General features: G+C 34.6%; 3 protein-coding genes and 2 long non-coding RNA genes across 14 annotated transcripts in view; 3 read left to right on the top strand and 2 right to left on the bottom strand.

The window, feature by feature from the left end:
• Positions 1 to 997, bottom strand: part of LOC138126516 (uncharacterized) — a 1,089-nt gene extending 92 nt beyond the window's left edge. The window contains exons 1-3 of the long non-coding RNA XR_011157862.1: positions 542 to 997; positions 341 to 481; positions 1 to 277 (exon numbers count right to left, since the gene is read on the bottom strand). The exon at positions 1 to 277 is cut by the window's left edge and continues 92 nt beyond it. This is a non-coding gene — a long non-coding RNA (uncharacterized lncRNA). The remainder of the gene's footprint in view (positions 278 to 340; positions 482 to 541) is intronic.
• Positions 998 to 4,502: 3,505 nt separating this feature from the next.
• nompC (no mechanoreceptor potential C) lies at positions 4,503 to 38,215 on the top strand. 5 transcript variants are annotated; one of them, XM_069041776.1, is made up of 18 exons: positions 4,510 to 5,143; positions 10,030 to 10,274; positions 10,410 to 10,511; positions 17,874 to 17,975; positions 18,282 to 18,398; positions 26,214 to 26,369; positions 26,424 to 26,771; positions 26,845 to 26,943; positions 26,994 to 27,087; positions 27,164 to 27,372; positions 27,424 to 28,848; positions 31,431 to 31,596; positions 31,789 to 32,366; positions 32,451 to 33,196; positions 33,304 to 33,317; positions 33,659 to 33,876; positions 37,268 to 37,403; positions 37,454 to 38,215. In XM_069041776.1, the coding sequence occupies exons 1-18, from the start codon at positions 5,059 to 5,061 to the stop codon at positions 37,813 to 37,815; spliced, it is 5,202 nt and encodes a 1,733-aa protein (XP_068897877.1). In that variant the 5' UTR covers positions 4,510 to 5,058; the 3' UTR covers positions 37,816 to 38,215. The 5 variants fall into 5 exon arrangements, 4 of the variants coding, with proteins under 4 accessions (XP_068897877.1, XP_068897874.1, XP_068897873.1 ...); XM_069041772.1 differs by having other exon boundaries at positions 4,511 to 5,143; positions 32,451 to 33,123; positions 33,270 to 33,317; XM_069041773.1 differs by lacking the exons at positions 33,304 to 33,317; positions 33,659 to 33,876 and adding an exon at positions 33,909 to 34,138 and having other exon boundaries at positions 32,451 to 33,123.
• A 4,795-nt stretch (positions 38,216 to 43,010) lies between these two features.
• Positions 43,011 to 46,413, top strand: LOC138125651 (pancreatic triacylglycerol lipase-like). 4 transcript variants are annotated; one of them, XM_069041085.1, is made up of 5 exons: positions 43,011 to 43,029; positions 45,240 to 45,310; positions 45,368 to 45,718; positions 45,774 to 46,148; positions 46,199 to 46,413. In XM_069041085.1, the coding sequence occupies exons 2-5, from the start codon at positions 45,271 to 45,273 to the stop codon at positions 46,390 to 46,392; spliced, it is 960 nt and encodes a 319-aa protein (XP_068897186.1). In that variant the 5' UTR covers positions 43,011 to 43,029; positions 45,240 to 45,270; the 3' UTR covers positions 46,393 to 46,413. The 4 variants fall into 4 exon arrangements, with proteins under 4 accessions (XP_068897186.1, XP_068897183.1, XP_068897182.1 ...); XM_069041082.1 differs by lacking the exon at positions 43,011 to 43,029 and adding an exon at positions 44,713 to 44,847; XM_069041081.1 differs by lacking the exon at positions 43,011 to 43,029 and adding an exon at positions 44,749 to 44,887.
• On the bottom strand, positions 46,410 to 70,931 carry LOC138125649 (phospholipase A1 VesT1.02-like). 2 transcript variants are annotated; one of them, XM_069041079.1, is made up of 6 exons: positions 70,584 to 70,927; positions 70,395 to 70,521; positions 70,147 to 70,346; positions 47,019 to 47,411; positions 46,694 to 46,969; positions 46,410 to 46,647 (listed from the first exon to the last, which is right to left on the bottom strand). In XM_069041079.1, the coding sequence occupies exons 1-6, from the start codon at positions 70,621 to 70,623 to the stop codon at positions 46,415 to 46,417; spliced, it is 1,269 nt and encodes a 422-aa protein (XP_068897180.1). In that variant the 5' UTR covers positions 70,624 to 70,927; the 3' UTR covers positions 46,410 to 46,414. The 2 variants fall into 2 exon arrangements, with proteins under 2 accessions (XP_068897180.1, XP_068897181.1); XM_069041080.1 differs by lacking the exons at positions 46,410 to 46,647; positions 46,694 to 46,969; positions 47,019 to 47,411 and adding exons at positions 65,063 to 65,549; positions 65,599 to 66,030 and having other exon boundaries at positions 70,584 to 70,931.
• On the top strand, positions 47,410 to 55,222 carry LOC138125652 (uncharacterized). 2 transcript variants are annotated; one of them, XR_011157504.1, is made up of 4 exons: positions 47,410 to 49,644; positions 54,669 to 54,912; positions 54,974 to 55,067; positions 55,112 to 55,222. It is a non-coding gene; the product is annotated as an uncharacterized lncRNA (long non-coding RNA). The 2 variants fall into 2 exon arrangements; XR_011157503.1 differs by having other exon boundaries at positions 47,410 to 49,874.
• Positions 70,932 to 72,089: the final 1,158 nt, after the last annotated feature.

Here is a 72,089-nt window from a genome sequence, read left to right as displayed (position 1 = left end):
AGACGGAAGTTGAAGACAAGATGTGGGCGCACTTTCTGGAAACTCATAAAGGTCTTCTAGTCGGCTTTCCTTGGCGCTGCAATGAAATAGCATTAGCAAACTTGCCGCGACATTGGCATTGTCAAAATTTTCATACCCCGCATTTTCCTTGTCTTCTTGATTACACACAGAGATCGTTGGTTTCGAAAATTCTTCATTTATGTAGACGGAAGTTGAAGACAAGATGTTAGCACTTTCTGGAAACTCACACGGCTCTTGTAGTCGGCCTACCTTGCCGCTGCGATGAAACAATTTTGGTAACAGACTTGCCGCGACATTAGAATTGTCAAAATGTTCATACCCCGGATTTTCCTTGTCTTCTTGATTTCATATTGAGTTCGCTGGTTTCGAAAATTCTTGATTTATGTAGACAGAAGTTGAAGACAAGATGTTAGCACTTTCTGGAAACTCACACGGCTCTTGTGGTCGGCATTCCTTGCCGCTGCAATTAAATAATATTAGTGAACTTGCCGCGACATTAGTATTATCAAAATTTTCATACCACAAATTTTCCTTCTCTTCTTAATTACACGTTGAGGTCGTTAGTTTCAAAAATTCTTTATTTGTGACGCACCCCACATTCAAAGTTTCTTCTACAATATCCACTTCGTTTTCGGAATCACTAATATCACTCATTTTACTGCTTGTTTTTCAACACAACTGGCGACATTCGCGCACAAAAACTGCAATGGCGGTAGTTGTTTGCAGATTGCCTTAGAAACGCGATACAAAAATCGACATTGTGGCAACACGATGTGAAGGGCGTCGTATCGCATTGCATTCTAGTTAGGAATGTTTTGTAATAAATATTCAATCGCGCAAAAAATCTCATAAGCATGACGAACGTTAATGACAATGTACGGATCTCAGACAATATTGGAGTCGTCGCAAGCTCCTCCTCCAAACAATTGTCTTCGATCCGTACATTGTCATTACCGTTCTTTATACTTAATATACTATTTTTGCTTCTACCCAAAAAACTGTTTTATGTGCCATAATGCGCTTTGAAGAGTTGCTCCTCATATTTTTATATACCTTTTATCAAAACCTTATTTTTATGTTTAGCTGCCTTCTATAAAACGTAAATGATAGTCAAAATCTTTTTATCACCTCACAGTTTTTTGCTAAAAAAGATAATATTTCTGCTTCTCTGCACGAATGCCTGTGATTTAATGTTCATTATTTTAAGACATCTGGTATCAGAAAGTGTCCTAAATTGCAAAATGTCTAATAGTGGATCGTGCATATTACCTTCTGATCGTTTTTTGTTGCGTTTGTGGACAATTTGTATTTGCAAAAAAAAGGAAGACCTATATCAGAAGCACTGAAATCAGGATATCTGCATTAATTTGGTTTTGCAATAACAAATCAAGAGAAGAAATGGGTTTCACACGTTTTTTGTGAAAGCTGCAGGATAACTTTAATACGATGGGTATCTGAAGAAAAAAAAATATTTCTTCGATTTGGAGTATTTTGGCGAGAGCCCGTGAATCACGAAAACGACTGTTATTTACGCATGACACGGACTTCAGGTATAAATTCCAAAAATAAACATAAAATTCTTTGTCCTGATGTTCTGTCTATCACAAAGTCGATTCTACATTCAGAAATCCTACCCCATCCTGTCTTTGAAAGAAAAAAATGCTTGGATATCCTTTAAAAAATTTGTCAAAGGAATTTTAAGAAATAAAAAAGATGACTAATATCGGGAAATTGGCCCTGAATTATTGCAAAATTTTTATCAGATGGGTGGAAATATGTCTCTTAAAATAGATTTCCTTCACTCGCATTTGGACTTCTTTCCTGAAAACTTAGCACGAGTGACCAGCAGGGTGAGCGGTTTCATCATGATGGGAATTTTTTTTGAGATCGGCACAAAGGCTTTTGGGATGAAAGTATGTTAGAGGATTATTGTTGGTCTGTTATAAGGGAAACTGATGCAGAAAATTATAAGAAACAAAATAAAATAGGTCATTTTTAATTTTGTTGATTTAGGAATTACTCTTGTATTATTATTGTTAATGATTAAATAGTTCTTTAACCTGACGTGATAGAATTTTTTAAATATTTTTTCTGAACTCAGTGCCCCAAAATCTACAAGAAATTACAATTTTCAGCTAAGGTATACTGGGTGCCCCAAAATTCGCGGAACAACTCAATGATGAGAAAAATAATAAAAAAATTCTATACCTCTTAGATTTGAAGATATGGGGGCTCAAAAGGTGCAGCTTTGATCTCATTTATTTTAAATATTAAAAAAGATTTTGACTATTTGTCTTTTACTAGCCAGTGGCCTAATAATTCTGAACGATTGTGATCAGGTTTGCAATTATTTTCTTCATTATTTCCAGCATTTCCGAGTAGTAATTTTATGTTCGTTTTATCTCAAATAGTGTACGGCAACATGGCTTTAATTTTTCCCTCTCATTTCCATGGATACAACAAAAATTAAATATTTGCAGACTATTTTGGGATGCATAGAATGCTTTTAAATGTTGCCACATATAGTGTAACGAATAGGTTCATATCTTCTACAAAAAAGACGATTGATTTTTTTAAACATTTTTACCTGATATCTTAATGACTACTTAACAACATACTACTACGTTGTTCCGCGAATTTTGGGGCACCCAGTATAAACGGTGTAAACCAGTGCAACCCACAATACATTTTCAAAGTCAACGTGGCTATTTTAAATATCGTCTTGTTTTGAAAAGAAACTATGAATCCATGATGGCTTAGCTTCCAATAATTTTATTTGTCACAATTGACATTTACGGAAAAGTTAAAATACGATTAAAATGTATTCGAACGATGAGAAAACAGACATGATCCTAATTTATAATGAATGTAATAGAAATGTTTCTGCCGTTGCACGTTTATGCAGACAATAAAGGTTTTCCTAAAAACTCTTCGTTTTTTAACAATTTCATTTAAGCAAGCGAATGACGATTATGTCAAAATTTACAAAACTGCACAGCTAACTATGTTTTATGTTTTTTAAATCAAAAAATAAATATCCTTTGGAATTGTATTGTGGGTTGCATTTTCCATTCCGTCGGACTTATTATTATCAATTCCCTGTATAACTTGAAGAGAAGAAGTATGATAATGTTGTTTTCTTTGATTGGGAAGTTTAAAACAATTCTACATACAGGGGGGCAAATGAAAAATATCCACCCGACTTAGTTATAAATATAAAGCTACAAATATGAATGGAGCACATCAATTTTCGCGAATCGGGAACAGAGGCAAACTTCAAAGTAATTTACGAGGATACTTTCTCTCTCTCTCTCTACAATGATACTGTAAATATTGTGCTTTACTTCATATTATTATAACTTGAAACATAAATGAAGGAGTTTTAAAGCAATTTAAATTTTCTCTATAACATTTGTAACATTTTGCAGTACTTTAAGAGTGATTCTACGACATTCAATGGCAACTTTTCAAGTTCTGTAATTGTATCGGGCATAGCATACCCTCTTCAATGTCCCCATAGAAAATTATTTAAAGAATTACTTTGGATGATCTTACGGACCCCTCAACTTGCTTTCTTCTGCTATTTAAATTATTTCTAGCAGTAGCAGCATAATGTTGAGAAGCTCCATCTTCCTGAAAATGAACATAATATTTGCATTGTCAAAACTCTCTTGTAAGGCGTCCATCTGAACATCAGGTTTTATTGGTTAAAACATTTCTAGTTATAAAAAGAACCAACAGCGGAAGTCGTATAACAGAACTGCAGAGAAAAATGTTAAATTTGAGTGTAATTATTGTGAATTTGTTATCTTATTTCAAATATCTTAACTGCTGTTCTATTTTTATCATTTCAAAATAGGTTCCTTAGACAATCGATCGTGTTCAACAACGTCTCGCTATAAAAAAAAAACAAATCTACCATTATCATTTTTGTCTTGATTCTTCGAGTTTATTACTGTACATTGTCGGTCGCAGAAGGCCGTAGTTGACCGGAACCGCTACCGGAAATAGCGTGCTGACGTTGAACACGCACTCCAAATTGGGACTCCCCTATTGGTCAAATTTTCAGCGCTGAAACTTTTCAAACAAACCATAGAAAAGAGAATTCAGGTAAACAACTAACCGACACAAGGTTATAAATAAAAAGGGAAGAGAAGTGTTTCATTGAAATTGTACCCTTTGAATTTCAGACATTTTTTTTAATCATGTATAAATTAATAATAAGCGTTTCGCCCTCGTTAATTTACGGATGTTTGCATTTTTGCATAAGTCCTGCTAATGAAATATTTCCTGAGTTTTCACAGTTTACATGATTTATTTATTTTCAAATTAATTTTTATTATGATTTGTGTAGGTGTGTTTCCCGTATTCCACTTAAGGTTTATTTGTGTCGCTATGGATTATTTGCATAAAATCTATAACTAAAAATGCATTGAGGTTTGTGTCACGACACATTATTTTATTAATCATAATGACTTACGTAATTCTAAGCTAGGTTTCTGGAATAACTATGTGGAGGATTTAATCTACAATTCCAAATTTAGTGTATTATTTCAGTAGGTCAATGTGTCTGCAAGCTTTTCAGCGCTGAAATGTTGAATCGCAACACCACCCTCACAAGGGGTTGTGGTGGGGATCGCGGACTTTCTATTGGTGAAGACCCGACTAATGTTCCAGCTTTCAGCTGAGATTTCTTCAAAACCGCACTAGTTCCATTAAGGACATAAAAAGATCGTGGTCGTTGGCGGGTGACAGTCGGAAAATAAGAAGATAATCGTGGCGTTTTTAAATTTTCACTATAAGGATGTTGTCCTCGGGCGATATTATTATGAAATGTTTGCAAATAATAGTTTCATTTTTGGTAACAAAAATTAACAAGAAGAAGAAGTAGAAGTGTTGGCCGATCTGGATGGACTCTTGTCGTGCTTCCGTTGAGCACATCAGTTATGTTAATAGTGAACTTTTTGCCCAAGAAAATTAACAATTATTTTTTTCATTGGAAGTTTTTGAAAATTATCATGATCACATAGCGCTACAATGTCACAAGCTGGAGGAAAAAAGGGGGGAGGAAAGGGACCTCCCAAGGACAAGAATGATGAGAACAAAGACCAAAACAATAAAGGTAACAGTAAGAGTAACATTTGTCACAAAAATCTGTTTACTGTATTTGTTTTATGAATTTTTAAACTTTTAAAAAAGAAGTTTTTTTTTCATCAGATTTGCAGACTGCATATGTGATTCTTTGTACTAAAAATTTATGTAAATTACGTTTTAAACGTGTGATTAATTAAGGTATTCTTGTTTTCATTTCGTCTTTCTTCTACTTGATCTCACTTTACTTTTGTGCCTTCCAAATTACTTTGAACATAGAAAATAAATTGCTTCTTGTTGAAAGTAATAGCTTAATTGCACAGCTGGTAAAACAACTCCTTTCTTACACTTTGACATTTTAGTTGTACCATTAGTCATAAACGCGTGCCAGGTGACATTTGTAAATTCATTGTTGAAAATTCCTACACTACTATAATTGTTTCTTTCTTATTTCTACTTTAACATTTAATGATATTTATCAAAATAGTATTGACCCCAAATATTTATATTCTAGTTTAAGAAAAGAATAGCATTTTGTTGTTTAGACGAAAAAATAATTTTTGAATTGCATATTCTAGACTAGGCATATGAAGAAAATGTAGAATTAAAAAAAAAATTCGTGTCAAAATAAAATGATTACATTAATTTCTGTTTAATTTAAATTTTTTTCTTGAATATACAGCGTATATCTGTAATACGTGTATTAATTTTAACAAATGGAAAAACTGGCCAATTTATGAAAATTTCTCTATAACATTTTGCATATTATATAATTCGCAAAAGTTTTCCAAGATTTTTTGCCGACCAATTTTTACCAAACGAGTTATTTTGTATCATTAAAACAGTCTCTACTTTTTTGTAACCATGAGAATTTTAATTTTTATTATTTAATTTTTTCTATAACAATGAAACTTTTTTGACAAGGCTCCGTTTCTATCATAACAGAAAATTTTCGCCATTACCCATAGGCGGGGTATACATTTTGATGGCTAATTTATTCCACATTTTAAAACAATTTGTAACGATTTTTCGTAAAAATTCAAATAGAAAAAAACATTTCATTTAACAAGCTCCGGTACGTGTTAAAATTAACACACGCATTTTGGATACACCTTGTATAGTTTTTGATTTTAATTCAGTCATTGCCAAATAAAATTCTTGATCTAATTATTTATATTAAAATTTAGGAAGTGAGACATTATTTCATACGTGTATAAGACATTCTACTGAACAGGGAAATATTTAGACAATATCTTTGAAGATTTTGTTATACAGTGTGAATATAAAGTTTGAAACAAAATTCATAATAGCATTATTGTAATGTTTTTAAAAAAATTGCTTGGACAGGTCGATTTTATTTCGAAAAATGCCATCCTGTCATGTGTAATTTGATTAAATGAAGTCATTGATTTTTGCGCAATGACGTCATCACCTATTTTTTTAAATGACGACCCGCACTTTTTCTACTCTTTCTGATAGACCTTCCTACTACCTAAACGTCTAATAAAAAAAAATGGCACCTTGCATAACAATTTTTTTGAGAAAATGACTACTATTGCTTCAAAAATGTAATTTAATTTTTAATGTAAAAATTTTAATTGGCCTCAAACAAAAATAAACAAACATCTAAGGTTAAGAATAAAATTTAACGCGAATGTTGAAAGTGCCCCCTGCCAACCATTTGGCACTCATCGGCACTTTGTACACTGCGCTCAATAATGTCAGGGGTTACATGTTCCACTTCAGCGCGAATTCTCTGCCGTAAAGCTTCTAAACTGTTGAGTCTATTAAAATTAAACCTCAATTTTAAATAACCCCATAGAATAGTAGCTTATTTAACGAGTTGGTATGTAAATTGGGCTTTTTTTGGCATGAGTGGGCCAGTTAAAAACGCCCAATTTACACAAGAGCGAGTTGAATACAACGTTTTTTTTTGTTCGACGAGCTCCTTAAAGGCTCCAAATCGCTTAAAATCCTTAAAATTAGCTTGACGTTTCGTTTTGACAAGTTGTGACATTTATCAAAATCCGCTCACACAGGAGAAATTTCTCAAATTCTGACAGTGTCGAACAAAAAAAAATAATTACATACTTGTACAGTTGCGGCCAAATAAAAGCGACCACTAAATTGACATTTTATATCATCTTTATTAATTTTGGTAATTCAGGCTTTTAAAATGAAAGTTTCTCTGGTAACCAGATACCCATATCCGTGGCACAACATAACAGTGACGGATAATGTCAATTTAAAAAATAGTTTTTTATGTTATCCCCTAGGAGATGAATTTTAAGATGATTTAATATTTAATTCCGATTTACAATAGAAAAAATTATAAAATAGGAAGGTCTATCAGAAAAAGAAAAAAAAAGTGGAGATTATTATTTAAAAAAATTAGCGATGACATCATTGCCCAAAAACCAATAACGTCATTTAAACAAATTACACGTCACAAGATGGAATTTTTCGAAATAAAATCGACCCGTGTGAGCGATTTTCTTAAAAACATCACAAGAATTTTGTTCCAAACTTTATGTTTAATTTAATTGTCTAGCACGAACAAACATTATTATTATCATTGAAAAAAATGTTCTTATTACAGTATATTGTTATTAAAGATAGCTTTGTATTTCACGGACAGTCGTTTTCTTCTAAAAATGCTTTTGAATTTCTCTTATCCCTGTTGTAAAAAATAATTAAGTTATAAAATTTTTATGACAAAATTTATTCGTGTCCTAATATGAGTTAGATAAGTAACATCAAACATACATTTTACAGTATGGATATGTTTTAAAGATCCTTTCAATAAATTGTAATCTATTTCAAATATTCAAGCAAACTGAGCGCCTCGCCTATGTAAATTAGTCTTTTTAATGACTATTTCTTATTGACCTGATAAACTTCTTACCACCTTGTTAATCTAGGTCGATAGGCCCATGAGATTTGGTCACTTGTTTAAATAGTAAACTATAGCACTTAGTTTATGCAAATTTGTGTAAGTTTGTGCTTTGTTGAAAAAATATGGCACCTAATAAAAATTTACTCTTTTATTGATAACAAATTTTTGTTGTTTAGTGTTTCGTAATATCATTTTTCCTTTTAAAAAAATACTTTTTACAGCTTCAAACAATAAAATATTATCATTTGACGTTCGAAAGTATGTTCGTGTATAGTAATTGATATTTATTAGGTACGTCAAAATTACGAGGAATTAAAAGCTTTTTTCATAAAAGCAGGTTTAGTTTAAATTTCTGTTCAACATCCACATCAAACATGCATTCAATATAAACAACAAGTTCAGTGTTCATTAAGAATTTCATTTAGCCAAGGAAATTATTTTATAAAAATAGAAATAATAAGAAGTAAAAATGTCATACAATGTATGATTTGTGTGAAAAAGTACAATTTAACTGTATGCGTTTAATAATAAAACTATAAAACCAACTATAAAACTTTGCCATTTCGTGTTATGTTTTTCATTTGAATATTCGATCTGAAATGACATCAACTTTATTTTTTAACAAATTTTCATTTACCTATGATTTATATTTACATTTTTAATTTCGAACTGGATCAGTCTGAAGTTAAAATTTTCAATTTACACTTACTTATATTGAATCAATTGTTACATGTACAAAAACTCTGTTTGTTTTTCTTATTAGTTTATTTTTATTTATTTAATGATTTAATTCAAAAGAAAAAAATTTCAATTCTAATTTCTCTTTCTCTTTGTTCCATTTAATTATTTTCTAAAATCACAATTCATGCGTTACTGGCCAACTGTCGATTCCTTTAAGTTTATTATTATTTGTCTTTGGCAATTTATTTTATCAAAGTATAACACTGCTCTCGTACTCAATTTGTTTAAATTTCTTGATCTAATCACAAATTAATGCAACTATCTGTTGTGAGGTGTAATGTAATGATAAACTAAAACTGTCATGTGTATAAGAAACCCGTCCAAAATATTTAAAAAAAAATCGCCTCGTAGACTAACTAATCATTATTATTAATATTCTTAATTAAAAATAACAGTTTTCATGCTTTTTCCAAGTAACAGTTATTTGTATATCAAGGCCGCGAACTGGTTCTTTAAAGTTCCGAAAGAAAAATTGTCGCCGAGGCCGCTTGCGGCCCAACAAGACAATCTCGAGAATGTTAAAGGATTTCGCAGCCAAGGTGTATACAACGTCTTGTGTGCAACCGAAAATTTGTAATTATTATAAAAGGAACAAGTCAAATTTACTTTACTATCAATAAATACATATAAATTTGGCTTACATGTCGCTATGGAAATGTCATAAATAAAACAATTCATTTTGTAAATGATGATAAAAATGTCGGAAGAGAATTGCAGTGAAAGTGATGTTTCAGTGTAGGGACTCCTCCAGAGTTAAAAAGTAGGTATTATAAATTCTGCGATTTCTAATTTCGTAACCAAAAAATCTAAACGCCAGTCTTAGGTACATGGAAACTCTGGTTGGTATCAAATATTAAAATGATCTTTACTTTAACGGTCGCCGTTGAAACCAATGTACCTGTTTTAGGTACGCGAAGTGCTCGTTTCACGTACGATTGCACAAAAAATATTTTTATCAGTGCTTATTACATTTAGACAATTCAGTTAATTTTTAAATTGCTTTGTAATGCAAATGTTCCAATAAAAATAATTTGAAAAAATATATTTATTTCATGTGTTGAGATTTACGGATGGTATTTTGTGCTCTTTTTCAAAGTTACCAGTTTTCTTTGGTTTATTTTTTTATCTTATGTCTATCAAAGATAAAGACAAATTAAGATTAAAAAAAAATTTATCAAAAATGCCTTAATTATCACATGTACATGGATTTATGACTTTCCATCATTTATAAATTTCACTTTATTTAAAATGCTTAGTTGTGTTAATGTTCCTGCTTCTAGCTGCCAAAGACAGTAAAGAAAAGGAAAAAGAAGAAACATCAAGTAATCCCGAGGGAGACGATACCCCAAGTTCCAAACCACAAAGTGCCGGTGCCAACGTTAGAGATGCCGCCCAAAGGATTCTCGTTCTTTGCCAAAAAGGCGAATGGGCTCCCGTGGACCAGGTCCTCAAGTCCATGGAGAAGTCCATCGCCGCCGCTGGAGAAGACGCCAACACCGTCCCCCTCGCCGGAGTCGCTGACATAGTGCGTATCCGTTGCTCATTTAATCAGGGCCAAGTCTTTTCAGACTAATGACGCTTCTTGTTTTGTGTTCAATCTAATATCCCTAATAGGATGACGGTATCGAACAAACAGTCCAAAATAATTTTTTGTTTCTAGGCGACGGGCATGACACCTCTCATGTACGCAGTAAAAGACAACAGGACTTCCCTTCTTGACAAATTGATCGACTTGGGATCGGATGTCGGCGCCAGAAATAACGTGAGTGTACACAGAAATTTTGCGAAAATCCCTATAAATAGGGTTGTTGGTCTATAAATTATACACGCGACTGACCCAAATACAAAAATCGTCGATATTACCCTAATAACGTTTAATGCACTTAGGTACACGCCCCTTACTGGATCGGAATCTAATTATAACTTTGCATGATTTAGTGAGATTGACGGCCGATGGTCTTGATTGGATAAAAATTTTAACAAATGGTTCCAGAGAGATTATTTACTAAAAGACTTTAGACGGCATAGGTCACATTTCGCAATATATTAAATCTGGAAGGGCACACCTTATTCGATCATGTCGGTAATTTATGGCGGCTAAAAATATAACGTTGCATTAATCCGTAAATCTGCACAACTCCGTGATTTACCATTTATTGCCATTGATTTTCATAATCGTTCACTGTTGGCAGTCGTTTAGTTCCCCATCAAGCAGTTATAATACGGAGATTAAAAAATACCTTCTAAAAAAAGCATTCATTATGTCAAAAAATTATTGTAAAAATACCAAGTCCAACACAAATTATGATTATCCTATCTTTTTAGGAACGAGGAAGAAATAAATTTTGAAAATACATAGATGAATTACCAACACGTAGGTTGCAAACTAATATATCAGTTGTATGTATTTATAGAGTCAAATAGGCCGTGAAACAAATACTTTTGACAGTCGTAGTGCTTTCCTTAATTTTTAATTACCAGTGCATAATGAATTTTTTCTACTTTGGTGTCACAATGAGTATTTTGTGACACCGAAAACAGTTTCACAAAGATCAATTTTATAGCAGCGTTTCTAGTGTTTATTGAATGTGGGGTTGGTATTGATAGTTAATTTCAGTGTTAGATGTGATTTTATTTGAACCTGAATCCATGGTTTGGATTAAAATAAACTATTAAGTTAAATGACATTGCTTCGTCAATACCAACCCAATTCCATTAAAATAAAAGTCACCAGATAATTATTTTATATAAAAAAAAAAATCAATGAAGCCGAAGTAGAAAAAATAGCATGTTACATTCGTTCAACAATAAACAAATAAACTTGTGCAAGTCGTATAACAATATATTTACTATAACGAAACCAAAGTCTAGAAATGTGATTAATTATGATTTTAAAAATTCTTTCACTGCGAAGCACTGCGTTGAAAGACTTCGCTTGGGCGTCAATGTGACTGCCGCTAACACCATCACCTAGAAAGATTTATTTATTATCGTTTTGTTCTTTAACATTTAACAGATTCTCAAAAATTACGTTTCGGATGCTGCAGAACAACTTATGAAAAAAATACATTGAAGATAGGTTTAAAGCAATGTACAAAATACATATCTCTAAAAGAACGTACTTACATCAAGGGTCCCGTGGAATTAGAATGTATTTGATTTTTGCCGCTGTGTAGCATATTGTGATACCAAATATTAAAACAGAGATCATGTAAGGCCATTAATGACAGATTTTTAATAGACTGTTGTATGATGAAAAGTAATTAAAATATAGAAAAATTGAAGAAAATGACAAGCAAAACAACTTAAGACGTCGAACGCTGACTGACACGAAGATTTAATAATTTGACATTTGATTTGGCAGTTTTAACAGCTTGACACGATAAAATTATAGAACCGCACATCCCACAGGGAACAAATTATTAAACGAATGAGGCACTTTTTGAGAGATTTTGGAGTAAAATCTTTTTTCAACCTCCGTCTAGAAAAACTGATTTTCCATTCCTCTAAAACTAAATCGGAAATAGCATTTCCCTGCCTAGGCAAGAAAATCGAAACAGGAATTTTTAATTTTTTTTTTTTTAGGTTGGCAACACAAAATGTCAATGTCATGTGGAATTTTTGTATATTAAGTGTGAAATATTGATGTCGGGCAAATTTGTATCCTTTATCGCAAGCTGTACGTTGTGTATAGTAGTAGAGGCTGAGGGGGTTATCAAGCAACGCCTTAGGAATAACTGCGAGGACGACGGTTTTGAATTTTTGAGAAATTGGTTGACTTTTGTCGCGACAGTCGCTTGTTGAATCCTTTATGTTGCCAATGGAAGACAAATAAATTCCCTATCCGGTAATTTTTTAACAAAAATTATTATACAGGGTGAGCAACAATAACTGTTTCAGTTGGCAATAAAAAATTTTACATGAAATTTTCAAGACTGTGAATTGTACCTATTTCGGTTTGTTTTATTAACACTATTGACAGCTGGTATACATTTCATATTTAAACGTCTTGGTTTTTGTATTCTTTTATTAATAAAATGGTTTTCTTGTTGGAACATGACATAAAAGTCACCAGAATTTATTGCCAACTCAATCAGGAATTGTTGTTCACACGGTATTTTGCTTTAAATAAATTGTCGGCAGAAAAAATGTTGTGTATTACACGGCTAGAAAATGTTTTGCAAGTGCTCGCACTTGTGTCTATGAAAATGACCTACTTTCAACAAATTTTGTACGCTAAAGATACAAAACATTTGCACAGATACAAAAACAAAACTGAAGACATTTTTTAGAGGACCTTAAAAAATTCCAAGAAATTAAGTACTCAATTAGTTGTAGTTAACTTTAATAATAAAAGCATCAAGCAGGAAAGAACCATTTCAGTCAGTACAACGATAACTAAATTCTCAAACCTAGGTTCCGTTTTTGGCACACAAAATGCAATCATTTCCAACATTGGCATTATTTTCACATTTTATTTTGACTGCTAATAATTTATATGTATATGTACATTTAATTATTACTTGTTTATTAAATTTTAATTAAATTATAATTTCAGATGTTAGTCTTGGGACATAATTTTCGATAAAACATTGCAAATTCAAAACCATGACAACTGATATTGTTGAAGCATTGTATCTGTCGTTTCGTTAACGATTTGAAAATTATGTGAGTTTCGTAAATCTACTCCTCAGTTCTAAGTTTGAAGTATGATTGCTTTCTTTTCAATCAAAACTGCTACAAAAAACATATGAAGATATTTCGATTAGTTTCTTTGACATATTTACTTGTTTAAAAGGTGTTTTTAAAAGAGACTGAAAAAACCATTTCTGATTACTGTAATTGTCTCGAGTATTTCTATTTTGTAAAATTTGCAAATCTTCTAGCATTTTGAAAAATATAGGCTCTACATCTACAGTCATGTAATTTGTTGAATGCATTGAGTTGAATCAAATTTCTTAATTTTTTTAAACGTACTCGCAAACATATCTCACCACACTGTCAGAAAGTTTGGGAATCATAGTCTTAAACTACTACTTTATCTTTAGTGATACATTCAAGTACTTTCCATATTCAAGGTATCCATTCTACAGTACTACTGTACATACTGTACTGCAAAAAGGGAATACATACCTACATATCTCCATCAAAAATTTGTTTTGAACAATTCAGAAAAGATTAATAACGGCTTTCTTTTGGGAGATATTTTTTTTAAATTTAATATACAGAGTGAAATCGATATACATCAGAATATTAAAACCCTGGGTTCTTCAGACCATTTGCGAAAATCACTTCAGTTTTGCGCTATACCTCCGCATGAGGACAGAAATGCCATATACAGTTCTAGCACAAAAGTTGAATACGCCACTGATATCACGTTAGGTAGGATAGTAAGATAAAAAAGTTCTCGGGTGCAAGAAATATGCAAAAAGTGTTTTGTTTTCATCCATAGTATTCTTACACGTTTTTGCGGCTCTGTATATTCAAAGTCTTTTTCGGCTATTTCATTCATAGTAAGGTTTTGTGACTCTCTATTTTTAAAGCGTTTTTGGCTATTTCGATTTATTAGAGCTTCCAAAAGCGTCTCGTTCGAAATGGAATTAAGTTAAATTAAACTTTATTAATTTAAATGTTTAACCACATTTCCGATTTATTGATATTATGATGCACTTCAATTTCACCCTGTATAGAATTATTTCACCCATTGAATCATCTCCTTATAAAAGTGATTTTTTTATACTTTCGTAATTAAGATCGCATTAAGATTTTTACTTTAAATACGAAGATGAAACAATAATTTACTCAGCATGTCCATGAAATCACACTCAAATTTAGGTTTAGCGAAATTTTAGATAAAATCTAAATTATGCATCACGTTCGTGTTGAAAAGCAGGAATATTGAAAAACAATTATCTTCGAAAGCTCTGAAAATAATCAGTGGCAACCCAAATTAGTTTTTATAATTTGAAAGTGAACTAATGGCATTACCCATTTATAATACTTTTGGAAATAAAAAAGTATTGTGAACTTGTCAAAAGTTGATTAATGGGCACAGATCTTGAATGTAAGTCATTTTCTGCTAATGCGTGTTTTGCACGATATTTGCACGAGTCATGAAGTAATAAAGATCTGAAAATGTACCTTGTTTCATTACATCTTGATAGGTACCGTGAAAGTAAATAAACACATTATAAAATTCCAGATTTGGGTCTTTTTAATAACACTCAGTATCTTAATTAAAAAATCTATTCAGTTGAAGAACTAATTATTTCAAATCTGTAAAATCTCTTGAGTTGGTTGCTACATTTTTTATTTCTCTTCATTGTAATATATTGTTGAAAAAATACGAAAGAACAATAATTCATACAACTGTTTTAAAAGACAAAAACTATTTAATTTAGATAAGAAAATTGTATTTTTTTTTTGAGTTCATTTTCACATTGGTTATTTGCCTGAATGTTGCCTGCACATTTTTTTTATGCTTACAAGTAAAGAGAAAATAATATACAGTGTGGAAACTACTTATGGAATAAATTCAGTAATTTCAAAACTAATGACATTTGTCGAAAATGCTGAAACAGATCAATTTTTATTCCTCATAATGCTTATTTTAACTTGCTTCACTTGTTCATGACGTCATCCATTTTTGAGCTATGACGTCACACTCATTTTTTTTTTAAATGACAACCCCCACTTTTCTCTTCTCTTTTTGATAGACCTTCCTACTACCTAAATGAAAAAAATTGGTACCTTACATAATTTTTTTGAGAAAATCACAAATTTTACTTCAAAAATTTAATTTAATTTTTACTGAAAAAATTTTAATTGACCTCAAACCAAAACCAACAAACATCTAAGGTTGACAATAAAATTTTATGAAAATGTTGAAATTGTCCCCCGCTAACCATTTTGGCACTCACCGACACTTTGTACACTGCGCTCAATAATGTCAGGGCTTATTTGTTTAATTTCAGCGCGAATTCTCTGCCGTAAATCTTCTAAATTGTTTACATTAAAAATTAAATTAAATTTTTGAAGACACATTTGTCATTTTCTCAAAAAAATTGTTATGTAAGGTACCAATTTTTTTAATTCATAATTTAGATAGTAGGAAGGTCTATCAGAAAGAGAAGAAAAAAGTGGAGGTTGTCATTTAAAAAAATTGGTGATGACGTCATAGCTCAAAAATGGATGACGTCATGGACAAGTGAAGCTACTCGAAATAAGCATTATGTGAAATAAAAATTGACCTGTTTCAGCGTTACAGCGTTTTCGACAAATGTCATTAGTTTTGAAATTACTGAATTTATTCCACAAGTAGTTTCCACACTGTATATTCAATTTTATTTGGTTTTTTGCAGACTAGCTTTTCCTAGCACGATTTTTTGTTTTTCTCTTACTCGCATTTTTAAATTTGTTCTTTCTTTTTTCTTTAAAAAAGTGGCGAGTGCTCTTTCACACTTTGGTTTCGTTATCTGTCCTTTTAGCTATATTTTTCATAATAAAAACAAATTATAGTTCGATAGTTAAGATAGCTTGTTTTTTATGCGATCTGATATTCTTTCAAGCTATATAAATACTTTATTAACTTTAACACGAACAATGTCTACTTTTTAATTCATATACCATTTATCATCAAGCAAGAGACTTATATGGTAATTCCCTGCAGGGCATGTTTCTTTAATCACATTTAAGCTATTGTTTTTCAAGAAAAATAACCTTGAAAAGTTGCGACTTCAAACAGAAATCTAAAAATAAATATTAGAATGAAACACTTTAAGAAATACATTAACACACAAATGGACCTACTTAAATTTACATATTATTCTTAAAGTTACATTCTGGGTTATTTACCACTGTTTATTCCTTCTTATTTTTTATGCGCCCCACTTAACCAGACAACGAAATACATATTTTTATGATACATACGAAGTGGTTCAAATCTCATAAACCATTTTGTAAAGACTCGTATGAAAAATTAATTAGATTCTTATGCAGATTTCGGAAAATGTTTTGCATTCAAACCTTCGTAGTGCTGCATTGTTTTTTCAGTTTTGTCGGTTCTTACAGATTTCCGAGAGCACTATGCGGAATAATGCGGACTGCAGCAACGATCTGTATCGATAGCAGTTTTGATTTTACACTGCACGTATCATTAATCAATTCAAAACATTTCCGACTAGATCTAGCTCCGATAAATTATCGTTATGACATTTATGAGCCATTGAAAAATTGTTAGTAACAATTTTGTTGCAAGAATGAAACTACTTTGCTATGCTGCGCACATTAACAGCCTTCCAGTTGATTCAAAAACAGTTACTTATTAGTGATGGCGATCATAGATCAATTACGCATTAATATTCATGTAAGACTAAGATTTCATGATTACCGAAGAGGCGTGCGAGACCAACGCGTGCTTTAAAATCTAGGACACTGCGTCACGCAATAAGAGCTTTAGGTACCCATATTAAGAGCTTTTTCTTCATTCCGCGAATTAATCCGATTTCTTGCTTTTCCTAGCTTCGAGAATTTTGATTACAGTTATTAAGCTGACGGTTGCGGTACGAGATTATAATAACAACTGTCAAGAGGCAGTCGCAACATGTAATTCAATGATTCTAACACGAACTGGCTGAAATAACCAGAAGACCGCTGAAAGAAAAAACAATTTCCTATCGATAGTAACAATGCCGGAAAAACGTGTCTTTCAGTACTACGTTTCCGGGTTTCTACGTTCTAGGCGACCATCAATGAACAAAGCACAAAAGCAAGGACAACTTTCTCTTCCTTTAATGAAAATTCTGTCACAGTAGGTCACGGTGGTTCCTGTTAATCAGCGATTTTGTTAAACGTTGCCAAACAATCAAAAAGCTAACGTACAATACAAGATCGATGGATTGGGGTAGGTTCGAAGTAATTAATTGAAGCTTTAACAATCCAGGCTTGACAAAAAGGCTTTTAACGAATTAAATAAACAAGATGTTAATCGCGATGTTGAGACAATATATGGTACTGACGGGATGTGTTTACACACCCTCGCATTAAAACTGTAACTTTGTAATTTATTGCAAAGCTACACCTTAATCTTAATTTCATGAGGGCTGAAATCCTGTTCAATTTTCAGGATAACTACAATGTCCTCCACATATCTGCGATGTATTCGAGGGAGGACGTGGTCAAATTATTGTTGACCAAAAGAGGAGTGGATCCGTATTCAACCGGTGGGGTAAGTATCCAATTGAAAGGTAAAACGCGAGGAGCGCAAACTAATTTAATTACTCCCTTGGATGTCGTGAAATCAAATTCAGACGTGATTACCTCAATTTCGTTGTAAATTATCCGCCCAGCTTTTGCATGTTAACAAAGTTGAAACATTGCAATAAAACGAAGGCCTAATGTTTAACTTGGAGAGTGAATTGTTGTCAGTTTCCATGCCAACAAATCCTTCTTGCAAGTCTCCAAGTGTTGAAATTTTCCAGTGTCACTTCAAATTATTCCTCCTTCCGTCAATAGTTAACGCGCGATTTTCCAGAGTCGCAACCAAACGGCGGTCCATCTGGTGGCTTCGCGGCAAACTGGGACCGCAACGGCCATCCTGAGAGCGCTGTTACAGGCTGCAGGAAAGGACATCAGACTCAAACCGGACGGGGTAAGTCACAAATCGCGCATCGATCTTAAACTCTTCTACCAGAAAAAGTTTATTTCGGGTTTACGATTAGGATAATTAGTTGACATATTATTTATCATTTTTTATCGAATCCGATTCTGTCTACACAGTCTCGGCGCTCTTTCCGATGGATTCGCGTGTCGAAATTTCCAGCACCTGGTACAAGATGGCTTTTGAAACCCTCGTGAAAAACTTACAAAATACGAATGTCAATGGATTCGGTCTATGGATTTTATTGGCATTTACGTTCCGAGCATTCGAAACTTATGGTACCTGCATAAAGCGCACTTGAAGTTGATCTTGTTTATGACAATGTTAAATACGTTTTTAGTCACTTGTTTTGCATGTCTGCAGAATCATTTATATATTTCAAAGTTTTTCGATTAGTTTTTGTGGCGACTTTTAAATTGCAAGGCTGTATTGACGTACGAGGAAAATTGACTGCTCATTTTGAGGTTTACTAGCTCGTGCGAATACCACGATTTCGCTTGATCCATGATATGATTCAGTTGTGGTGGGTACATTTGTCTGTTGAAAGAGCAATGATCGAATTAAATACGTTTTCAGGCTCTTTCGTGACTGGCACTAACGTTGCACATTACAAATTCCAACGCAAAGGAAAGTTTTGTATATTCTAATTACCTGTTCATTGTCTTTCACAGTTTTTTGTCTTTAACAATGTAACAATTCTCTGTGATTACTGATTACATAGAAATTAATTTTTTATATCGAAACATTCACTTAATCGTACCCACTTTTTTTATACACCTACATACGTGTATTATACGTGGTAATTTGAAAGTAGACTACGTCCACTGATAGAATGCATTTTTTTAAATATCCTTAGATAACAAAATCCCTAAACCATAACATTAAAATATTAAGAATATATCATAGATTGTGTTGGTAAGATCTTGAAGCATGACCAACTTCATTAAACTATGTTATGGCCATCCCAAATGTCGAAAAAAAGTAAACCAAATGACAAGTCGATGATGGAGATGAAGTGGCGATATCTAGTGAAATTTAGAATAACCACACATTTAAAAAGTTAAATATCAGGTTATGTTATATGCCATTTCATTGTCAAAAACTGTCAGTTTATACGTTTTCGTCGTCATAAAAGTATAAACTGACAGTTTTTGACAATGAAATGGCATATAACATAACCTGATAATTAACTTTTTAAATGTGTGGTTATTCTAAATTTCACTAGATATCGCCACTTCATTTCCATCACATGACCAACTTCATTAAACTATGTTAACGAATTTCTTTTCTTGTACCACAAATTTCCCGAAGAACCTCAAACCATTTAGCTCTAACTCCACTGTCGCTGGGAAATTCAAATAAAGGTTTTTCAGAAATGCCACAAATAATGCATTTAATGAGCATTTTCAGAGCTTTTTGATTGACAAAATTTCAAATTTGACGGCAATTTTACCTTGATGTCTAACAAACAGATGGCACCACTTCATCACTATCCCATGGCCTACTAAATCTGAACTGTGCTGCGCTTATTACGGCCGTAACAAAGCTCGGATTTTCAATGGAGCAATTGATTCCGCTAACCTCAAAAAATTCACCCTTAACCAACTCCATCTGTTAGCGAAATAGAAAAGAAAAATGTAATTTGAATTGAAATTATCCAATCACAATCACGTAACGTGTTTATTTTGTTAGGTTAACATTTTCTATTTTGTCATTTTGACGCGAAATAAATTTTCACGAATACGTTTCATGAACGTAAGAATACCTAATAATTACAATAATCAAATTATGAAACATAATATTTATATATAAAATGGAATTGCAAAATCTGAAAATGGATAGAGCACAGTAGAAAAATTAAAAGTAAAACTATCTATCTGCAGGAAGACAATACCTTTCTCGTAAGTTTATAATTTTAGAACCTTCCTACTTGTGAGTTTATTCTGAATGGATTTCGTTTTTATGTAATCTGTTTTTTTTTTTTATAAACAAATGTTTAAAATTGGTTTAATTACTAATTGGATAATAACTTTACAAATTTTATCTTTGTGTTTATCACAGGTAAATATGGAATTCTGTATTAAATGTGGATGCAAAGTAGTAACCAGTGGTTGACAAGGATTTTTTGGAATTAAATATGATAAAACTTGTGTGGCAATATTAGCCAAGTCTTTTAAAAGCCCCGCAAATTTACAGACCCCACGGTCTTGAAGCCAAACTAATCGTAACAAGGGTCCTGGAGTTGCTGTAGATAATAAAGAAGAAACATGTATTACAGTGAAATGTTTCATTTAGTTTTTTTTAAATAATTTTATCAATTTTGGATTTGGTTTGGAGGTTGCTGGGAATTTGAAAATAACTGTTGTTATTTTCTCCACATGCAACGCACTATTTTCCCATGTTAGTACTTCAACCTTGATGAAATTCAAGGAAATTTAAATTATTGTGGCAATTTAGTTGATTTGTAGTTTAATATCTTTAAAGAGATGGCGCTAGTTAAGGGTAGATTTTTTGAGGTTAGCCGAATCAATCATTCAGCTAGTTTGTTACGGCCGTAATAAGCGCAGCGCAGTTCAGATTTAGTAGGCCATGACTATCCATGACATACTTCATACGAAGCCCATTTTAATGGAATTGGAATGGCCATAACATAGTTTAATGAAGTTGGTCATGCTTGAAACATTCGCGCCACTGATTCTCATTGGTTGTTATGAAACCCATGCAAAAAATAAATTATATGACATTTAAAATTTGAAATTGTCAGTTCTGTCAAAGTGGTTTAAGCATTTAGATTTGCGATTTTTCATCTTTCGAGCTTTGTTTTGCGATTCTCTGGTTTTAAAAGTTATTAGTTTCGATCGTGTTGCTGTTTTGATGTGTTCCGTTGCGATTTTTTGTTAATTTTTTTAAATTTGTGAAGTGAGTGCGTGCCTCAAGAATCTATACTCAATTTCATATAAATGCAAGCCATGAAAATCTGATTTTCTGTTGGTATTAAAGCTAAAGCTAGTGACTTTGACTTTCAAAATTGCTTGCTCTGCGCGAACCCGATTTGACTAATTTTTCAGTTTTTGTCTATTTTAAAATTGCTGATTTCAAAAGCAATGTTACGTCTTTTTCGTGATTAAATTAAAGTAATTCTTATTTGTTTTTGTCTTTGTATTTTTACCAAGTAAAGATTTATTGGACATGACCTTCATAAATGTAACTTTTGTAATGTAACTAAATTAAAGGTGCTTTTACACATGCACAGCTCACTTGATGAACATTTATATGAAATCAACTATAATTACAAACATCGAAAATGATACAGGGTAATTTTTGTTCATGCATTAAATAAGAGTACATATTAAATAATCTCTTGCTTGTGTTTAGCCATTTCCGAAAAAAGCTGGATATTTTAATTTCAGTAGCCAGCTTTTTCGGAACTTCGAAAATGTATTGTGGGTTGCATTTTTTATTCCGTCGGGCACATTATTACTCGTGAAATACCCTGTATTAATAAAACCTAATATATTACTCCTACTGTACTGAAGTTTTCTTTCATCTTTCGTCTTTCCTAAGAATAATAATAAAACATCAGGTGTAAACCTGCTCTTTCCATTTTTTTAAATTTCGCGCCGGATCTATTTGTGGTAGCGTAGAGTGAACAATTTTAGTAACATTTATGTCAAGCAATCTATGAGTGGACAGAGTTTACTAGCCGTTTGTTTGTAATTTCTAAGTGTTGAAAGAAATTAGTAAAACAGCTGATGATTTGAAATAGTTTGTGATAAACCAAGACAATGAAAATAAACCATTTAATAAATTGAAGTAATAATATACAGTTTGTTCAGTTTGTGAAGAACAGAACTTATAATGGGAAAATTAAGAATGTACCACCCATATTTGGTACAACGTCTAAAATAGGTCTGAAAAGTTCTGCTCTAACGTTTAATTGGTTTCTGTGTTGCCAGATACTTTTCATCAGGACCAATTATCTGGAAATTATACACTTTTCCCTTGGGGCTGTGGTCGGATTAAATTTGCATTGAGTTTGCCGCGATCTAGATCAATTCCGGAGCTGTCGCCGTGGATTTCGTTTTCAGTAGCATCGGACATACTTCAGATATTCACTAAATATAACAAACATGATCAAAAAGCGAAATGCTTCAAATGACCTTATATTTGACTCGGTCGAGCCCCCTATGGACACTTGAAGTAACGGGTCTTCAAATAAATTTATATTTAGAGCAACCTATGGAAATTCAATTGTTTGCAACATTTTTCCAGCGTAGAAAATAACACAAGAAACGCCTGACATTTTAACGAAATAAAATTAGGTTAGAAAATATTTCTAATTTTTGTAGTGCATTCTCCCTATTCTCCCTCCACGGAATATGACAATATGAAATTGGGAAAAAGCTCACTATGCATACTATGCTACTCCGGAGAATAATTGGTTACCTACAAAAATTACTTTACACTGTTAAAAGAATTAGAATGTCGCCTGCGCCTACTCTAAATATATATTTATTTGAAGGCCCGATACTTTTACTCCGCTGAGAAAAAAAAGACACTTTAATCGTCTCTATGGAAATACACAAAGGTGCGATTTTCGACCGCTTGAAGATAGAGTATCTTTTTAATTCACGTCAGGAACAAGATTTAGGGCCAATTTATAGAAAGAGAATTAAACATTTAATTCGAATTAAATTTTAACGCGCGATTAACCCATGAATCCGAAACTTCGATTGGTTCAATCTGATCACGTGTTCCGCTAATCTCGCATTTGATTACGATTAATTTAATTTCGCTTCTGTAAACTGGCGCTAAATATTTTAAATTTCTTAATAATAATGAACTAGAACGTTTTAAACCCCAATTCAGTATTGTTTTAATACGAGGGCGGGATGATAAATGACTAACCTCCATGTAGGTGTCGCATCTATGTAGGCAATTATACACACTTTTAAAGTTTTATATCTTATTAGTTATTAGATAATGTTGAAAAATTCAAATCCATCTGTCAAATGGTTTGCTGTTAATAACAGCTCTTCAGATAAAACGTGTTTTGGAATTTTAGCAATGGCAAATGTTGAGCATCTCGCTGTTATTAAATTTTTGCATCTGACAGGCTTAAAGCGTGTAGACATTTTTGAAAAATGCAAAGTCTATTGGGCGAAAATGCTCCATCATATGCGATCGTAAACAATTGAGTGACTGAGTCTAGACGTGGTCGTACCAGCATCCAAGACGAACAACGTTGTGGACTCCCAAAAAGTGTCACTGGACCAGAAATGGTCGCCAAAATACACGAAGTGGTTTTGAAAGACAGGCGACTGAAATTGTCTGAAATAGATTTCACAAGAGCGGGTTTTCAATATTTTAACTCAAGAATTGGGTATGAGAAAGCTATCGGCGCGATGGGTGTCGCACACTAGATCAAAAACTTGTTCGAATGCAAATTTTGCAAGAGTGTCTGGACCGTTTTAAGAATTCAACAAATTTTTTGCGTCGATTTGTTACAACCGATGAAACCTGGGTCCACTTCTATACCCTTGAAACAAAACTGCACACCATGACGTGGTGGCTCGGCTCCAAGAAAGCCACCATGAGATCAGCTGGCAAGGTGATGGCATCAGATTTCTGGGATGCAAAATGCATTTTGATGGTAGATTATCTTCGAAAAGGACAATCTATAAACGGTGAATATTATGCTAATCTTTTGGATCGATTGGACCAAAGTATTCGCCAAAAAAGGCCAGATTTAACGCATCAGAAAATCAATTTTCATCAGGACAATGCACGTCCCTATAGCTGTGTTCTTGTAATGGCCAAAATAAACTAATTGAAGAACAATTTTAAAACTCTACAACATCATCGGATTATTATTGTTCACTTCCATTATTTTATGCGAATGTTGTTTATTTGTAAAAGCAGATGATTTATTATAATTCCACAGAAAACGAAACTCAACTGAAAAAAGACACTCGCAAAACACAAATGACATCTGTCAATTATCAAAGAAGGCATCATCCCTTTTTCGCTCTATCTTTTTTCATCAAAAAGTCATAGCCAACTTGATGAACTTTTCATTTGAACACCCGTTATAAACAAGCAAAAAAATTAACTGCTGATTTATGTACACTGAAAGAGTGAAAATCACCTCTGAAATATAGGGGAGGAATATGATTTTTTTATTTTCCATTAGTTATACACTCTTGCAAAAGTGGAAATTTTTGCCATTGGAATTTTTTCAGTGTCTTTCAGTTTACGTATACTGCGCCAAAAAATTGTCGCAAACACCAACGTAGTTTTGCATTACCCACTTAAAAATGGCAGAAGTAATTGAAGCAAAAATGATATATTATAACTTATTATTATGTTAATACTATGTTAAAATTATGTTAATAAAGACATTTACATTTGTGTAGATATGTTTTCTCATCATGAAAGAAAAAATATTTTCGAAATTCGATGTGTTGCGACAATTTTTTGGCGCAGTGTATAAGCGAAAAAAATGTTTGTGCATAGTGCATAAACTATAGAATATTTATCTGACTCTGAAGGCCCGAGTAATAAACCGATAATATTCAATTGTTCACCGAAGGGACACCAGATGACGATGATGTACCGACCGTTTCATTGTAATTTTACTTTAAAAATATTTTACCATGAGGGTCATTTTTGTCTCATTCAGTCATTCATAATCATAAATTTTGTCAAATCAGGTAGAAACTCGGAAGGAATATTCAATCCCTGATCTGCAGGGAGCGTTCTTAGTAAATTCAGATTTAATCATAATACGAGTACTTCGGGACATACAACTATACAATGCCGCTCCCTGCATTTGGTGAATATTATACATAGTTTTATTAGTCGGGCCTTCAGAGTCAGATAAATATCCTATTCTATTCTGTTTCGCGAGCGAAAAAGACGAGTTTCATAGAATATTTTTTCTACAATTGTCTGTAATTAGAAAAACAACAGACAAGCTATTTTTTTTAATTCACACTTATGATTTGGCTATTTCGGTACATTGATCGTGCGTTCATTTAAATTTATCCTCAAAGTTGGTGTTGAAGCATCGATTGTGAACGCACTATACGGATTACGGATCACGGATCAGCTGTTTAAATCTTACGTTTTTACACGAGTGACGCGTTCACAATCGACTCTTCAACGCCAACTTTGAGGATAAATTTAAGTTAATTAAATGATATTTGCATAATATCAGAGTGAAATACTGACACGCTATCATTAACTATAAACAAATATTTTACTCAATAAAAGTAGTTAATGTAGTGGGTAATATAAACGTTAAAAAAGTATTTGTTGTGTATATATTTCTTTATTTTACGAAGGAGTTTATTTGAATGGACGGTAATTTCTTTATTTACTGATTTAATGTTTTTTTTAACGAATTTAGATATCACATTTAAATTAACGCTGCAAGCATTCGGGGCACTTTTCCAGATTCCGCAATATTATCGGAAATTTTTGTATTGTAAAACAAAAATGTTTATGTAATTATGTTATTAATTGATAATATATGCTTTTATCAATTAACAAAACAACAAAAAATATTTTAGAATTATGTAGTTATACAAAAAAGAATTGTCAAGTGATTGTCAATAATGCCAGGAGTGTCCAGATATCGTATTACAGCATTTAAATTTTGTTAGGGTCGAAAAGTTATGCGAATCAGTCTGTATATGTATTTATTTTTGAATTTTTTGCAAGAACAATTCTGATTTGCAATCTTCACATTGAATAAATATAAATTAAAGAAAATAACTGACAAACGACATTGTTCTCTTCTAGCGAGGAAAAATTCCCCTATTGTTGGCCGTAGAGGCTGGTAATCAGTCAATGTGCAGAGAACTCCTAAGTGCACAAACGGCCGAACAAGTCAAAGCAGCTGCTGCCAATGGAGACACAGCTCTCCACTTGGCAGTTCGCCGGAAGGACATCGACATGGTACACCCCATCACACTATTTTCACACAATGACCATAAAAATTTTGTCTGAAAGGTCCGAATTCTGGTGGATTACGGCACCAGTGTAGACATACGAAATGGCGAAGGCCAAACCCCTCTCCACATAGCCGCCGCTGAAGGAGATGAGGTCCTGGTGAAGTACTTTTACGGTGTTCGAGCCTCGGCTAACGTCATCGACAACCAGGACCGGACTCCGATGCATTTGGCTGCAGAATATGGCCACGCCAATATAATCGAATTGTTGGCCGATAAGTTTAAAGCTAGTATTTTTGAAAGAACAAAGGATGGATCCACCCTCATGCATATCGCAGCGCTTTACGGACATGCAGATTGCGCGACCATGTTATTCAAAAAGGGCGTCTACCTCCACATGCCAAACAAGGTAAAGATATTAACCCTTTGATGTTCGTTAATATGCTAATATTGCTAGATAAGGAGAATTTGTTGTTCCGTAGGACGGAGCTAGGTGCATTCATACGGCGGCTAGATATGGCCATGTCGGGTTAATCAATACTCTTCTGCAAAAAGGCGAACAAGTTGATGTTACAACTAATGTGAGTTGGACACGGTATTTCTATTCTTCATTATTAAGCTTAATTTGTAGGAAAATTACACTGCACTTCATATAGCTGTTGAATCGTGTAAACCAGCAGTGGTAGAAACTCTCTTGGGGTGGGGGGCGGATGTCCACATCAGAGGTGAGTGATGAATAATATAAAACTTTCCACGAACTGATGATGTCATCATTGTGCAATAATTCTTATTACTATTTAGGAGGTAAACTCAAGGAAACCGCATTGCATATAGCAGCTAGAGTCAAAGACGGAGAACGTTGTGCTTTGATGCTTTTAAAATCTGGAGCTGGTCCCAATTTAACCACAGATGATGGACAAACACCGGTACATGTCGCGGCCAAATATGGCAACCTTCAAACTCTACTACTTCTTTTAGAAGATGGAGGAGATCCCCAGTTTAAGAATAAGGTGGTCACTGCAACTTAGTTTTTGATTCGTTGCATTATTTCCTTTTTTTAGCATGGAGAAACCGCCCTCCATTTAGCTAGTAGGGGTTGTAGACCAGACGTCGTCCAACATCTAATCAACTACTTGAAAGAACACAAAAGCAATGATGTTGCAGCTTCTTACATTAACGAAGTCAGCAATAATGATGAAAGTGCTTTACATTACGTGTGTGCTGTCAAGAAAGAAGAAGTAGAAAACCCCCTAGCTGACAAAGAAGTGGTCAGACTTCTACTAGTGAACGGAGCTGATGTAAAATTGCAGACAAAACACCACGAAACCGCTTTCCATTATGTTGCCAAAGCCGGCAACAATGACGTTCTAATGGAAATGATTACCCACATGAGTCCAACAGATGCCCAGAAAGGCTTAAACAAGCAAAACCTAAACGGGTGGACACCTCTGTTGATCGCTGCCCACAAAGGTCATCAAGAAATGGTCAACAATCTTCTATCTAATCATGCCAGAGTAGACGTCTTCGACAACGAAGGTAGATCAGCTCTGCACTTGGCAGCCGAACACGGATACCTCCAAGTATGCGACTCCCTCCTCACTAACAAAGCCTTCATCAATTCAAAATCTCGGAATGGTAGAACCGCTCTGCATCTCGCCGCCATGAATGGTTACATCCATTTGGTAAAGTTCCTGATCAAGGACCATAACGCGGTGATCGACATCTTAACTCTCAAAAAACAAACACCACTACATCTGGCGGCAGCTGCCGGACAAATCGAGGTCTGCAAACTCTTACTCGAACTAGGAGCCGACATAGACGCCACTGATGAGCAAGGCCAAAAACCCATACACGCGGCTTGTCAAAACAACCATTCTGAAGTCGCGAAACTGTTCTTACAGCAACATCCGAGTCTAGTCATGGCGACCACCAAAGACGGAAACACTTGCGCTCACATCGCTGCGGCGCAAGGAAGCGTCACGGTAGTCGAAGAACTGATGAAATTCGACCGCCAAGGAGTCATCTCCGCTAGAAACAAGTTAACTGACGCCACACCCCTTCAAATAGCTGCGGAGGGAGGACACGCCGAAGTGGTCAAAGCGTTGGTACGCGCTGGGGCGTCGGTGACTGACGAGAACAAAGGGGGTTTTACCGCCGTCCACTTGGCGGCCCAAAACGGCCACGGTCAAGTCTTGGAAGTGTTGCGGTCTTCGAACACTCTGAGGGTTACCAGCAAAAAATTGGGAGTGACTCCGCTGCACGTTGCTGCCTACTTCGGTCAAGCGGATACCGTGAGAGAGTTGCTGACTCACGTTCCCGGTACTGTTAAGTCTGAGCCACCTAACGGAGCGTCTCTGGTTCCGGCGTTGGGCAACGAATCAGGAATGACCCCCTTGCATTTGGCGGCGTTTTCTGGAAACGAGAATGTCGTAAGGTTGTTGCTGAACAGCGCAGGGGTTCAGGTGGACGCAGCTACCCACGAAAATGTGAGTTTGCTATTTATAATTCAAAGTCCTTAACTTTCCATGGCCGAGATCCGTGATAACGAGTCATTGGTTGTTTCCCGAAGACTTTAGGTAGAAAAAATATATGGTCATGGTTCGGCGAACAGGCTGACCTTTGATTAAAATGGGTATTAAAAATCGAGTCCGACATGCTAGAGTAACATTACTCAAAGTACGAACCCATTATGGTAATTTATATTACAACACGTTAGGGTTGATGGATAGTAGGTACCTGTCCGACCACAAAAGAAATAACGATGTCCATGTATTGCAGAAATATCTACTAATTTATTTTTGAACAATTTCTTTGATGTGTACAACTATCACATTTGATATCAATTAAAATATATATTTGCGTGTTCTTGTGGAATTGTCAACAGAAAACCTTGAGTTACGCAATAGTTATTTATGTATTAAGGGCGTAAGGAAGGCGTTTGTGGCCCGTGGCGTGACATTGGGGCCCGAGACGTCAGTCGAGGGCCATAACACGGTAAGGGCCACAAACGCCAATTATGCCCGTGGTACATACAAAATTTTATGTCCGGTCAAAGTTTTGAATTTTATAATAATTTAGGTATATGCCATTCACGATGTTTTGGCATAAGGGGAGGCCGTGGAAAAAGTGCATTTAAGTTGGCAGTAAAGCCTGTCTGTTGAATTTGGTTATGGTTTTCTAAATTTGAGGTTATAAACTGCGTCATTGTCTAGTGCATTGTTGTCAGTTTTACTAGTTTGCAATAGAACAATACTCACACATTTTTAATCCAATTTTACAAAACAGGAAACTGACTTGAACATACTACAGAATAGTAGGGACCGGGACCGAAAGACGAAGTGGCTCCTGTTAATTTATGCACCACTTAGATAACCCACCTATACAGTGTCTTAACCAACCAGTTAGTAACTTCTCAATGAATTTTTCATTTTAACCAAAACATTCCTAAAACTAGATTGTATAAAATCTTGTACCTACTTATTAAGCCTTACTTTATTCGAATGTTTCTGCAAAATATTTACACACCCATTGTCTATGACAAAAAAGAACAAAACTATTCAACTTCCATAATTTCATTAGTAAATTCTGAATCATTACCTGCATCAAAATCCCAATCAAATTCCGAGTCAGATTCTCCTAATGAAATTATTAAAGGAAGAACGTTTTCAAATGAAAGATTTCACATTAATTTTGCCCAATCTTCCGAAATAAGTTCTTCACAATATCAATCACAGGATCAAGCCATAAATTCACAACTCTATCGCGAAGTTATAATAGGTGTTACAAAAACCCTGTGCCATTTCAATTGGGTCGTTGTTTCCTCCTGCTACATATTTATCTTGTACTCACCTACGATTCAATTTATACACAAAAAAAAAACTTGACTTCATTGTAACTTACTGAAAATATATCCTGCAGTCTAATACAAACACCATCAATACGTTTTAAAGTCGCTTAATTATGATTACGGTAAATTCGGCAACATGTTACGTTCATTTTGATAGGTTCGCATGTCAGGCACTTTAGTGACAGCAGAGATGACAGAAATCAAACATGTATCCAACGTTAAAAAATGAAATCATAGCCTCCCCTTATGCCAAAACATCGTGAATGGTATTATAGATTCAATTTTAAAATAACGACACAAAAATCAGGAAGGTGGAATAAGCCAGTTGTTGTTATTACTGTAGTAACGGCATAAACAAGGGCCATAAAAACGTTTACAGCCCGGGGCTATAATATACTGAATTACGCCCTAAAAACTAGTCCATAAGTAGGCAAAATTCGCCCGATCGGACATAAAATTTAAAAAGTGATTTAAAAGTGATTGTTTTCAACTGTCATAAATTCTCATTTTTCTCCTTTGTAAACTGCCTCTTAACTACCCTAAAGCAAAGTGAGCAGATAACGAACCGTTGCCCTAGAGTCCTAGACAACACATTCAACGTCACATTTCTGACAGGTCTTGAAAAATTTGTCAAAACTGTCAAAAGCAAATGCGAAACCATTTTAAAAAGATTTGGAAGCTTCAGGGACGTCGTTTCAAACAATAAAATTTTGTATGCAACTCGTTTCTGGGTAAATTGGGCTTTTCTAATTGCTCTCGAGGCCTTAAAACCCTCGCTACGCTCGTGTTTTAATCTTGTCCCTCGGGTAATTAGAAAAGCCCAATTTACACAGAAACTCGTTGCATAAATAACTAGTATCTTGACAGGTCAAAATTGTTGCTTTATCAAGAATCTGAAATTCTGGAGATTCTGTTCTGCTATAGTCGGCGCGGCGATTCACTGGAGTAATGAACTGACGTGATCTTCACGTGATTTTCGGGGGATGGTTTCCTATTAGGTAAAGGGGGCGCGTTAAAAATATTCTTAAAGTAATAAGATTTAAATTTCCTGTACAAAATTCAAATTTGGTGAGGCAGACATCGTCGCTAGAACTATCACGTGAACAGGTCGTAATTTCTCCAGTGGTTCGCCGCGCCAACTATAGTAGGTATTTCTTTCTCTCCTTCTTGGTGATTGGAGGTATTTGTTGCAAATTGCTAACTACTGCAAAACCGTTGCAGGGCTACAACCCCATGCACTTGGCTTGTTATGGTGGTCACGTGACGGTGGTTGGTTTGCTGTTGAGTCGATCGGCAGAACTGTTGCAAAGCCACGACAAGCACGGCAAAACCGGCCTTCACATTGCTGCAACCCACGGCCACTATCAGATGGTGGAGGTGTTGTTAGGTGAGTGCGAAAAATGAAAAGTCATAACTTAGAATATTAGATAGTCCAGTTCGCGTGCTCGGGGTTTCGTTCCACTAACCCGCATTGGTAGTCCAAATCTGAAACGAATCTCTTCGAAAAGTTAAGCATTTAAGTTTAAGGTCACACGACGAATTAAGATGTAGATAAGAATTACGACACTGATACTTCCAGGTCAAGGTGCCGAGATCAACGCGCCCGATAGGAACGGCTGGACGCCTTTACACTGTGCTTCCAGGGCCGGTTGTTTCGACGTTGTTAAATTGCTGACCGAATCTGGAGCATCCCCTAAATCCGAGACCAATCTCGGGGCCGTGCCGATTTGGTTCGCGGCCTCGGAGGGTCACCATGACGTGTTGGAGTATCTCATGACGAAGGAGCACGACACGTACGCCCTCATGGAGGACCGCCGGTTCGTCTACAACTTGATGGTGTGCTCGAAGAATCACAATAACAAACCGATAGAAGAGTTTATCTTGGTTTCGCCCGCACCTGTCGACACCGCTGCCAAACTATCAAACATTTTGATCGTATTGTCGTCGAAAGAGAAGGAAAGAGCCAAGGACTTGATCGCAGCCGGCAAGTACTGCGAGGGGATGGCCACGGAACTCTTGGCCTTGGCAGCGGGAGCCGATTCAGCCGGGAAGATTCTGACGGCGACCGACAGAAGGAACGTCGAGTTCTTGGACGTGTTGATCGAGAACGAACAGAAAGAAGTGATTGCCCACACTGTGGTCCAGCGTTATCTCCAGGTAAAGACTAGGTAAAAGTCATGTGATGCTTCTTTGTTAGTCGTACCTAGATGAATCCATAAGTGATTGTGACGATTTTTGCAGGAACTCTGGAGAGGGGCGCTCAATTGGGCGGCGTGGCGTACGCTCCTTCTTTTTGTGCTGTTTATAATTTGTCCACCGGTCTGGATAGCTTTCACTCTTCCTTTGGGCCACAAATATTACAAAGTACCGATCATAAAATTCATGTCGTATTTGACCTCGCACGTTTATTTGATGTTGTTTTTACTAATAGTCGGAATAACTCCTCCTTACGCGGTTGTCAGGAAAAATCTACTACCGTACTCTTACGAATGGATTCTGTTGATTTGGCTGAGCGGGCTTCTCTTGTTTGAACTGACAAATCCGAGCGACAAGTCGGGTTTGGGATGGATAAAATTGTCGGTTCTACTTTTCAGTATTTTCGGTGTGGGTGTTCATTTGATGGGGATTTTGTTTGTCGAGAAGAATTACTGGCCCACGCTCATGTACTGCAGAAATCAATTGTTTGCTTTGTCCTTCGTTCTGGCTTGCGTTCAGATATTGGACTTTTTATCGTTCCATCACTTGTTCGGACCTTGGGCCATTATTATAGGTAACTTGATGAAGGACCTCGCCAGGTTCTTGGCCGTTTTGGCAATTTTTGTGTTCGGATTTTCCATGCAGTTCGTTGCTATGAACCAACCGTTCCAGAATGGCGATCTGACTCCAAAAAGGAACAAAAAATACTTTGGTGATGGTAAGTTAACATTTATTTATTTACCTACAATCTCTCACATCTTGCAACATTTACGTATTTTTATGCACCGAATGTACATAAATATGTATATGAGGTAAATTTTTTCTTTTTGGTGAATATGGCAAAACGGAACACTTTGGTTACAGAGGGATGCCCTATACCCACGACTTGTTATTGCAGACGTCCTCCGCCCCGTAAGTGCCGATGTGGCCAACCCAGTGTAGCGTCCTTTGTTTCTTTGTTGTTCAACTGATGTACAGTTCTTTCCTCAGGTGTATAGTAAAACCAGTTATCCTTTTAGGTGTCCTGCCAATTGTGAGGCGTCACGCTTTCTTATACGTACGTTTATGTGTGTGACTGTCTCTTGTGGTGCTGTTCATAGTTTGTTATCTGTCGGAAGGATTTTTTTCAAATGTTCGATTGCGATTTGAGAAGGATCCTTTGTGTTGTCGTCGGCATGATTTTGCGTCGTTTGTGTCCTTAAGATCAGGTCAGTTTTGTTGGACGTGGTGATTGATTAGTGTGATGTTCCCAGTGGTAATGAACCCGCTGCTAGCCTTCGAGCTGTTATTTTTCGCCGTTTTCGGCATGACGACATACGACGAGTTGACAACGAAGGATAAGCATTTATTGCGGCCTCCGTGGACGGACAACCTCTTCAAGGTGGTTTTCGGCATCTACATGTTGGTGTCCGTCGTCGTATTGATAAACCTTCTAATTGCCATGATGTCCGATACATACCAACGCATCCAGGTAATCACTTTTTGTATATTTTGTGATTCCAGTCCAAAAGAACCCGATCAGAGCTTTCGAGTTGCTGTTTTTTGCCGTATTTGGCCAAACCGATACCGACGCCTTGAAAATCGACACCTATAAGGCCACGAAAAATAATAACCAACCCACCTGGACTGAGGTCCTGTTTAAGATTGGGTTCGGCGTATACATGCTCGTCTCTGTCGTAGTGCTGATTAATCTACTCATTGCTATGATGACGGATACCTATCAGCGTATCCAGGTAACGCCAAGGTAGCCCCAATATGTAGCACCACAACACGCTGCTTGCTCGTTGTTCTCCGCGAAACCAGTTCTCTTGGACTGGATCATAGTAGAAACACGCAGGACAGAGAAGCTTCATAGATCTACTCCAACATTCTACTCCATACTTATCCACATTTTGTATACTAAATCATCATAGCTTCATCAGCTTCCACAATCACTACATGAAAGTACTGTTTGAGCTTTTGGTATCTACATATTCGGACGTGGTCGGGTCAGTGTGTGCTTTATGTGACAAAAATTGTTCATAGTGATTAGATGTGCTTTATGTCGTACCAATGCTTATGATCGTTAACAGCAACTTCGAAGATGTTACGAAATATCAAGATATAACACTACGTCACTGTTGGTAGTAATGATTGTTGGTGTAATCTAGGAATTAGATCTAAAACTGTACTTTTACCGATGTTTATTTATTTAAAAGGCCACCATTACCGTTTTGTAGTTTTTAAATTTTTGCATTTTTGAGGAGCACTACCTAACACAATTTTTTGAACTATTTTTGCTTGGTGATTTTAAGTATGTTAGAAAATCTACAGACCTTAACCTTACTCGTTCATATGATATAGTGTTCTAAATATTTATATTTACATTTTACCTCCGGGGAATCAACTATTGCCCTAATGGGATTTGTGTGTAGGAAATTCCTAGCATAACCCCTAGCAGACCTCAGTTTTAGGTACACTCCAGTAGCGAGAAAACAAATCAAGATCGGATATACCTCCGTAGCCAAATATGGTGATGAGGTCATCTGTGGTTCTTTAGAGACTTGCTTTCATTTGTCACAATTTAAGCTGTGCTAGGAATTGCTCAATGTGCGCATGCTATAATGCATGAACCATGATGCGCATGACTGTTGTAATCAGAAATTAAATACATAGTGCTTGATTAGTTTAAAAAATCTGAGCCAAAAAATATAAGCTGGCAAGCATGCGCACTGAGCTAGTACAGGTTAAATTTTTATTATGAATTTAAATTTATGTAGGTATATTATAATTTACATTTACCAAAGAACCAGAGATGATATCATGACTATAGTCATGTATTTTGGCCCGATTTTGAGGAAGTAGGCAATCATAATGACACCCTGATATGCTTTCTAATGTATCTACAGAAATCTTTGCCACCTAAAATTTTGATCTTCCCTGCTGCTGTAGAAGAAATTTCCGAGACAAGTCCTAATCCAAAAATTTACGATTTTAATAACTCAAATTAAATTAGAATCCATGTTCAACGATCTCTAACTTGAAATATGAAAATTATTACTAATTCGTAAATATAGGTTTGGAATACTATATTGTTTCTTTATTACTCCTTCAAGAGAAGAGTGTTGGTTGTAGATTTTTTAAGTCATATATTTGGAGTGACTTGCGTCTTTGTTTTAATAACTATACAGAGAGAAACAAATATGTATATTTTATTTACAGGTTGGTTTAAATCATCAAATATATATATTTTTTATAATGATGTTCTATTTTAAAGCCAACGATTTCATTAATGTCATCGGCAACCGACTTATTGCGGAATCAGGCGATTAAAAATCAAAGAAATTCCTTTTCGAGAGGATTTCCCTTGCCATTCAACGTGGAAACGCTGCAAGCATTCGGGGCACTTTTTCAGATTCCGCATTATTATCGGAAATTTTTGTATTGTAAAACAAAATTATTATATACTTCATGCATTTTAAAAATATGTTTGCTAAACAAGGTATGAATTCCAAAATGAAAAAGTTTTTTAATTAATTTTGTTAAAATTAATAAATCTCGCATAACATCATGTGACCAAGAAAATTTAATATCAAGTCACTTTTGGAAATGTCATTTTTCGTTTTGATTACTTTTGTAATTAAAATAAAAAAACGCAAGAAAATGGCGGAGATAATTACTTTTCAATCAGCTTTTACGAATAGAAATAATTCGTGAAGCTTCACAAAAGTTTGCTACGTGGATATTTGTTTGATTAAACTGTAGCAATATGTATTGCATAAACGACAGTCTGACAACACGGATGCCAGAAAGTAAGGTTAGGAAATTGTGTGTTGACGTGTCATGTAAAGGTTCAACCTACAACGAAATCCCCACCCAGAATCTGACGGGACATTTTAATTAACATCACAAAATAAATTGCAAGGGCTGAAGTTTCTATGAAAATGTATTAAAGTACGCTAAATTTTTAGTATCTAAAATGCACCTTTACATTTATAAGAGATGGAAAATATGCGCGTGAGATCTGCGCATTGTGAGACCGCTACACTTATTTTCATTGGTTTAACTCGTCGAAGTTATTTTACTTAACGGTCAACATCTTTGTTGTCTCTTGTCTCACAGGACCCAGAATTCCTTTGCGCAGTGACGTCACTGTACGACAGAGAGCATTCTTATTTGTAAAGGTCCATTAGGTAATTGTATTGAATTATTGAAATGACGTATCTTTAGATGCCACAATAATGGCGTTAGGAAAGCTGGTATAACCTCATAATCCAACTGAAAATTTATTGCAGTAATTTGGCTCAATAGATTTAACTTTGTTGGAACGTTTTGTAGCTAAAAATGATTTTAAACCAAACTTAATCAAATATTTCAGTTTCGCTCTATATGTTATTACATGACGTTCACTACAAAGAAATTTTGTAGAAGTTGAAAGCACGTTTTTTGTGTTTTGAGTGTTACATTGCATCCTAGTTTTGTTTCATTTTACAAATTAAAAGACCACATAGAGGTACAAAGTAGATATCTAATTAAAAATTTATTCGTAAGTTTTAAAAGTCAACTCAGTACTCAGAACTCAGAAGACCATCACTGATCTTATTTTTATTTTGAAAGCCCTCGGACTTTAACGGGACTAGTTTATGTGGATAATATTATCGAACTTGCGAGGATACGAGATACATAAGTTACCCTCTCTTTTTAAAAGGGGGAGATAAATGAGGTGATGACGTGATGCATCAGTACCATCCTGGAAATGGTAGCGATTATCGACTAGATAGATTAAATAATTCACTTTTGTAAAAATTCCGTCAGTCATGGTCAAATCGTTCTCTACAATATAAATCTTGATCTTTAAACATTGGTTGCATTTATGTCATCAGGCCCAGTCAGACATCGAGTGGAAATTCGGTTTGAGCAAGTTGATAAGGTCCATGCACCGAACCACAACCGCTCCGAGTCCAATCAACCTCATCACAACTTGGTTGTTCTACTTGGTGAACATCTGCAAGAAAAGAGGTGACAGACAACAGGTAATGAAAACAATTACCTCACCACAAGTTTTTCAGTGAAAGCAAGAAAGCGGCAGAGTCTGGTACACCTGATGGGTAGTTTTCAACGACCGCAACAACTAAGTCCTAGATCAAAAGCTGGTGCCAAATGGTTGTCGAAAGTGAAGAAGGGGAGTCAAGTCGCTCCGAAAGAATCCGCTGCCCTTTCGGTTGCCCATCTGAGTCCTTTGGGCTCCCAGTTGAGTTTCAGTGCTCACACAACAAGAATAGAGCACGTCACCGACTGGGAGGCCATCGCTAAGAAGTACAGAGCTCTGATGGGACAAGTCGACGAAGTCAAGGAGCAACCTGCGGGTGAAGACGCCGAGAGTGATGACGACGGAGCTCAAGCTTCCAACAGTGTACAACCTGGAGCGTAAAACTTTCGAAGTGAAACATAAATGTGGTGCCTGTGGCAGGTATTTCAGAAATGTCATATTTTCGTACAATTTTTATTACGACTTAATCTGGCTCCTTACTTGACCAAATCCTACCTTCTAGATTTAATATATTGTGTACTTTACAATAATGGATGTACTTAGCGATTGTCGATAATTTCGATAGGAAATTGTAGGATTTTTATACCGTATTATTTCGTAATGCTTATTAGCAAAGATAATAGATGGAGGACATTTAGAAGCGATCAACTTGTTTGTGTGTACAAAATGATGTCTATTGTAAGTAGGAGATATACAGTATCTAGACAGTAGAAAATTTATATTAAATTACGTAAATAGCGTGTATAGTTATAATATATCTATTTTTTAAATAAATTCGTAAATAAAATGTCCTTAGATAATTTTATTACTTAATTTGGGATAAAACATTTAAAATTAATACCAGTTGAAGAAAATGCAGCATTACGTTAGTATTAATTTATAAATAACCAAAAATTGATTACAAAATATCATTGAATTATTTGTGTTTAATTAATTTTATATAGTTACGCAAATTACAATTTAATATTACAGATTTATAAACAACTAATTTGCATACTTAAATAAGTAATGATTTTTGGACTTAAATACGGTTTGTTTTTCAGTATAAGTACTTTGAGCTTTCGTGGGAGTAGATACTCAAGTACTGGTTTAAACTAAATACTTGAGTTAGTTGTAATGACATTTTCTTTTAACTAAATTCCAAAGAAGGTGCTTTCAATAGTAGTATTGACGTTGAGTGCAGTCAGAATTTTCTGACATTAATAATAAGAAAAAGATTTAAAAGAGTCTCAAATAAAAAATCACACAACATTTTATAGACAGCTATCATTTTTTAAATTAAAAACCTTATAATGATTTTTTTACAAATTCATATGTACGAGTATACATATAGGGACTTAAACTGACTCTAAAGGCCCGACTAATAAACAGATAATATTCAATTGTTCACAGAAGGGACACCAGATGAAGATGGTGGTACCGACCGTTTCATTGTAATTTTACTTTAAAAATATTTTACCATAAGGGTCATTTTTGTCTCATTTATAATTCTTGTCAAATCAGGTAGAAACTTCGAACGAATATTCAATTCATCATCTACAGGGAGCGTTCTTAGTAAATTCAGATTTAATCGTAATACAACTACATACTTACAAAATACCACTCTCTGCATTTGGTGAATATTATAGTTTTATTAGTCAAGCATTCAGAGTCATATTAAAGGCATATATGTATATTTATTTTTCAATTATGTTATTTTTAAGGCAGATTAAGCCTTTTGGACGAATTGTATCGTGTGTTTTTTTAAATTTCACCTCAAAGTAGACTTTGAAGAGTCGATTGTGAACGCACCACGGATTACAGATCACGGATCAGCTGTTTAAAGCTAACCACACTTTTTACGTTGTTTGTGTTTTTACTCTGCAGACTGACGAGTGGTGCGTTCACAATCGACTCTTCAATAAATTTTCTGTGAATAAGTGAGGCTGGATTCCTGCGCCTGGAGTCGGTGTTTTGTGGCAGATTGAGGGAAGACTAAATAGTCAACAATAAATTGCCATCTATAATATAAAAATGAATCGCTAAATGTGTTGGTAAGCGCAAATCTCGAGAACGGCTGAACCGATTTCGCTAATTCTTTTTTTAGAATATTCCTTGAGGTACGAGGATGGTTCTTACGAAGAGAAAAATTTAAAAAATTGCCTAAAAAAATCTAAAAAGAACACTTTTCTATACTCCCATACAAAAGATTCGTAATCTAATATATACTCCTCCGAAACGGCTTGACCGACTTTGATGAAATTTTATATGTATATTCAGTAGGTCTGAGAATAAGTTGTTATCTATTTTTTATACCCCTAAGTGATAAGGGTGGTTCACCCCAAAAAAAATTTTTTTATTTTTTGGACAAAATTGTTTATTTTTATTTTTTTATGATGTGGCATTAAAAAATACATACAACCCTAAATTTTCACCCTTCTACCATCAACCCCCATTTTTTAATAGCGATATTAGTAATTCAATAATTTTCAACCCCGGTCGATAACTTGATCGTTCAGTTAATTCAGTGATTTCATATAACCTAAAAAGTACTCGACATATGTCACGAGCTCACACCAATGATTTTTATTGTGTTACACATTGTTGGATTTGTCTCCGCCCCGATTAGCAGAATAACTATTAAAACATCGAATAACTAACGAAAAAAAAATTATGAAGAAAATTCGTTTTGTAAGGTTATGTCATCTGTCATTGTCCGCGCATTGAACTTAATTGATATTTAACGTCAGCTGAGTTTTGACACCAAGTGTGATCAATGGTGATCAACACGTATTACTCTTACGTATTTTTGCATTGTACAGGGTGCGACAACATAACTTTTTTTTTGAAATGCGCGCCATTCAGACTGTAATGGGGTGGTCTCATTCGGAAACCGTGGTCCCGTGGTTTTAAAGATTTATTCCCTATCTCTGTCAGCTGCCATCATGCGTTGTCAGGAGGGAGCACTATTTGAAAAAAGCGGAAATGCCGCGTAAATGCGCACTGCCATAAAGTGGTACTAAATGCAGAGCGCACCATGTGGAAAGATCCCAGCAGAGGGCCAGCAGTGTCACTAACGCTTGCGCGTAATGTGAGAAGAGTCATAAAGTGGTACCAAAGAGTGGTTGACTGATACCGCATCTAAAGCATTCACAGTATAAGGCTATAGGCAATGCTCCCTCCTGTTAATACTACCTCAGTGGTTGGAAGAGTGGAGATGGAGACCCTGCGTTTGCCGTCGAGGTCTACTTTTCAAACTGATATTCTATGATCGCAACCCTTCCGAAATCGCTTCAATATTGGGTCGTGTTCCGAACCAGAAATCAATTGTTACATGGGTCACTACGTTCAGACAAACCGGGAGTGCGACAAGACGAAGAACTGGAGTTTCACTTCAAGAAGGGGTAATTTGTAGTAGAGAACTCGCTCGCCAGATTTGGCTCCTTGCGATTATATCAACCATCTAAGGACCCTACAAGACCTGAAGGCCAACATCCGTGCAGAAATTACACATCACGTGACGTGATTACTGATTACTAATGAATAATCTCCGTCGGAGGGCGTAGTGCTTAACATTAACTTAAGGTACAGTTGGTTGCAAAAAAAAACGGGAACTGTCAGAATAAAATTAACACATTTTTACAATTTTTTCATAGTGTGAAACCTTCTTACGAGAGATAGGTTAGAATTAGAGTCAAAATTCAGGCATTTTTAGAAATTATTTGATAGGTATTGTCGTGTAGACAATTAATTGACAAATGGACAAAACCAAATTTACATTAGAAAAATTTTCGTTTCCCGTTTTTTTTTTTGCAACCAACTGTATTAAATTTGTTTGTGTATGCATTACATCATTAAATTTCAATTCATTTTAATTGTTCATTTTATCTTAATAAAAAAAAATAATTTAATTCACCTAATAAGTTAACACAACATTTATTGCTTCTGAGGCGGTACGAAGTTCGCCGGGTCAGCTAGTTTTAAATAAAAGAATGTTACCGTCAGTAACTCAATTGTATCCTCATCGTCATCAGTTTATTTTTCAACATGACACTGTCTCATCCATACAGCTCATGCTCTAAAAGATTGGTTCAGAGAAAATAATGTCAACGTCCTTGATTGACGTAGCCGTAGTCCCGACCTTAATCCAATCGAAAATTTTTGGGGTTTACTGACGAAAAATATTCAAAGAGAAAATGTTAGTTGTTCTTATATTAGAGAGGAATTAGCAGCATTACGCAACATCTAATAATCCTTTCGCAAAATTTCAGAATGAAGCTTGGAAAAACAAAAAGGTCTGAGTCACATTGAACTTTTCGACAATGATGTTTTGCAGACCGTGATGAAGGCTAATTTTCGAATAATGGGAAGCTTGCAGTAAAATTACATATACTCTTAATACATAGTATATTATTTAACGCGAGTGAAAAGAGCCATAAAAAGCCCAATTTATACACGAACAAGTTGAATACGACGGTTTTTTTTCGGCGAGCCTCTTAAAGGCTCCAAATCGCTTAAAATCTTTAAAATTAGCTTGACGTAATGAAACGAAACGAAAGAGTAATGATTCTCTTAAAGGACAATGTGCGACGAAAGATGAATTCTCTACGACAGAAGCTAATAACTTGACGGAAATGACCGAAATCATCAGAAGCCAGAAGATAATGTATGGTGAATTTCAACACAAGCCCTGGACTATAATTTTCTCAATCCTGACTACAATCAATATTCAATAGGTGGTTGGTAAATAATAAACGATCCAGATGATTGCATGATGCCGTCCGACCACATATCTCATAAGAAACCACCTGGAAATTAAATCTGTTTAGATAGAAACTCCAATACATTCACCAGATTTTCCTGATATTATAAATGATTGTCCCATCGCAGTTAGCGTTGAAAACCACACAAATCTTGGATGTGCCGCCAGCCTCGCAACGTTAGACGAACTAGTAGACAGATTTCCTCTACCGCCAGTATCACCACCTATCGGCGATACTAGTCTCACTCATGTTATGAGGCTTGTGGCACATTCAACTACGTCACCAACGCCAACTGCGATGGGACAATAATTTATAATTATGTATGTCAGCCATGGATTACTCAATCTGAATCACTTCTTAAAAAAAGTTTGGTGAAAAGAACGAACCAAAAAAGAGAAATATCGTCCTGCCTCTGGATCTTATTTCATTTAAAAATAATTGTTAAAAACGAAATACAGGGTGTTAGGGAATGGTCTCCCAAGAATGTCAGGGTGAGTTTGTGAGGGAAAATGTGGTCGAAAAGTTTAATACCATTTTTTACAAACATGAATAGTTTTCTCAAAAATAAAAATTTTAAATTGTGTCCCACTGTTTGGGAGTTTTTGCACCATTTTATTGTTGCAATAATTAAATAAATGGTTAAAGTTCCGTAATGAAAGTTAATTGTTTAGCAACCAAAAGACAACAATGTCTTTATGTCAGATTTTATCGAGTACCTACTGTCACAATGACGATTCGGTTTTCAATAGTTCCCGTGGATAATATCTTATCAAAAACTACCAGGATTGCATTGTTTATTGTCAAAATCAATAATGTATTCCAAACATTTATCTACATTCACCACAACCTTGAGGTAAGTCCTCTTTTATTGTTGCAATGAAGTGAAATTATTTCTGCAGTTTTATTTGTGATACCACATCTCGATCAACCTCTAAAGGGATTTCAAATCGAGCACTGACCACCAACTAATAAGATTCGTTAATTTCTGTGTAACTTTATTTATTTGTATTTGTATTGAAAAAAATCATAATAAATGTTCAAAGTGTCCTCCGCTTGCCGTAATACAAGCATTAGCATACTTTCGGATAGCAGCATTGCATTGGCCTTTCCGCTGTAATCTTTGCAGGCGACGGATAAAAGATAGATCAAATTAAAAGGTAAACTTTGACTGTAGTAAATTTCGAATCGTTACCAAACAGTAATTTTTAAGTCAAAACATGTAAGAAAAACAACAGGGAACAATTTTATTTTCAGAAAACGGTTTAATTTATCCAAAAATGGTATAAAAGTTTTTGACCACATTTTTCTTGATAAACACCCCCAGAAATTCTTGGGAGACCATTCCCTAACACCCTGTATATTTATTCCACTTTAGATTGCAATGACCATTATTTATTACAAAAGAGTTTATAATTATTTTTGTATGAATTATTATCTGTTAATGAACTCCAACAGGGTTATTTCCTGAAAGATGGTGTAACTTTCCTTATTATAATTATCAATCTTTCGGAGTGCTGCAAGAGTCTTTTGATAATCGTCTCATAAGTCTCAATACAGCGATTCGTTTTTCTCTACGGTTACGGTTCTGCGATTTAACACCTTGCGTTACACAATCGTTAAAAATGTTTTCAATAGGCTGAAACGTAGAACATGTTTTGAAATAAGGGACATACTCAACACTTAATAATTTGTTATTTAATAATGTAATTTTCGGTAATTGTTCACTTTAACTACTTCTGGAATTTTCGCGTTTTTTCTGGCTAGACAGCCTCAGGGCGTCCTCCTAGATCGTTTCCCACCATTCAAACCTTGTGCAAATGAATTTTCCTTACCCTTTAGTTATACTAAAGTCGCGACCTTGACGCGACCTTGAAACACAACAAGAGAGGGGAAAAAGGCATTTGCACAAGGTTTGAATGGTGAGAAACGATCTAGGAGAACGCCTTGAGGTTGTCTAGCCAGAAAAAACGCGAAAATTCCAGAAGTAGTTAAAGTGAACAATTACCTAATTTTCTTTGTCAAAAATTCAAATATCTATGAAAATATCAAAGCAACAAAAAAACAATCTGCTGTTGTAAAAGGGAAAGAAAACCACTCACTGGCTGCTTACCCACAATTTTTTGAACGCTTGATAATTTATTTGAACGATTCAAGGTGCAATGTTCAATTAATAAACACGCAACTGTCCATAAATCATGTTTTAAATACACCTACATTTTATACAAAATAAGCTATTATTCTTTATGGATGAAATGGAAAATACAAAGTGTTATCAAAATGTATTAACAATTAAACAAATTAACAAAATTCAGAACATTCATTTTTAATGATCAAATTTGCTAGGGCGAAATTATCCTATGCACACACTTTTCACACTACTGGCAAAAATTAGGTAGGTACGACTGATAAACAGGCCCTTAACTTGGCACAATTCATTAACTCTGAAAATGAAAGTAGTCAATATTTGATGTACTAGCTTATGATGAGACGTTTAAAAAATAATAATTACGCTGGTTGCATGGCTCCAACAAAATGAAGGTGTCAGTGTAGGCATGAACTGAATTGAAATCAATGAAAAATCATTGAAATTGTATTAAATAACAAACGACAACTCAGTTCGATTTAAATTTTTACTTAACAATGTTTACTCAGCAAAAAATGAACAAATGAGGTTAAGTTGCGTTTATTATTTTTTAATGTAATTAATCAGAGTAAGTCAGACATTATTATTGTTATGAGATTAACATATTACGTATTATATTTGCCGCTCGTGATGGTGTACATAGGTCACGTCTTACGTAGCTAGTATTAAACTGAATTACAAATAGTGCCAGAACTGGGAATAACCGAAAATTAAAAATAACTTACTATGTTTTACTGTTATCAGTTTCCATTTCAGTATTCTCTTAAAACTGTTAAAAGATTAACAGCGAATCATTAAACACTCCAGTGCTTACCATAACTACCAAACAGGAAAACAATTTTGGTTGAATTAACATTGAAATTGAATTATAAGAATATTTTATTCAATTAGAGAATTATCTAATATCAAATAAATTGTAGGTAGTCTCCTTCAAGTTAATGTCAAGTTAAGATGCACCTCCTGTTGTTGGTACTATTTCTAGTGTCTCCAGGTACCACAATAAATTGTAAACATTATTATAGAGTTTTTAATAGATTCAGAATTTCAGCGTTCACGGAAGACGTGAAAGACTATGACTTTTCAGAATTACTTAGCCTCTTCAAGACCATGGCTGACTACAGACCGGAAGATGTGCAGCTGCAAGACGTAACGTTTTATTTATACACCCGAAGTGTATCAAATCTACCACTTGCTCTCGAAGACGAAGGGGGTATCGACATCACTAAAAGAAGCACGAAATTTGTAATTCACGGCTACATTGACAACCACAACAGATCATGGTACCACAATTTGACCGAAGAGTACCTAAAGAAAGGAGATTTCAACCTGATCCATGTTGACTGGAGACGAGTCTCTCACTCCTTTTATCTCTCTTCTGCACAAAATACAAAAATAGTTGGTAAATATTTGAATACAGATGAACAAAAAAGAAAGAGAAGAACGGGAAATTGCAGGTAAAATAGTTGGAACATTTATCGTCAACCACAAAATACCACCCAAGAAGGTACATCTGATAGGTCATTCTCTAGGGGCTCACGTGTCAGCCTTCGCCGCTCAAACAGTTAAAAAAATGACTGGCGTTAAAGTTGGCAGAATCACAGGATTAGATCCTGCAGGACCAGGTTTTCGAAATATTCTGCTGACTAACGAGGACAAGCTTGATGCAAATGATGCCGACATTGTTGATGTGATACATACAGACGGTGGTGTCTTAGGTCTCTATAAACCACTGGGAACGTTTGACATTTATATAAATGGAGGTACAAGAATCCAGCCAGATTGTAACGTCGATCTTCGCAACATCACCATTGCAGAACTGTTTGAAGACAGTGAGTACTACAAGGCTAGTATCAATAATGTCAAAAATCGTTGCTTGCAGCGTACTGCAGTCATACAAGAAGCTACATCCACTTCATAAATTTGATAAATACAGAAAAATTTGCTTGCAACAAGTGCGATTCTTTGCTGAAATACATGGCGCGGTTGTGTCATCGTAATGAACAGTATGTATTTGGTGCCGAGGATATTGACAAGACAATGACTGGGGTATGCTTTGTTAGAACGGTAGTCTAATAAATAAATAAACCACAAGTGGCTAAGTTTTTTTATTAGTTTTCCTAGGAATCAAATAGGGCGACGATGAGTTAGTCTTCAGATAGTACATTCCCTTGGCGGTGGTGGGGACCGCGTCTCCAAAAATAACTTCATCTGTTTTGCTAGAAAAAACAAATTCTTCCTGTTCGTTCATTCTCGCCAACCTTGCCGTAATATTTCTCTTATTAATACTCTCAATAAAATACATATTCGATCTGGCGTGGCTGCAGTTTTCTAAAAGCAAGCGTGCTAGATTCGTTCTAGTCTGATGAAGACGTACCATCGACTTTGCGAGGAGGACACCCAGGCTGGTTTTTACCACCATTGCAATAAAAATCCACGTGTCCGATTGGTTTCATCATTCCAAAATAGTTGATATCTGTGTGAATAATGTCGATAAAAGAGGCATCGTATTTGCTCAGTCTTGATTCGGGTCCCATTTGTTCGAAACCGGGTCCTGCAGGGTCTGTTGCTGTGATCCGTGCGATTTTCTTTCCTGTTTTCCAGTAAATATTTTTTCCAACAAAACCCGCTAAATGCGACCCGAGTGAATGTCCTGGAACATGAAAACAGTCAAAAAATTCGATTCTCCACTGTTACTTTACCTATTATGTGAACATTTTCCAACGGAACTCTTAGGTTAAGGATGAAATCTGCAATGTACTCTCCTACGGGTTTGATGTTAGCGGCAGACACTGGAAAACTCTTGTTGCCAGCTATAGACCAGTCTACATAAATAACGTTGTGTGGTCCTCTTCGAAAGTACTCCCTTTTCGTTTCCTTGTACCACGGAGAAGTTACGTTGGAGGAGTAGCCGTGCATTAACATTTTCAGTGGGAGGCTTCTGTCTTGCTCTGGTAAAGTATATTCGTCATTGATGGTTATGGCGGTTGTTTGGCCACAACTTTTGAATAGGTAGTAGAAGACATCGGTTTTAACTGCGTCAGCTTGGCAAAACTCTACCGGCGGTATCTTCGACAAAAAATCGCGGCTGTAAACTGCAAGAAAATTGAGACACTGACAAGTTGAGGATGTGTCTAACACATCAACTAATTACAGCAACTCACTTTGAATTGTAAAAGGGATGAAGAGACAGAGTAAAACTAGGATGAACATCATGTGGTTGTGAAAAATAAAACTAAATTGATTTAGAAACGAATCTGACAGAAAGTGTGACACATGAAATTTGTTTTATTATATCATTACGATTGTAATAATTACACAAACATCTCTTTATTCATTCAATGGTGGATGTTTTGCAAATAAGGTTAGTACGATAAATTAACAATCATACTTAAAGTTGATAACCCCTAATTTTTTGTGACATTTTTGTCATGATTTTAGGCACTCTAGTGACTAATTTTTGAATTATAACAAATTTTTCTGTTCCCTGTTAACTGACATAATTATATTAAATACCTACCAATAAACAGACACCTGAGAGACAAATTCGTAAATTAAATCATACAACCGATAATGTAGTGCAAACAGTTCAATTATTCTGATCTTGTACTTAACAACCTTTTCCTGATAACATTTATACGTTGCTCATTTATATCATTTTCAATGTCTTAAGCAGTTTTTTTTACAGTCTTGCTTAAATGTACCGTGTGTCCGTGTGAGCAACAAGTACTGATTGAGTTGGCAATAAATTCTGGTGATTTTTGGTGACTTTTATGTCATGTTCCAACGAGAAAACCATTTTATTAATTAATAAAAGATTACAAAAACCCAGACGTTTAAATTTGAAATGTATACCACCTGTCAATAATGTCAATAAAACAAACCGGAATAGGTACAATTCAGTCTTGAAAATTTTATGTAAAATTTTTTTTTGCCAACTGAAACAGTTATTGTTGCTCACCCTGTACTTAATTTTAAATGAAATGTATGTTATTTACATAAAAAATGTATGACCTCAAAATAAGTAAAATATACAGTCTGATTTTGAAAGTTGTGCAAATATTTTAACCTGAGGTGATAAAATAATGCAAAATAACCCAACTTGCCTTATACAAATGTTAATGGTTTACATACAAGAAAATCAAAGGAATCACTTTGTTTGGGAAACACTGAAAATTTCAAATTTGGAGGGCAGTTTTGACGTACGACCAACCTAAAATGTCAAGTTTTTCTGTCATTGGAGGTTATGTTTGGTTTTTATCGTTAAAGTTTCTTGAGTTTCAACATGAATTTTTGATAAAATTTGTAAAGTGATGATAAAAATGGTGCCTGCAACTTATTCAGAAACATAAAATAAAACATCAAAGAAGTTGCTCAAAATGCTTGCCATCGTTTACAATGCAAGCTTCAGCACGACGTGTCCAAGAAAGCAGAATTCAATTTTTTTGACGAATTTCCTGAACGGCGTTTTGAACTCGCAGACAAACTACAAACTGAGAAACTCCTAGGTGATTTGCAAGACGCCGAGCACGTGTTTGTGGGTGGTGATCAAAACCGTATCGGTTTCCTCCAGGTTGGTAAAAACCATTTGTGAATTAAATTGAGGTTAAGATTGAGGTTCTTGTCAAAGTGACTTAACTTTGAATTAAATAACAACAAAAAAAAGTCCGCTATGATTTCTTTTAGACCCATTTTTTTCATAAAATTCAATGGCTCCCAAACTTTTTTGAAAAACTTTTAGCACCTTTTTCTCGAAAAATATCAACATTTGTATAAGGCATTATTGGCTCAATCGTTACATATTGTGGAGTTCTACCACTGGTTAAAATATGTGCACAACTTTCAATGTCACCCTGTAATTTGTCACACAAAAACTGATACAGCTTTAAGGTAAGTACATTAAAAAAAATATATGTTTTCTACAGCGCGCAAGTTAAAAAATTCCAACGTCAAAACAACACTGTTATCTGTCATATGATATGAGTCGCAATTTCTTCATCATCACGTTATCACAGTTTATATAACGGAAAACAAATAACGCCGCGTGATAATCTATAATAAAAGTGAACAATAATAATAATAAAGCAATGACAAATTCATCCAAAGTTGTCAATTAGTAAAAAATTCTGATTGGTTAGTCCTGGCAAATAATAAAAGTATAAAAATTACCTGACATTTTGTCACTCACTGTACAATAAAATGTGACGTTTAGTTTAACGCATTTTATGTTTTTTTATGTCTTATCACACTATATAAAATTAAATTTGCTAATACATTTTATCTTTTTACTGCAGTAATCAGCTCCACGTGGCAATTGTATAGGCTTATGTAAGTCATAGTCGTAGATTTTGGCGATCAAAACACATGCTGATAGCAATTACACGTTTTATATTTTAACTAGAAATGTAAATTCACTTTTTATTTAAAACTGTGGAGTTAACTTCAGATTTATCACGCATCATTATTTTCAAGGATATTTTTGTTTATGTAGTTCTAGAAAATTTACAAAAATACAGACAAAACTCATGTAAACGAGGTTGCAGCAAAATTAATTACAGGTAGGGTTCTGCTTAATTTATTTTAAAGTAATTTATTTTTCTTTATTGATATACCTTGTGATTATAGTGCAATCCGTCAGAGAATTGTTTATTTAATCAAGTAATTTGAAAGAAAGAATGGGATCACGTTTTTGATTATCTTATTGAAACAACCTACTTTTTATAGATGTTAATTTCAATTGTCAACATTTAGGTAGGTTAGAAAGTGGTTTTATAATTTACACAGTGTGAACATAAAGTTTGGAACAAAATTCATAATGGCGTTATGTGATGTTTTTAAGAAAATCACTCGGACAGGTCGATATTATCATGGCCAACTTCATCTAGCTTCCGCTGCGCTCCATACGGCCGTAACATTATGCCAATTTTCATTGTTGAAATTGATTCTACTAACCTCAAAAAATCGTTTGGTAACTAGCCCCAACTAGCGGAGAAAAATGTTAATAACAATGATTGACATTTCTTTTCAAAAGTGTCATGAAGTTTCAAAAAGATATGAAAATCAAACGAAAATATGTAATAGTCTTGTAAAACTGGAAAATATACAGGGTGGAACAAAAGTATCAAATATTGGCTGTAACTTTTTAATTTGACAATTTATGAAAAAATGTTTAATATAAAAGTTGATTGGTGTATTATCCTGCATCATCTGGTCTTTCTAGTTTGTTCCTATCTTCTTTTGTTTCGCTGCTATGGCAACCAAATTTTCAAACAAGCGTATCTTTCTGTATTCATAAATACAGTTTTGCCATTATGGGGAAAAAGAATAAAATTAAAAAAAAAATAAACAAAGGTGATAAAATTAACTTACTAAGTAATAAAATGCAATATGAAGAATGCCATGGAAATTTGACAATTTTTGTTGAACGTCATCCATGATAATAAACAAACCATTTTTATATTTAATTTGAAAAATTATGAAAAAATGTTTAATATAAAAATTGTTTGGTTTATTATCATGCATGACGTTCAACAAAAATTGTCAAATTTCCATGGCATTCTTGATATTACATTTTATTACTTAGTAAGTTAATTTTATCACCTTTGTTTATTTTCTTTTAATTTTATTCTTTTTCCCTATAATGGCAAAACTGTATTTATGAATACAGAAAGATACGCTTGTTTGAAAATCACACAAAAAATGTATGGGTGCTATTTAAAAAACCAAAGTTGGTTGCCATAGCGGCGACACGGCAATTTTGCCGGAGTACATACACTATTACGGATATTACTATCAAGTAATAGTGCAGTGCTTATCAACATAATTACCGGCGTCTCGCCTCCGCATTTTGACTTTGTTGTGTATTATGTTCTGTGTCAATGTTAAGGAACCTCACGATGTGACATGAGTATAATAATATACCTTTTTGAATTTCAACTACCAATGTGTTATCAAAATCCAGAATTTTTAAATTTTTAAAAAGAGATTGCGGTACTATTCCCGTTGCTGAAATTACAAGTGGTAAAATCGAAATTTTTTCTAAACACCAAAGATTTCTCATAGCAACGGAGAGCTCTAAATATTTATTACTTTTTGTGTTATATGTCTGTGTTGTATTATGTGAATTTGGAACAGCTATATCTAAAAGATATGCTTGCTTTTGTTGTTTATTTAAAATTATAATGTCTGGTCTGTTATGCTTAATATGAATGTCAGTTAAAATAATAATAATAATTATTATTATTATTTCTATTAACTTTTTGTTTTTGACTAATTACGATTTTTATTACACTCGAACATAAAATAATAGTCAAATGACTGGTATCCTGCATGACTGACAATGTTATTTTATACTTAAATAAAAAAAAGTTTAAAAAAGCAGATGAAAACTTCAAGCTGACGTTTAGATGACATTTATCGTACTTTGTATTCCGATTGTTTTTCATGGCACTCTTAAAAATTTTATAATAAGCTGAACCACAAAAAAATGTTTTTTTTTTTCAGTTAGCTATGAACCAAATGATAACTTTCAATACATCATTAGATCCAGAAAAAAAAACCTTACCAGACCAAGCCTAAAAAACTACATGTGTCCATTAAAAAAAAAAGTTGACTATCGTTAGCTATTGAAGATAACGCCAAAAAAAACATTTTATGGCTGTTTTGTAGCGCTTGAAAAAATGCATTTTTTGGGGGAAGAACTATAATGCAACAAAATTGAAAGTTAAGGGAAAGAAAATGAAATATATAGATATTTGCAGTTTATATCCAACAGTAAAGTTGACTCAAGTTGCAAAAAACCAATTTGGATTTGCAACAGCAAATTTATGGCATTAGTCGTTTGAAATTACTTTAAAACTGTACTTATATGGAAAATATTCAACCCAAACTATGATTTTCTGGTCCCTTTCTGCCCTTATCTGGTTCAAAAATATGAAAAAAATGCTGTTGCAAATGACAAGTGGTTTTTTGCAACTTGAGTCAACATTACAATGTTACGATGATTATCCAGTTGGACATCCTGCTAAAATATTCAAACCTCCTACGTATAGTTCAAAATGGTATGGACTAATAAAATATGCAATTTTACCACCAAAGGGTTTGTATCACCCCGTTTTACCTGTTAAGAATAAAACCAAATCTGGTGCAGAAAAGTTAGCATTTCCATTATGTCAATTGTGTGCAAAATTAAATAATCAAAAAGATATATGTACTCATACAGAATCTCAAAGAATTATCAGAGAAACCTGGTGTACAAACGAGGTAGAAAAAGCAATTGAAAAAGGATACAAAATAATAACTACTGATGAAGTTTAGCATTTTGAAAAAAAAACGAGTTATTTGTTTAAAGGATATGTAAAAGCATTTATGAAAATAAAGTTAGAGACAAGTGAATAGAGAAATGATTTTGAATCAGAAGAAGAATATAGAAAAGCTGTAAAAGAAAATCTAGGTATTGAATTAGGTATAATAGAAAATAATTCTGGAAAGAGAGCTGTTGCAAAAGTATGCTTAAATTCCTTATGGGATAAATTTGGTCAGAGACAAAATATGGGCGCAACAGAATAAGTTACAGATATTAAGAGATTTTATGAAATTTTATTAGACGACAGACTTGATAATATACATGTTAACATCAGCACCTCTTCGCCTCGTCGCAGAGGACTGACCGACCTTTTCCCCGTCTCAACATCTGAGGACAACTGATGGTCCAGCACGAGCATGGATCAGAGACCGCGATACAAAAACAAAAAAGAGAAAAAAGGATTTGCATAGAGACATTAAACAAAACAAATTATTATTAATGACAGTTTCTATTAAAATACACGAAAATAGAAAGAGTTAATAAAAGCGAATTCCAAAGGAAGTTTAAATAGTTTTTAACATACATATCAATGAATTAAATGAAAATATGTTACAAATTGATTACAAGTATAAAGGTTGCTATGTAGAAAATTATTTCAATACCAATATATTCATAGCTGCTTTTACAACTGCAAATGTAAGGCTAAGATTGTACAAAATGTTAGATATATTAGGAGAAAGTCTAGTATATTATGATACAGATAGCTTTGTATATACAGGTTGTCCCAAAAATGGCGTACTAACGGTGCACTACGGTGTAGAAGAGATTACCGTAAACGTCAGAAAAATGTTAAAAAATCCTATTGGACTTATTTGCTGATTAGGAGGTCTTTGAAAGTGGCACTTAACAGGTCAATTATTTTGAAATATATGTATGAAATTGTCATGACAGCTACGTCAATTTGTATAGTTTTCCCATTTATAATTTGGTTTTATGGCAGTGCAATTGTAATTATTAGGGGCTGAGGTTGTGGTTTTGGCGATAGTGAAGATATTGTAACCTGGTCAGACAACAGACCTTCTTTTACAGTCCTAGGATTTATGGCGGTAGTTGTCTATTGTCGGGGTATTTAACACCCTTACAACAGGACTGGTAGTAAAACCAAATTATAAATGGGAAAACTATACATATTATCACAAAATACAAGATCACTCACTACCAATATCTAGTCCTGCATAATAGAGAATTTAGAAGCTTTGGAAATCGAAAAAATTATTTTAAATCCACTATGGTAACATTGCAAGGTAATAATGTACGAATATATCTTTGTTTACATTGGATACCGTCAATAATAATAATAAAAATAATTAATTTTTTTGTCGCAAACATTTTTTCCATATTTTTTTCATGTACATTTAGACATCCTCGATAAGGTAGTAAGTAGTTTGTACGCCAATTTTGGGACACCCTGTATAGATAATGGGAAAAACACTGTTAAAACAGGATGTCTATTGGGAGATTGGACCGATGAATTAGGTAAGAGCGTATGGATTGTTGACTGGGTATCAACAGGTCCAAAAAGTTATTGTTATAAGACTAATATAGGTAAAGTTGTTTGTAAAATAAAAGAATTTACATTAAACTATGAAACGTCCAAAAAGATTAATTCCGATAGAAACAAAGGAATTTGGTTTTGTTTATGACAAGAGAGTTATGCTACAAAAGTTTGATACAATACCGTTTGGATATTAATCCTTTTATAATAAATTAAGTTCTTATAGTTTTGAAACACCTTAAACACAAAAAATTTTAATGCTGAGGAAGTATTTTATCGTTTCTATTCTATTGTAATAACCCAATGCTCCCGCCAAAGTGCACGCATGCGCTTGTACTTGGCTTGGGCCGCTGGGGCATTGTGGGCTAATCGCTAAAATTTATGTCTATAACAAAAAAATGGAAGATAAGACATATGGGATAAAAACACACCTCGTTGAGGAATTTAAACAGTTTCAAATTAGTAGGCAGAAAACAGCGATGGCTTTTCTAGGCAACTGAACTTTGTTAATAAATGCAATGGCTATAAGAACAAGGGTAGAAGCAGCAAACGGAGTTATATCAATCACTCCGTTCCCGTTATTTGAAATGGGCCTTGTAGGATTTCTGATTCCTCCACAGCGCCTCAATTTGATATTTCCCAACATGGTGTCAATTACATTACATCCAGCTCTATAGATCTACTTATTTTTCGACTCGGTCGATCAGAAAATGGAATTCATTGGCACGCTTAATTTGTAAGTTAAAAAAAAACGATAGGTAATTGTTCACTTTGTATTGGTTGTTTTGTTCTTGCAGAGCTGAAGATAGTCCGAGTTCGGATGAAAGTGCCTCTTCGAGCTCCACCTCAAATGCGTCATTTGCTCCAACCATAGATTCGGGTTTTGAAAATGTACAATAAAATAATAAAAATTTCTAATAAAAAAATTTTTGTAGTATGGAAATTGAGTTTTGATGAAGTGATGTTTTTCCAATCTTCAAGAAGAGCACAAATCTTTTTGTTAACAATTATGGTATGCAATAAAAAGAGATTTTTGCGAATTTTAAGTGTTTTTAAATGGTGAATTTTCTTGGCCGAATTTGTTAGGCCGAAATCGTATTCATATGTGTGCTGAAATAGCCCCCAATAGAAAAACGACAAAAAAGCGAATTTTAACTTTTAACAAAGGTAGGTATTTTGAAAAACGGGTAGATTTGATAAAAAAATAGTGTGTTTTTTATTAAAATTTTGTTCAATGGATTGATTTCAAAAATCCTTAAAATTTGAACTGTTGTGCTGAATAGACCTACCAACATGAGTTTGTATAGCATGCCTCCTACCTTAAAAAACAGGACAGAATCATTGAAATATCCTTTAAAATTAGGTCAAAATCTTTGAAAAATATTAATTTTAATACATATATACCTTAAAAACAGGGCAAAATAATTAAAAAAACAAAGTGTTCTGAAGGGGCCTTACTAGTAGTTTTTTTTATGCGTATATGATAAAAGAACATATTAAGGACCATCTTCAGGATGAAATGGAGTTTATGGTAAATACAGAAGATTCAGATAATGATTCATCTATTTGTAGTGAATCAGACGATGATTACAGTGATGTCTGGGGAAGTAGAAGTTGTATCATAAATGATTAGAGTCCGCCCGTTATAAGAGTAAAAAATATTGTAAAAAGAGTTTAATCAACTAATCATTATAAAAAGGGATATCCAGTATTCACTGTCTGTATTATCATGTTCATTTTCACTGAGTATTTACGGTGAAAATTAATTTGTTGGATGGTTGATCAAACATATGTTCTTTTTGCAAGTATTCCGCAACAATATTGTCAACATGTTCGCAAATTTGAGCCTTTGAATAGCTCTTTAGTTTTGTCTCCTTGAAAAAATTACATCCTGTACATTTATTTTGGAGGAAGAATAAATGCTTGTTTTCCATACAAACTTTTTATCGTTTTCTTATCGGAAAACATATGGTATGCTGTGCGATAACTCAGTAATGTTTAACTAGCTGTTCTTGCAATAAAATCTTTAGATATAAATATTAGTTATTTCAATTAAATTCTCTTATTTCCATCCTACATGATACGCCATTGGATTCACGCGCAGGAAAAGGCATGGCCTCTTGATGACGTACATGTTCTTCTGAAATAATTCTACCTCTAAGTGTTTACAAGTGTAAGTATAATAATTAATTAAGTGTTCTGTGGTGTAAATTTAATCAGTCGTCGTCGTCCGAATTCCGAAATCATAAATCCGAAGCCAACGTTATAATCAAAATGGCAAGAGGTATGCATTCCTAAATTGTAAAAAAGTGAAAAAAAAACTGTTTTTTAAATTTTAAGATAAGATAGAAGTACTTTTAAGCCGTTGGATTGAAACACAACAGTGTCGACTGGACAATATGACAAAATTTAACGCACACGTATTTCAGAAACATCCTGTATACATTTGATATTTAATCAATTTTGATTTAAGGGTCCTACATTCTATGCCCGTTTGATAAATTAATAAAACGCACCTGCTAATTCAGCCGCACGATGAGAAAAGACGATTTTTTTTCCACTGAATCTCGTCTTACAGGTTCCAGGGAAATTGGAAAAAAGGCATAATAATCACTCGAAGATTTCGAAAATCAAGTTTGAAAATTTTTTTGCAATCAACCAGAATTCATGAGATTCATAATCTTCAATAGATAAGGATCTTCTAAACTTTTGCCATAAAGACTTTTTTTGCCTTATTAATGCGAAAATTTTGGGATTCAACCAAGGCTTCGAAGGATTAGTTATATATGTTTTGGAAACTGAACACTCGAGCTGCCATATGAGCAAAATATTGCGAAACTTAAGCCAGTTATCATCCAAAGAGTCAGAAGAAAGCTCGTTTTCCCAATCAACTGATGAAAGTAAATGATTGAGCTTTTAAAAATCAAGGAAACTTTTCGTAACAGATGTTTTCTTAGGGTAAATGTTGATGGCAACTTGAATATTAAACTCTAGCAGAACATGGTCGGATTTCCCCACCGGCGGAAGATAATTGAAGTTAGTCGCAAGATCAGGATTAGAAATGAAAATTAAATCAAGCAGACTAGGGTTTTGTCCACTTCTAAACCTAGTGCATTCCTGAACAAATTGCGTAGCATGAGTGTTCAATAGAAAATCAACCAGAGGAGCATCTGCAGAAGAAAAGCGAGAATCCAAACAAAGACGCCATGTCAGGTTTGGGAAATTGAAATCGCCAGCTACAATAATATTTTTATATTTAAGAAACAGATTGGTGAGGAAGAGAAATATCTCGTGGTCACATTCTATAAGGGAGTTCGGCGGACGATAGACGCACCCGACAACAAATGAAAAGTTATGTAAGGTTATCAACAAAAATATTCCCTCGGAACTGTGACAAGTGCACGGCAGTATATTGACCTTAAACTGATAGAAAACCGAGTCCATAAGGTAAACGCAAACACCTCCACCCCTGGAACCGACTCTATCTCGACGATAGACGGTGTAGCCCGGTAGGTTGACAAGAGAGTCGTCATGATACTCACTAAGCCACGTCTCAGTAACAAATGGGGCGAACCAGAAAGTACACTAGTTAAGAGCTCGTCAAATTTAGCCAGCAAACTATTTAAGTTTGAATAATAACAATTCCAGACATGACAGAGGGTTTCCACAAGAATTCAGAAGCACTAGGGACAATGGTTGCTATCGGATAGCGAGGATGTCTTGCTTTAGCTTGTCTATGGAAGTCCTGTAAGCGGGACACCCAGTATCCCAAGCAGCATGTGCTACATCAAAGTTCAGATTTTTAGATTTGTTTAAACGGACACAGTTGATGCATTTCAAGGTCTTGGACTTGCAGGACTTCACATCATGATCCAAAGAGCACAAGAGCGAACGTTAGAGCAGCTTCGCGAAGAATGGTTGAAATCGTTGCAATTGAAACATCGACTCACCTCTAAAGCATCGTAAACCACACAGTGGTCGTAGCCCACAACAAGTCCACCTCGCTTCATAACGGTTTCGTAAGCAAGACGATCAATTTCCAGAATAGCTTGAAAAACATCCGGTTTTTTCTTGGTGGGAAAAACTCTAATAACGCGACAGTGAGAATCTAGATTAAATACAGAACCATTCATTTTGACAACGTACTCAACAAGGCTAGCGTAGTCTTCATCAGAATAATTTTGAGTGAGACCCACAATTTTAATTCGCAGATTTAATCCCTTTACTTCACTAACAACATAATTTTCTACAAGTTTCTCAGTAGCAATGTTTTTTAAGCGTACATGATCTTCAGAAGACGAACAACCGACCAGTACACCCCCGCCGCGTAAATCTTTAACTTTCCTAATGTGTAACTGCGAGTCCAGCGGATTTACGTCTTTTGGTAATGGGCGAACTCTGAGTGGAACCTTTAGGCTTGATAATGATAGCGGGATCAGTTTTATTCTTTACAATGGCAGAATATGAAGCAACGTCTTTACTTGTGGAATCAGTATCGGAAGGTTTTGATAATGTAGCCGTAGCGAATTTCGAAAAGTCATCTCTGAGACCGCCAAACACATCTTTCAAATTTCCAAGGATCTCATTATATTTTGTGTCCAGAAACTTTAGCAAACCTTCACGATCAATTGAGAAACAGCTGTTGTTACAACTTTCACATTTCCAATTTAGGCCCGCGACAAAATTTAGATATTGGCAGACTTTAATGGAGATGCTGACGCATTTAATGTGGAAACTGCGATTACAGATACCGGAACACCGAACAAGATGTCCAGTGTCATCACTTGATAAAGCCCCTGACAGACACCGCAAGGGGTAAGCATATTGCAAAGTGATTTAAGATCAAGACAGTGCTGAAAGGATCACACTGTTCCCTTATGGGGAGATTGCAAGTTGGCAAAACTTAAGTTCAGTAGGCAACCCGATTGATAATAATAATAAATAATGAGGAAATTCAAAATAATGAAAACCCGAAGTCAATCGCCTCCCAGTAAAGAAACAAAGGAGGCGAGCGCTCCGAGAACACCGCGGCAATTCACCTCACTAATCTCACCGCTATCGTACTACAAGAAAAACAACTCGGTCAGAAAAAGAGTACAAAAGAAATCCACTCGGCCTAAAATCAATAGCTCACCTTAGATGGATCAAACCATAACAGGAGTACCACCGAATTGAAGAGCACAAATCAGGCTGCAGACTGATGCAAAATTCACCAAAAACACCGAAGTTAAACCACCAAAAATGGACCAGGAAGACAGAGAGCAGAAAACAAATCCACATTCACTGACCACCACTTCTCTCTCCTAATTAATAGTAGTACCTGCCTGCCTATTTAATAAACTGTTTAAAAATATTCTCCTCTATACTAAGGACAACGTAACATTTTATCTGCCCGCCCATTTTTCTTAGTTACCAATCAAATAGGTTGTTAAGACGATCTGATTTACACAGTAAAAATTTCTGACATTCGAATTGTCTTAATGACATTTTATTTTTTAGAACCTAAAACAATAATTGTGGACTTGACAGCAAAATTTTAACCTTAACTTTTTTACGTGGCAAATGTGATGAAAAGTTGTACAGATTGAACCTGGCTTTGATTCTGATTGGTCAATTTTAGTGGGCGGAGCAGATAAAAAGTTATAACGGCAATACTATAATCATTGTTGTTTTCATTTTGACGTATTAAGAAGACAGGATATCAGTGTCATGATGCCATTATTTGAGAGAACTTTGATGGAAAAAATATTTGATTTAATAAGTTATCAACGTAGTAATGGAAGGCGTATTTTGGGCTGCCTATGGCCCTGAGATAAATTCGTATTCTTATCTGAATAACCCTGTATTTAGTAAGTTATAAATAGGCGACAATGTTGAATTACTGAAAAAAAAATATATGTAAGTGGAAAAAATGGGAATACAATGTATGGTTTGTAGTAATCTGTCAAAACCATTCTTCCAGTGTCAAAAAGAAAATGATAAAAAAGAGAAATTGTTTCAAGTCATCAATTGCAGCAAAAGACAGCAAAAGAGACTCCAAGATTACTAAAATAAATTCTCCTGTAGCTCACATAACCGAGTCATACAGTTTTCAGTTGCACCAATCCCAGAAGCTCGTCCTCAGATGTTACTAAAAAATCGGACAGGTTGCTAGACAGCAAAAAAATTATTGAAATCGCAACAATCAGCGAACAATTTACTTGGAATTTTGACTTCGAAACCCCGGGAACGCAAAATTGCGATAATCCTACCTTGATGGTGTTCAAATCTGATCGGTCAAGTTTAGGATGTCTTTTCTGGATTTTTTTTTCTTTAAAATTCAGATTATCACATTTACCCAAATACTGCCTTTTTTTCTGGGAAGGCAATTGAGGGACAGCCTTTATATTTCTTTCTCCACATCGATATGTGTACTTTGTCTTATCTACTTCTTCACATTAATGTCTCATGTCTCCTTTTCCTTTTCTTTTTTTATGGAGGTTGAGTGGAGTAGCTATTGCTATATTTTGTTATACATACATATACAGGTGATTCACGTAGCTCGTTCGTTAGAAACTTTCTGATTTACCCAATCGACTATAATGGACTGCTCCAAGTTCAAATAAAATATTTTCAAAATGGCAACACTTCCGGAAATACCGTAAATCGACGCCATCTTTGTTTTTTTAAATAGAAAGGCCCCATTTTGATTTCAAATTTCGATTCTGAGTTAAATTTTAAGTTTAGAATGTCCTTTTGTCAATACTTATCTGTTATCTGTCATCGTTTTCGATCTATGTCATCTTTCTCGCAAAAAAGCGGGGTTACAGGGCTTCATTAAAAAATGTATAACTCCTGAACCATTGGAAATACAAAACTGATTTTTTGCAAATTGAATTCTTAAGGGTTTGGCCGATCTTCTACGCCACTAGTGACATTTTTTTTAATGTTTCATATATGTACACTGGCGGCCATTAATTTGGAAACACCGGCCTAATCTAGTTTACTGAAAATTTCTAATATTTGATAGTGTAAGCGTTATGTCATGAACTCATGTCACTCATGTCATCGTTGAAGGCATTCAACATCGCCTTGATTCAACAGACTGTCGCAGCCGAAATTGATATGTCAATAACATTGTCAAAGTGACAAACAATTTACAATAGAAAAATCTTGATGTTTCCAAATTAATGGCCGCCACTGTACCTACTGCAATTTCTCAAATTTGATAATCAAAAAATGTCGAAAACTTCATTTTTTCAAATGGCAACTACCATTTCTGATACTAGATGTAAATGTAAAATTTAATTTAAAAAACACTTTTATTAACATTGTGTATGCCTATTTCCAGCCGTTTTGGCGTAATTTCTATTTTTTGACACAATTTTTTTTTTATTAAGCAATTGTTTTATCTGAATTTTTATTCAAAAATTGCATTGCGATAAATAGTGTAACCTACTTGAGGGGATGGTTCACTGCGCCGGCATCGGCATCGGTCGGAGAGCAATTTGTGTATTGGGGGGTTCCTTGGCGAAAAGTATAGGGCGCCACGGATTTGGTTACAATAAAAATTGAAAATTTAACTTTGGGTCCAAATCCGAAGACCTCAGAAGACAAATTCCGGTAATTCAACAATACAAGAGGTAAAAATAAACGTATATTGAAGTAAAATTGCAAAAATGAACACAAGAAGGATATTTGGTATGATAATTAATTAAATGAAATTAAATGCGAGTGTTTCTAGTAAGCCGTTACCATTTTGAAATTAAAAATCAATTGTTACTCGGTTATTTTACACGGAGATTGCTTCTATACAGGGCAAGTCATGTAAGGTTTATTTCTGAATTTATTTTGTCCGCAACCAAAAATACTAATTACGCTGACCACTTGATACTGTTTATAATGTGTTTTAATTTAGTAATCAACGTAGGTATGTACCCAATTTGGCTAAAAATGTCAAAATGACAGTTGATGAATTTAATTTTTGATTTCATTATTCAGAACAGGAAAACGTCATTTTGACATTTTTAGTAAAATTACATACCTACCATGATTACTAAATTAAATCACATTATAAACGGTATCAAGGAGTCAGCGTCATCAGTATTTTTGGTTGCGTACAAAATAAATTCAGAAGTAAACCTTATGTGACTTGACCTGTATAAGAGCGCGTCGCCACGTGTCGTACAGGGCGTAAAATTTGTTCAAATTATTGAGTAGTTCGAGCGAACAATCACGCGTCAAGTAGCTAGCCCTTCACAAGATTATTCACAAGCTTATTTAAGAAAAACTCGACGAACTTGCGCATTAACTTGGTGGATTGATTTGGCGCAATTTAACGGAACAAATCGTCCGTTCCTGGTGACAATTTACTACTAGGAATCAAAAAGATCTGACCGTAGTTGCTGCGGTGCTGATCGCTGCCGGAAGATGGACTCCGGGAACTCCGGTGAGGGTCAACTTCGACGGTGAGGACTGCGCCTGCGTGGAGAATTGGAGATAGCTCGATCTCAAGGATCCGGCGATAATTCCTGTAGGATCACGAACTAGCCTCTTGGGAGTCCGGGATACGAAGACGGCATTTGACGGTAGAGAGAAGATAAAGAGCGAAAGTAAAAAAAAGCCTGAGGAAGAGAATAGAAAATTACCTAGATGAAGTAAAAAAGGAGGAAGGTCGAAGATAAAAAGGTTGGAGGTCTCACCTGAGTTTTTACTCTGGTTTTTCTCGAGAAATTCGTGCAGAGAGATGTACTGTCGTAGGCGTTCTCGACTTGCACTTCGGTATATTATTTCTCTCGTGAAGATAGCTGCTTTTCCCTTTTGCGGCACTTAACGATAATTGACGGGAAAGTTCACCTTGTGAACGAGCTTGGTGTACACGCGAAACGGGAAGAGAGCTAAAATCTCGTATCTCTCCCTTTTATAAACTCGGAGTTTTTGTTAACTGCACGTGAAATTGAGTGGGCCAATGGTGTACTGCCGTATGTTGCAGTCGTAGGAAAAGTGGGGTGGTGGATTTTAGTGAGAGAAGACAGTTGACAGACCAAAATAAACAAAGAGGTGAGGTTTAGTTAAGTGAAATTGTGAATGGAAAATTGGGAAATCAGCAAACCTTTGCTCGCTGAGTCAAATGGAGAAGACAACGGGCATTGAAATAGAACTAGTTTCGCCCACCGACTAGTTCGTGTGGGCCCCCAGGGTAAGGTTAAAAGGAATAAGGTGGCTAAACTACCCTGCTAGTAAAGCTTTTCCGTAGGTGACGATGAAAAGTAATTTTGACTTTCGGAAGACTCTTACTTCCCCTAAATCACAAAGGGTGGCGATATTCTTCAGCCCTTCACCACAGGGCGAGGAAGATGAGGGAATTTAAGAGAAAAATGCGGAAATACAAGAGGTTGATGATGTAATTATATCAAGTATCCATCGAATTACCGGAGATGAGTATTTTAAACAATAAATATTGAGGAAGAATCAAAACTGTGTTTCAGAATGTAGCGCAAGGGAACCCTCAACACAAAAATCACGACTTTTTTATTTAAAATGGGGCGCTTTAAGCCGTTACAACATATCTACTATTTATTGCAATGGGATTTTTGAATTAGGAAAAAAAAATTTTATTCATGAAATAGAAATTACGCCAAAACGGCTAGAAACACGCATACACAATCAATGTTAATAAAAGTGGCCTTAAAATTAAATTTTACATTTATATCTAGTGTCAGAAATGGTAGTTGCCAATAATTGCAGTAGGCGTATGAAACACAAAAAAATGTCACTCACTAGTAGCGCAAAAGATCGGCCAAACCTTTAGCAATTCAATAAAAAAAACAACAATTATTTATTTCCAATAGTTCAGGAGTTATAATTTTTTTAATGAAGCCCTGCAACCCCGCTTTTTTGCGAAAAAGATGACATTGGTCAAAAACAATGACAGATAAGTGTTGACAAAAGGACGTTCTAAACTTAAAATTTAACGTAGAATCGAAATTTGAAATCAAGATGGGGCCTTTCCCTTTAAAAAAACAAAAATGGCGTTACCATTTTGAAAATATTTTATTTGAACTTGGAGCAGTCGATTATAGTCGGCTACCAATTTTCATATTAATACGATTTTGGGAAATCAGAAAGTTTCTAACGAACGGGCTACGTGAATCATCCTGTATAGTCTGTCTTTTTTTCTAATTTTTGATAAATAATAAAAGTCTATACAGGGTTATTCACTAGTAATAATGGGCCTTACAAAAATTGAAATGCAACCAGTTATACCTTGTCATGAACTTCGTTGATCATTTATATTTATGTATTTAAAAAAAAATAAAAGCCCTGCCACCACCAAAAAAGATGACATAGGTCAAAAAAGATGACAGATAAGTGTTGACAAAAGAACGCTCTAAACTCAGATTTTAACGTAGAATCCAAATTTGAAATCAAAATGGGGCCTTTCCATTTAAAAGAACAAAGATGGCGTTGTTTTCCGGTATTTCCGGAAGTGTCGCCATTTAAAAAATATTTTATTTGAACTTGTCGATTATAGTCGGCAACCAATTTGATATTAACACGATTTTGGGAAATCAGAAAGTTTCTAAGTGCTTATTCACAATGGACATAAGACATAAGAAATACATAAGAGATACCTAAGAATAATTTGTAAATTTGGGCAATTGAAAAATAATTTATGTGTCCATATAACTCGAATATGATTCTTCATGCCTTTTTGTACATAACAATAATGTTCACTGAGATCACTTCCCGTAAGTTGCGTAAAAATTAATAGTATATCCACTGCATGTATCATGAATTTCTTATGCCTTATGTCAAGCTTATGTCCATTGTGAATAAGCACTAACGAACGGGCTACGTGAATCATCCTGTATAAATAGTTAAATACCAAAATGAAAATTCACTCATTCAAATAATGTAATCTTTACTATCTGTACAATATGTCAAAGTGGCTATTTTACAATAAATCAAACAGTTCTGGAAAATTTCCCAAAAGATTTTCGTAAATCTTCCGTTTACGAATTTTATTATTCAGTTGGCTGTGTTGATACAAACTATCGATCACATCGTCCTCGTCTATAAAGCTCATAATTTCCTTCTTATATTTTGCCAAAATATCGGCCCTGTGGCGTTCACTCTTGACAAAAATCTCAATTGCAGGTCCTGTAAATTTCCCGACTGCGAAAGGTGAAACTGAATCTGTTATAACCAAATGAACACCACTCGACGTCTTGTTTACATGTTCCCCCATTATAATTTGCGGTTCTTTTGGCGGACACCTTCCCAACAAGTATTCAGTGTAAGAGGGACAAGGCCACCCCCAAAAGCCTTTCTGCGTTGTGACAGATTCGGCAAAGTAAATAGGGGCTCGATGATGATTACAAGCAAAGAATCCTGAAAGAAAAGAATCAATTCTGGCACAAGGTCAATCAAGTGGTTTTACTGTTTTCAGCCCAACATCCTGGTTGAATTACACCTCCGTTCAAGTAAAAATCTACATGGCCACTCTGTTCGACGGTACCTTGGACAAACGCATTCGTATGGAGGACATCCACGAATTCGGCATCAGTTTTGTCTAGTTTATTTTCAGGACCTGCTGTAAGGAAGCCGGGACCGGCAGGATCGAGACCTGTTATCCTTGATACTTTGTAGGGGCGGAGGGCGTTAGCTACGAAATTTGTTAATTGACCACCTAAACTGAAGCCTATCAGGTGGATGTTTTTTGCGCCCAGTTCTCGAATGCGTTCGACTAGCTGTGACGTGCATTGTCCCACATGCTTCGTGTTCCAGACTGCTGCTGGGTAACAAGGACCGATGGCCAAAGAGGCCCAGTCGACGAAGAATATGTTCATATCTTCTCCTTGTACGAAGTATTCTGCCAATCAACATAAAAGTATCGAGTTAATGCTTAATGATGGACAATATTTATTTACATATTTCTAAATATTAAAGATGCTAACTCGAACCTTCCAAAGAGAAGAATACCAATTGAATTTTAAATTTTGTTAAATAAAGGTGGTGATTAAATTAATCAACATGTGACTCGAAATCGACAATGTACATTTGCGCTCGCAACACACACAAGATTTTTTCTACAATCGCAACTACTACATATTATTTTATTTGAACCAAATCAATGTATTACCTTCTTAAAATCAGAAACTAATTATTCACAATATTGACATTAAAAGTACCTACAATAATTAGGGTTTTTGAAAAGTAATCCATGCGCTGGAAGGGTGCATTCTGGTTCTTTTGCTGCACTTACAATTTCGGGGGGTGTACACGAAAACGCTTCCTCAACAGTTTCCCTTCCTTCTACAGGCTTTTGAGCAATGTTTTTGTAAAAACACAAAGAACACCGACACAAACTGACACAACAATTGTTTCTGTTTATTCGTTGTCACTAGATACAATAATCACTGGAAATCTGATTTTAACAAAAAAATCGAAGAGCGAGCGTTTTGTACATTTTTTCGCGCGTGAGCGACAAAGTGACAGTTTTCGGAAAACGTCAACTTTGCGTTGTCAAATGCAAGCGCAAAGACTTACTTTCTACATCGATTGTAGAAAAATACATGTTAATCGTCGTATTTTAACTTTTTCGTAAATATCAGTTGTGACAAATAAAATGAATGCAAGCATTGGATCCATAATTTAATTTTAAAACAGTACGACATTTAACACGCTAACTTAGGAAATGTTTTGTGGGTTGCATTTTCAATACCAATCACTTGTAAAAAACCCTGTACCTATATGAATAATAAATCATTTAGTGCTAAAATTCTATTGACAAATGAAATGAGACGTTAAATTGTGTTGAACTGCATTTAAATGTAGGTACGGTCGGTGGACAAATAAAACTGGGACACTTAAAATTTAATCTGTGTAAATCAGACCATTGAATTGTCAATATATTTGTCAGTGTCTATATAATATGTCATACCAAAGTTAACCTATTTGTGATAAAGCCGTAATTAAACGATGCAAATTTGTAAATTTTGACTTATGTGATTGTCATTTTTGTCCCAGTTTTATTTGTTCATCGACTGTACACCAAAATGCATAAGTAAGTGCTTATCTCACGCGTTCAAATGAAATCCTGGGCTGAGTAGGCGTTGGAAAAATTAAACCGCTTAGAACAGTGTAAAATTTGAATTTCCCGCCGTTTGACACGAATAACATTTATTTATGTTTAATCGGGACACGGGACATAATTGAACATGTTTGTTTTCAGCAAAGGGTACCCTTAGATATTTGCCTCGAGAATAGGAATCGTTAAGTTTATCCTATTTTTAATGTAAAACATTATGAAAAAAAAAAGAAGGCTCTAAATTGTAGGTTAGCTGTCAACATGCTCCAATTAATCTACGCTTTAAAAAAGCACAACAATTGACGGTTTCCAACGCCTTCCCAGTCCAGGATTTCATTTGAACGCGCGATATTTTTAATCTACGATACAAACATAATTTAGCGATTATTCAGTACACCTATTTTTGTCACTCTCTGGTGACTATAATAATAAATGATGCTTGAGAACCATCCAATTTGAATTTTCCAGATAGGTGAAAGGTTGAAAATTAGTAAGATCGTGTTAGTGACACTGTCTACATACTTGTTTACTTACAAGGTCAGACAGAAACTGAAATGTTTTATCATGGCCTAAAATTTCGACAGGAATTGTTCAACAAGACGGTCTATGCGTAGCTAATTGAAGGAACAATTATAAAAAGAAAGGAAGAAGTAATAATTAGAAAATTGGATACTTTATGGCAACGTGTCCGTTATACAATCATGTGTGATGTATTCGAGTGAACGTCGAAGAAATAAAAACAAATTGAATGCGGATTTACAATGTCATAAATGTTGGATTAAACGTTTCGAATATTTTTCAAACTGTTTGTTTAAATTAACAATCTAAACTCGGTACAGGTTGCAAAGACACACTTGTCATTTGCAACAGCACTTTTATGGCATTAGTCATTTGAAATTACTTTAAAACTGTACTTATATGGAAAATATTCAACCCAAACTATGATTTTCTGGTCCCTTTGTGCCTTTATTTGGTTCAGAAATATGAAAAAAATGCTGTTGCAAATGACAAGTGTGTCTTTGCAACCTGTACCGAGTTTAGAGATATTTTGTCGCACATGACCCGATACGCTTGAGTACCCTAAAATGCCTTAAGATAGATATTCATATCGAAAAGTTATTCTATAAATAACATACAATATAAACTGTTGGTCTTTTATCTTTGCATTACTTTAGAAACAATAACACTACGCAATTAATTTCTTCAACATTTAAGTACCTATACTCGGCTATAATATAACTAGTGGTATGATTATTAATATTATTATCGATGATATTATGAGTGAAATTGAGCTGGAGATTTCTGTCTGCTTCAATTTCACGAATTTAATATCATCGATGATTAATCATACCACGTGTTATATTCGATGAAACAATACAGGGTGTTATTAAAAGTTGTACAGATATTTTAACCACGAGCTACTGGCTTCATGTAGAACTCGGAAAAAATATCTAAAAAATTCTATGTTAAAAAATAAAATGACATTTATTTTTTGAGCTACAATTTTTTTTAATTGCTTTTAGTCTTCTACGTTGTCAAACAACCTCGTAGGTAAAATTTCGTCAAATTTAAAAAATACACCCTGTATATCCTATTTTATGAAACGTACTATGGGGGACAAAATACTTTGGTTGTCATTCTTCTGTCACTTCAAAACAAATTAATGTAAACCAAGCATTAACGTCAAGTCAATAGTGATGACAATCTCAAATTATTGACTTTTCTCTTGTCAAAAATATGGCACCTTCCACCATTTAAAAATTTAGAATCATCTCCCTTGTTTCTGGGGGATTGTCCATGGGCCAAATTGCCATGTGGAAACCTTTTCAATTTTTACTCCTAGGAATCTCTCCTTCAGTTATCCATTTTTCGGTATTTAACATTTTACAATGATGAGTTTGACAGTGACAGTGGTTGACAGTAGTAAAAAATAAGGTTAACCGTCCTAATGCTTGCTTTACAACTTTATGTGATGTCAGTCAACTGACTTTGACGACCAAAGTAATTTGTCCCCAATAGTACACCAATGCGGTTTCCTTGTTTTATAGCATCTTTCCTATAGGTTACTTCGCATTGGCGTACATTTTATAAAACATGATATACAGGGTGTATTTTTAAAATGTGCCGAAATTTTACCTACGAGATTGTTTGACAACGTAGAAGACTAAAAGCAATTAAAAAAAAATTGTAACTCAAAAAATAAATGCCATTTTATTTTTTGACATAGAATTTTTTAGATATTTTTTCCGAGTTCTACATGAAGCCAGTAGCTCGTGGTTAAAATATCTGTACAACTTTCAATAACACCCTGTATAATGAATGAAATACAAAATTATTCATTTATTTGTCAAACTGACAAATTTATTTCAATCAAAGTAAATAAGATAATTTTTTGTCTGTTTTTTATTATCGCTGTGATAGCCATGCAACTAAGGACTAAGGACGCGTTTTCATTGGATCATTCATGATCACGTGATACATGAATTATATTGTCATGGTAATAATAGTATATTATTCAACTAGTTCGTGTGTAAATTGGGACTCGAGTTTTAAATGCCCACGAGTACCATAAAGAGCCCAATTTACACACGAACGAGTTGAATACGACGTTTTTTTGTTCGACGAGCCCCTTGAAGGCTCCAAATCCTTTAAAATCTTGAAAATTAGCTTGAGATTTCTTTTTGACAAATTGTGACATTTATCAAAATCCGTTCACACAGGAGAAAATTCTCAAATTCTGACAGTGTCGAACAAAACAAAATTATTACAGCTCTTAACAAACCAAACAACAAATTTGAAAACACTCTCTATCAGTAGTGGTTTTCTAATAAAAATCTTTCTTGTGAAAAGTGTTGTTTGATTTAGGACAACAAGCGTCTGTACTAGTATGCAACTTACGTTTCTTTATTTCGACCAGAACATTTAAATACATGTCCGAATTGTATCCGTGAATAATAATTTTGGTGGGCAGGGCCGGATTAAACGCTGTCGAACTTAAGTTGGAAACACCAGGATCCGCTCCTATCCTCACCGGTTCTGGTTCTTCCTGGTGCTTTTTCGAATACAAATAGAACGTGACATCTGGATCTGGACATAATCTGACCCAAAACATAACTATCTGTTCTTCGTGCATCATATCTACTCACTTATCAATCACTATTTTGCAGCTACCTATGACAATTGTGCCTCTTGTCGCCGCCGTACCCTGCCTTGTGACATGCTGAGGATGGTCATCTGTAGGAACTATGATTATCGGTTCTTGTAAATTTACACCTAAAAATTACTTAGTCATTGTTTATTTGATTTATCTATTTAATTGCGTTGTTACAACTTACATTGGAAATAGACGAATATGGTAAATATCTGCTTCCACATTTTGTCACCGAATTGTCGGACGCATTCTTCGTCCACTAATTTCACGCTTTGAATTTGAAGAAAGTTTCAGGCGAAAATATAACGTCAGTCCACGGTATCATTCACAACACTGCACTCTTGTGATAATTACGTACGCACGTCTCGTTCAGGTCAATTAATTTCGATTCAAGACACAGAGCGCCTTTAAAACTGTTATCTTCCTTTAGAGATTGATTAGATAGTTCATTTTAACTTGGGAATAAAATAACTTTAAAGAGACTGCGTGTGTGCGTTCGTCGAAGTCGAAATCGTCTTACTTAATGATGACTGAATTGTATAAAATATATTAAGTAATCTTATCCCCAAGAAAGTTGATAAATATCGTTCGCAAATGAAATCAAGCGTAAGGTACCAGTATTTTATTGGGTAATTTTTAGGTAACGATCTTCGAAAATGTGTTTTTAATTTTTTACTTATTGTAAATTATATTTTGGTGTTTCAACAACCGGAAACTGAAGCCACAATAAGATATCTGTCATTTACCTTGCAATACATTTCGCTCGAAATTTTATTACATTTCAACATTTACTACATGTAATGCACCTTGACTCAGTCAAATTTATGGTATTTTCTTATTGTCCGAACATTGTCAAGGCAGCGCAATTACATCGTACCTTATGTGTTATAATTACACGAACACCTGTTGCATTCAAAACTGAAATTAGTACCATTGTGCTAACACGTAATGGTGATTGAAATTGGTACAAGTAATCTAACAAAAAAATTCGTGGTTATTACACCGCTAAATTAATGATAAAATTAATCGGTGACAAGTTTCAAAGTTTGGTTTTACGACAACATTTTCTGGACTATTAATAACATTAAATCAATCCATGATAATATTTACAAAAGAAACTAGGGAATAAAATCCCCAAAAAGTGAAAATTAGAAATGATATGTTATCAGTTATCACTTATCAGTGAGTATAATTTTAATCACTATTTAAGAATAAAATTTAGTTTTAGAAGGGAATCAAAAACGTGTCAAAAAATGAATAAAACCCAAAACAAAATAACAATACCTTCCAATAAAGTTGTAGGCATTTTCTTTGGTTTATTTTGTTTTATTTATTTTTAATTTCCGTTCACAATTCCAATAAAGGCAAATGTTCTGTGATGTCATTACAAAAAAGCCGGAGTGCACAAAATTCAAATACATTTTTTTGTTCGACACTGTCAAAATTTGAGAATTTTCTCCTGTGTGAACGGATTTTGATAAATGTCACAACTTGTCAAAATGAAACGTCAAGCTAATTTTAAAGATTTTAAGCGATTTGGAGCCTTTAAGGGGCTCGTTGAACAAAAAAACTTTGTATTCAACTCGTTCGTGTGCAAATTGGGCCTTTTTTTTTGCACTCGTGGGCCTTTAAAACGCTCGTTTCACTCGCACTTGTGCAAAAAAAAAGGCCCAATTTACACACGAACTCG

Source organism: Tenebrio molitor, chromosome 3, assembly GCF_963966145.1.
Source record: "Tenebrio molitor chromosome 3, icTenMoli1.1, whole genome shotgun sequence".
Taxonomy (NCBI): Eukaryota; Metazoa; Arthropoda; class Insecta; order Coleoptera; family Tenebrionidae; genus Tenebrio; species Tenebrio molitor.
The sequence above is the reverse complement of the archived record's forward strand: the minus strand, read 5'-3'. Positions and strand labels throughout refer to the sequence as shown.

Excerpts from the sequence above, each read along its gene's own strand:
- LOC138125649 (XM_069041079.1), bottom strand. The coding sequence starts at position 70,623 with ATGTGGAAGCAGATATTTACCATATTCGTCTATTTCCAAT. Across the intron at positions 70,347-70,394 it reads TGCAAAATAGTGATTGATAA|ATTATGTCCAGATCCAGATG; the intron begins GTGAGTAGATAT and ends GTTTTGGGTCAG. Across the intron at positions 46,970-47,018 it reads GGAAAATGTTCACATAATAG|GACATTCACTCGGGTCGCAT; the intron begins GTAAAGTAACAG and ends TTCATGTTCCAG.
- LOC138125651 (XM_069041085.1), top strand. The coding sequence starts at position 45,271 with ATGCACCTCCTGTTGTTGGTACTATTTCTAGTGTCTCCAG. Across the intron at positions 45,311-45,367 it reads ACTATTTCTAGTGTCTCCAG|CGTTCACGGAAGACGTGAAA; the intron begins GTACCACAATAA and ends TCAGAATTTCAG. Across the intron at positions 45,719-45,773 it reads ACAAAATACAAAAATAGTTG|GTAAAATAGTTGGAACATTT; the intron begins GTAAATATTTGA and ends GGGAAATTGCAG.
- nompC (XM_069041776.1), top strand. The coding sequence starts at position 5,059 with ATGTCACAAGCTGGAGGAAAAAAGGGGGGAGGAAAGGGACCTCCCAAG. Across the intron at positions 10,512-17,873 it reads ATGTCGGCGCCAGAAATAAC|GATAACTACAATGTCCTCCA; the intron begins GTGAGTGTACAC and ends TTCAATTTTCAG. Across the intron at positions 32,367-32,450 it reads TGGTCCAGCGTTATCTCCAG|GAACTCTGGAGAGGGGCGCT; the intron begins GTAAAGACTAGG and ends CGATTTTTGCAG.